Consider the following 72,089-nt stretch of genomic DNA (forward strand, 5'->3'; position numbering starts at 1 on the left):
TGAATCTATCTTTCTGCATTATTGTCAACCCTTCTTTGTGCTTCTTCACTATATGGCTGCTCCAACCTCTATCACTTTGATCTTTGACTGCATCGATCCCACTAATTCCTCCCAGTACTATGTACTTTGGGTTCCCGTAGCAAGGTCCAGTCCATGAGATAAAACCTCTCAATGGATCCTACCCAATTTCAAACCTCTTGGGACTATCACTTCTCATCGACCAACCTCACACCTAGAGCTATGGCTACATGTGATCCCTTTGCCCACCTGGCTCGAAATTCCCCCCTACTAGAGGTCTCTACATGAATGGATGCTTCCACTTGGTCTCCTCTCAGCCTCTCCAACTGTGGTTGCTCCATAATTGTCTGAGACTACTTCTAAGACTACTTCTTCTCTACTTGAGTAGAACTCTCCACTCAGTCTGCTCTCAACTTCTCTAGTTCTGGCTGCTCCACAACTTCCTGAATCTTCTTCAGAGGCTTCTTTTGGGGCTACATGTTGAGAGGTGATTTACTCTCCCTCTCAACCACCAAGTCTCTAACCTTTTCCTTGCACCTCAAGGCTTTGCATGCATCTTTTACCTCAAGTGCATACAGGTTCTTGGCTAGCACACTAATTTGTTTCATTTGTTCCACTATCATGAAATTATCCGGAGAAAGAGATGATTTTAAATCAGTGATATATCCCACATTTGAACTCCGATTCGATTGATTTGTATTTTGAATTTGGGTATTCTTTTCACAAGGAATCCATATCTGCTATTTGTTTCTGAAAAGTTTTCACAAAAAATTTTAGATCTTCTTTAAAAACACGTGGCCCAAAAGAAAAAATCCTTCTCTGATACCATGTAGAAATTTTCTACAAATATAGCTTCGATACCATGTAGAAAATCCTATTAATTCACAAGCTAATGCAATTTGTTAAAGCAAGAGACAAGAATCCACTTCTAATCTTTACAGCGGAGGCCCATAAACATTGAGAAAACAATAATGGATAGAGGAAGAGAATCAAAGGCACATAACAAAAACAAATATATGGGGAAAACCACAGCTCAAAACCCCACTATCTATATTGCATTAATTCGAAAAATCAAGATGCAATTACAATGCTTGTTCTCTCTAGAACAACCCCAGCATTCAGCAAATTCAGTATACAAGTCATAAGAAACCTTAAGGCTAAAGTCACAAGCTCTCCAAGTCTCTTTTCCAATGCGTAATTCCTAGGGAGGATAGCTTGTATTCAAAGGGAAATAAAGCCTCTAAAAACTGCCTAACCGCTCAAGGGTTAGTTCCTGAATGCATGCACTATCAATGCAACTCAGGAAAATCTAAAAAAAATATTACATTGTCCCTGCACTCTAGTCTCAACTGGGTCTTTCTCAAAATCGACATGCACACGTTTCTGATGAGGGAATCTTCATTTAACTGGAGTAGCACTAGTTAATGAATTAGTGCACCAACTGACTGTTAACTCACTACTAGTTCCTCAAACAGTTTGGAACTAGTTTAACTAGACTTAACTTAGCAAACTGAGTTAACTATTTACAACTCATGCTTAACTCATCATGGACCCCTATAATATAGGGAGAAAATATACATGACTTGTGAAAGACGTCCAACTCAAATTTCCTATGTTAACTAAGTCAACTCACACTAGTTAACTATTACAAATTGTTATGAGAATAAGATTTGATTTTAATTCTTAGCTTAATTTAAGGAAAAATTAAACTAGAATTTATGGATTCTATTTTTAACATTTCTTGTTACTATTTTCAACAAATATTAAGATCTTTAACCTCAAAATTCAATTTTAAAGTCTCTACCAATGAAGAAATGTAGGATTTAAAGAACCTTACTTTTTAACATCTCCATGGGATTTTAAAATCCTATGAAATGAGAAAAAGGGGTCCCTCAGATATGAGAGAAGATGCATTCAAGGGTACTTCTAAAGGAAAGGAAAAAGGAGGATCTCAAGGACTCAGGGTATGTATCAGATGAAGAAGAGGCAAACTTCGTAAAGAAACTCCAAGTAGGCATTCGCTGATTTAGAGGTAAGTTTCCTTTAAAATGTTTTTCTTGTCAAAGAGTTGGTCACTATGCTATGAAATTCCCTTATAAACAAAACCATAACAAAGGAAAGAATTCATCAAAAGCACATTTTATAGGAAATTTCTAAAACAAGAGAAGATTCTACACATGCAAAGATAGTGATGGTATTTCAAATGGTGAAGAAGGTGAGTATGATCAAGAATATCAATTACGTATGGCATTTGAAGATAACTGTATTGGTGAGTGTGATGATGTTTTTATGGATTCCCTAAAAGAAAAGGATAATATCATATAAGAAATAACTTGGCTTAAAATTTGTTTAGAAGAAGCTAAATTAGCTAAGGAAGCTCTAAAGAAACAAATCCTAGAAAAAGAGAGGCATAATGAAAAGTTAGAACTAGAAGTAGTAAGTCTAGGGAAGGAAATTGAGAAAGAAAAAAGCATAAACCTTAGATGTTCTAAAGGATATTAAAAATTAGAAGAAATCATCAAAGTAAAACTCTCTCCTCTTATAAAAACAGGTCTCGATTACAATGGAAAATCATCAAACGCTGTAAAATATTTTGAAACGGGTACATGATGTTATCTCAATACAGTAAAAGGAAGCAGTCAACAACATTTCAGCGCTCAAAAAGGGAATAAGGGATCAAATTTTCCTCAACTGAATAACCCTTATCACAATTAAAGGGAAAGATACACAAGAAGGTGCTACACTCCCAGTAAATTTTACGTTAATGTTTAATGATTCACATGTCATAATTTAGGTCATAAGGTTGCTCAGTGTGTTGCTTATAAAACTATCATGACTAGAGAAGAAAGAAAACAAAAGAATGCAATTGGTTAAATAAATTCCCATACAATACTTCTCACGTCTTCAAGATGCATCTGAATGTTCCCTTTGCAATAATTTTGGGCATAGATAAACTGAATGCAAAAGAAAAATACGATCAACTCTTCAAAATGAACAAAAAGCAACAACATCTAAGGTATGGAAAAAGAAAACCATAGAATCTATGAATTGTGGTTTAGATTTATATACAGGAGATCAATAAAATTTGTGATACATTGACAGTGGATGTTCAAAACATATGACAGGTGATAAAGATAATTTTATGTCATTTAATGAAATAAATAAAGAAAAGAATGTAACATTTGGAAATAATTCACCTGCTACTATCAAAGGAAAAGGAATTATTTTGCTGAAAGAAAAGGTTAAAGCTGGAAATGTTTTTTCTGTTGATGGATTAAAACATAACTTTTTGAGTGTTAGTTAGATGTTTGATCAAGGGCATGAGGTGGTTTTCAAATCAAAGAAGTGTGTGGTACTAAATCTCGATACAAGTAAGGTCATAATAAAGGGAACGAGAAATCTAAGTAATTTCTATGTCTTGGAAGATGGTTTAGAACATTGTTACTTGAGAAAATTGTAAGAAAGTTGGCTCTAGCACAAAATATTGGGACATCTAAGCTTCATTCAATTACATAAGTCAATCAGAATGGGAGCAGTCATGACTTTCCTCACTTTGCTCTACCAAAAAATATCATGTGCAAATCATGTCAATTCGGTAAGCAAACCAGCGTGAAGTTTAATTCCAAAGAAGCCACTTCAATTAAGCCACTTGAACTTATTCATACTTATTGGTGTTGTCCTATGAGAAATAATTCTCCTTGAGGGGAACAATACTTCATATTATTCATTAATGATTTTACTCGAATGTTTTCTATTGGCTTATTAGAACATAAAGATGAAGCATTTGATAAATTTAAAGTCTTCAAAGCTCTAGTAGAGTGTGAGTTAGATTTGAAAATCAAATTCTTATATCTGATAGAGGAGGATAATTTATATCTAATGAATTTTTCAATTTTTGTGAACATCATGGAATCAAGAGGAAATTTTCTATAGATAAAACTCCTCAATAAAATGGAGTGGCAGAAAGAATGAACAAAACTATCCAACAAATTGCATTTTCCATGCTTGATGAGTCTAGAACACCTCATACCTTCTAGGGGGAACCAACACGTCCAATAGTAAATCTCCTCAACAAATCTCATATTTGGGTAAATAGTGACAAAACTCCTCATGAACTATGGTTTGGTAAGCCTCCAACTATCAATCATTTTAAAGTCTTTGGAAGAAAATGTTACATAAAGAATAATGATGATAAACTTGGAACGTTTAAAGCTAGAGTTGATGAAGGAATTCTCCTTCGATACTCCTCTAGAAGCAAATGATATAAATGTTATAATTACATAATTCAAAAGGTTATTGAATGCATTGATGTTGTGATTGATGAAGCATCCATGGATACTAATAAGGAAGCACCAACATATGACAAACATATTCCTACAACAAGCCAAGAGGACGTAGGAGAGGGAATCAATGCAACATCAGAAGAAGGAATTGACAATGCAGAAGCATCAGAAAAGACTCCATTAGGGTATGTTCATAAAAATCATATAAAATCTCAAATTATAGGTGATAAGAAGTTGGAATAAAAACTATAAGAACTCTTGTTGGAACTTCTAGTTATCTAGCCTTACTATCCACAATTGAACCTCACAATGTAAATAAAGTTAGGAAAGGTAAATGTTTGGTTAAGGCAATGGATGAAGAACTTGACAAAATAGAAAATACCCGTACATGGAAATTAGTACCAAGACCTCATGATAAAAATGTTATTGGGACAAAATGGGTATTCAAAAACAAACTAAATGGAAATGGAGAGGTAATTAGAAACAAAGCCAGACTTGTATGTAAAGTCTATGCACAACAAGAAGGAATAGGCTTTCAAGAAAAATTTGGACCTGTAGTAATACTTGAAGTCAGAAGAATGTTCCTTTCATTTTCAAGGTTTCATAACTTTAAAGGATACCAAATAGATGTCAAATACACATTTCTGAATTGGGACCTAGAAGAAGAAGTTTATATTGAACAACCTAAAGGGTTCATTCTAGCAAATGATAAAAGTATTGTTTTTAAACTCACGAAGGAATTATATGGGCTAAAAAAAGCTCCTCATGCATGGTATTATCAGCTTGACAAGTATCTTCTATTATCACTCCTTTGATCTCCAAGGCCGAGGAAGAGTCCAACTAAGGTAACCACAAACCAATATTTTGACTTGGTAGCTAGCCCTACCAAGCTGGAGAGGGCTCTCTCCAAGGGATCACGGTAGAGAAGGCTGGATGGATTAGGGTTCTAGGCTAGATATAAAGTGCAGAGAGTTGTTTGATTTGATTTTGATTGGGGTAGTCACTCGATGAGTGAATTATGTCAGAGAGTGAACTAGGTCAAGGAAAAAGAGAATTAGAATTACAGAAATCTGATGGGGCAAGGTAGGAAAGTTACTATAAAACTTTGTAGTAGAGTGATGAAATGGTTTACACTGACGAGATGCTAAAGATAATGTAAATCATGAATTCTTTTTAAACTGAAGAAATAAAACAAATTATGATGATTTTCCAAAAGCAAAGCATAGAAGATGTATTATGCTTATTACACCTTGAAAATCAAACATATTTAGAAGTGAAATGGATCATGAAAGGTACAAAACATTCACACACACGTAACTGAAGAAGAAACAACATCAAAATACCATGCCACAGGAATCCCTCCAAAGTGTTTGCAACTCATCCAATATATTCCATGTCAAGGTCTGAAACACTAGTACAACATCCAATGGAGTCCATCCAGTAGAAAGACTAAAAACATACATGATATAGTCCTCAAACCAACTCATCCTAGCCTCAGGGGTCGAATCCATGAGAGGAGCAGTAGTTACAATGAAAACTAAATTGATAGCTAGAGTGTAGGGTGGTCAAAGTGACTCATCCCTAACTTAAGTGAACTGATTAATTACATCTCATGGAGGCCATTTACCTAATGTTCTTACCATGGGAAATAGTAAAAACATAATAATTACATCAATCATATCAATTACATCAGTAAAATATTGATTCCCCATTGGTAAAAATCAAATTTGGAGAAGAATAATGAGAAACTAGGCCAACTTTCAAACACGCAGCGCTAGTGTCAAACACACAGTGCCATCTTAGGCCAACATTTTCCTACCTTTCCAGTTTCCAAATTTAGCCCAGGATAGCTCATTGGAAATTTTATCTAGTCTAGTTTCAAAATATGCCTTTAGTTGTAAAAATGGGCTTTATTTGACCCTCCAAAAGTTCATTCGCCCAATACTAGTCAAAAAGTGCAAAATGAGGGTGCAAAAATGAAGTGTGATCTTGCAGACATGGATGCCACCGTAGTTCTCCTTATACACCGTGAGGAATTTGAGTGTCCCCTAGTCTGTCAAGCTTTACTGGAATCCATAGTCTGATCCAGGGATCACTAGGCCCTACATCGAGACATACTCTCCAGGGTTTATAGTACATCCCATCCGAGGACTACTAGGCCCAATGGAGAGAAAATACATCTCTTCTATTTACCATATATCTCTCCATTCACAAACAAGGATTCCTAGGCCCACCGAGGCACAAAATCTGGCTTTACCACAACCCACAGTTTGGTTCAGCGGTTATTAGGCCAATGGAATTATCATGATCCATAGTCGAGTTCAGGGACCACCAATCCATTTGTTTGTCAATTTGGAGATCCACCCCACTCAACTTTGAATCCAATCTGGCCATCCCACATTAACTAAATGTGAGAAACCATCTCATCAAATCTATCAGGAAATGGCAAGGCTGGGCTAAAGAATACTGTCACACCTGAAAAAACCCATGCCACGATAGAAAAGAACCACATGAAATCCCATGCATGCTAGATCTAGCAAGGAAAATACACATGCAAGTCGATACCTGCAATGAATTCTATTGTAGCTGCTTGATCATGCCTTTTCCCGCTTGATCTTTTCTTCCTATTGCCTTATTTTCCTTTCTTACTCCAATGCCAAAATGCTCCAAGAAAACTCTAAGTGGCCAAGAGTGAGAGAAAGAGAGAATAATGAGAGAGCTCCAAATCTAAAATAACAAAAGGTTACCAACTGATACTTAGAAGTATTCTTATGAATGAGGCCTCTGTTTTCTTCCTTTTCCATTATTTGCCTTCATTTTCCTCCTCCCATGCAACCTGTGACCTTTCTGTTGGGTGTGGAGCCTGATTATCTTCTACATTCAAAGGTTTCAACCAGATGTATACCCCAGGAAGACTGTATACCCCTTGAAGCAGGGGGGACTTATCCCCCTCGCAGGGGTCCAGGGGCTAGCGGTCCCCTCGTGGGGGTTCGGGGGCAGTGCCCCCGAAGCTAAAAATAGATGTAAAATTGCCTTGTAAAAGTCTAGTAATTTCTAGTCAATCTGGGCTGCTCATTAGGCGGATGATTTGATGGTAGAAGTTAGGATTAATTTAGGGTTTTTTGCCTTAGAAGGCAACCCCTTACTATATATGAGGGAATTGTATTCCGTCTATGTAGATCTGTATTCTGAGTGAGGAAGAGAGAGGAGATTGAGAGAGAAGAGGGTGTTACATCGGATCTGTTGTAGGTTGTATCTCTTCAGTTTGCTGGATAATATAAAAGGAAGGATTGGTTGTTTCTCCGTGGACGTAGCCGAAACTGGGTGAACCACGTATGTCTGTGTCTCTCTTGTTTTATGTGTTTATTGTGTTTATATTTATGCAATATTTTAAGTGTTCCATTGCTCTGTAATATATAATTTTCTAACACTTTCACCTCTGTTTTCTCCTGATTCCCATTATTTTCATAAATAATTGTGCCAAAAATGTCGTTTTTCCTTTCCAAATCCTTAGCCATTTCCTTTTCTAATTCCCTTAGCCATAACAAACCAAATGAACACCCCCTAGGATGTCTTTCCCAACGTTCAACTTGGAATACATGTCCCATAAACTGTGGTAATTGTCTTTAACTTTATTACATGGAATTTTCACCAAGGTTGTTACACAATATTATGAAGGAGGATGATGGTAAGTGTGAAATCTTTTGTTGTGATTTGGACTTTGTAGGGATGCAATGAGGAAATTGGTTTCTCCAAATGGGGGAATCTAGGCCCTCTATTGAGCTATCCAATAGACATCAATGGAGAAGATGGAGATGAGCCTGAGGATTGTGGTTATCATGTAGTGTGGCAGTTTAGGCACATGCCAAAATAACTCTACCAACCCTCTACAAAACCATCTTTCAAAGAAAAAATCTCCAAAAAAATATACATTGTTCCCTTCTTGATGACCTTATTTTGGTTCAAAAGGAGAATGTGATAACAAGGATTTTAGAATCCAAGGTCTCTTCCTCTAAGCCTTCAAAGGTTCCTAATAAACCAGTCAAGAAATTATGTGTTAAATGGCGTACGGAGAAAATAAATATGGTAGGTGAAGAAGATATATAAGATCATGCATATTTGAGTTGTTAGACACAATGGTCATAGGGAGATTTTGCAGGAAATCATTGTGCCTAGATTCTCTTAGGGGTTCAATTATTATATTTAAAAACATAGAAATAAAATGTATATAAAAAATTTAACAAATATTTTCATTTTTTACCAGCATGCTACATGTGTGTGTGTGCTATCATATTTGTTCAAGTGAAAGGAGAGTTTACCACAAAGAGTTATTTATTATCTTTATTTGATAACACCATTAATATACAATCCTTTATAGCCCTTTTCTCACTTTTTTTAGGTCATGTATTTAATATTTGGTAATTTAAAAATTTTAGTTAATATTTATATATAGAAATTTGATGAGATTGCACATGCTTTTTTTGTGGTTTTTATGCATATATTATGATTTTAGTTTATATAAATCTATATCGTGTTTTATGGAAACGATATTATGGGGGATGAAGTGGATTTTAAAGAGGATGATGATGAGTGTGGAATATTTTATTTCGATTTGGACTTTGTAATGCTTTAGGGAGGAAATTGGTTACTCCAATTTGGGGAAGCTAGGCCCTCTATTGAGCTAGCTAGTAACCATGTGATGGACAAGTTGATGGAGATGAGCCCAAGGATTGAGGTTGTCATGTAGGGTGGTGGTTTAGACACATGCTAAAATAACTCTAACAATCCTCCACATAACCGTGTTTCAATGAAATTCTATCCAAAAAATATGCATTGCTCCCCTCTTAATGATACAATTTTTATTCAAAGGAGAATGTGATAACATGAATTCTAGAATTCAAGGTGTCTTCAACTAGGCCTTCAAGGTTTCCTAATAACCAGGTCAATAAATGATGTGTTAGACTGCACAAGAAGAAAATAAATATGGTAGTTGAACAAGATGTAGAATATGATGCATCCTTGAGTTTCTAAACACAATAGTCGTAGGGAGATTTTGCAGGGTATCAGTGTGATTAGATTCTCTCAGGGGTTGGATTGTTGAAAACTTGGTTCTAGTGGTTGGTTATTTCTAGCTCTTTCATCTATTGGAATGACAATGAATATGTTCTAAGTTCAGGTCAAAATAGGACCTCTATTCAATTATACAAATTTGTTGGAGGTATGTTCTCTTTGCCTTGTATATCAAAAGGTGGGAAGTGAATTTCAATCTTCATAGGGAGCCTCTATTCACATGCATAATTTGAGCAATTCTTCTAAGGATTCACTTTCATTTTAGGAACTTAGAAGACCTAGAATCTAGGGTGTTTTCTTTGGATAGAAAAATATTTGGATGTTAAGAAGGATTTTTGATGGCTTTGAATCCAAATAGAAGTAGATCTATTAAAGTATTTGTATGATGAAATAGTGTTGGTGTGTGAGGGCTTCTCCTATACTTAGATAATTAATTATTGGCTTATTTCATCTAGGTGTTTCAATTTCCACAATATATGTCCACATTTAGGCTCAATGAAAACATTATCCTTCTTATATTCTATGTCACAAATTTTTTTGGAAGGTGGTCAACCCCAAGGATTTGAAGGTTGCTATAGCCCAAGAAAAGGAGCTAGTTGGTCATGGTGAGTCGAAACCTTTGTCTCTAGTACGAGATGCTCAAATAAAGGATGTTTTTGATTAGTTTATCAGCCTTATGCCCCGAAAGGAAGTGTCTATAGGTAAGCTCCCTTCCCCAATATTAATGTAATTTCTATTACTAATGATGATGACCATCCTTTCCCTCTGCCTCTTCCTTCCTATATTCTTTGCTACGACACCCTCCAAAATTTCACTACGTCAAATTTTGGATACTACTCAACTATCCAATCAAGTGTTGCCTTGGTCGTAAATTGTAATGTCAAGTCATTTTATACGTTTCAAGTGTTCTTGATCATTATTAAGTGTTGTCTCATTTTTTTATAACTTCTCTAGTTCATTTCATGGTCACAACACATTGGTTTGTTGTAAAACACCACTTTTGGTCATAGTCGCACACACTTTATCTATTGTAATTGGGCAGTGTTTGTAAAATGGAATTTTTATTTCTACTTATCATTGTTAAACCTTGTCTAAGTTCTATTGATTAGTTGGTATGTGTCACACTTGATTTCATCAAATGCATTGTGTTCGCCCCTTGTTCCATCTTTTAGACTTAAACAAATTTTCATTGAACAGGTGACCCCATTAACGAAAGGAGCACAAAATCGCACCATTGAGTGTTGAGCCGAAATCCTTTGTTGTTTGAAATTTCACCATGCACCCTCCAAGCACCATGAACCCTCCAAGATCACATAGTGCACTCCTAACCATCTTTCCCATTCCTTGTTTCAAATTGCACCCCAAAGAATCAAGTCTTCCTTTGATCACACTCCTTTAACTAGACGAATTGCACCCTCCTTGAACACATGAGTACACTCTAAAGCCTTGAGGCCTAACCCCTTCATCCTTCAATGATGTTCTCTACTCAATCCTTTCTCTCTTGATTTCATGAGCTCACCTTGAATCCTTGAATCCTCATCCTTCAGCCTTCAACAATGCGCCCTGCATCCTTCTTGTCTAACTTAAGCACACAATGTACTTGGGAAGCCTGAATTCCCTTCCTTTGTCCTTCAAAATTGTGCCTTGCACCCTTCCTTGAGTTTATCTCTCCCTTCTTAAGCATATGAGCACATCCTGAAGCCTTGAAGCTCCAACCCTTTAGCCTTTCACAGTGCGCCCTTGCACCCATAAGTTTCCTTGTCCCTCTTACTACACTATTAAATCATGAACATAAATTTTCATGAAATATGTTAGGATAGGAGATTTTTCAGGTTGATGTTTTCTTTCCATGAGTAATTTTAGTAACAGATATCTCGAAAACAACATGGTATGAATGCATGAAGAGATCAGGCGAAGAGATCTCATTCAAAGGAAGCATTCAAGAAAAAATAACATTGGAATATGGATGATCGAATCATCCCTAAAGAATCAATGAAATCAAAGACTCTTTGGAGGGTGAAGACATCAATGACCATAAGTTGCATGCAAGAGAAAAGGTACAAATAACAGCCATGTCACCTTCTAAAGAAAGTACATGTCATCAGTCCCTATGAGTCCAAGTCATAAATGATAGTGACTTACCAAGTCCTCATCACAAGGTGATGTGAAAGTTATTATGTAATCATGTAATTATTGTTAAGACAAAGAAGTGGAAGTCCAAGAGTCATGTATGGACAAAAGAGCCATGTATAGAAGTCCAAAATACATCTAATTCCAAGAGTCATATGTAATTCCAAAAGTCATTTGGAAGTCTAAGGTTTATAGAAGTCCAAATTTCATTTGAAGCATGGGGCCTTCACTCAATGAACCTCTGGCGTATCACGTGCATTTGTGGTATACTAAACAATACCCCAGCTTTGACTAGATATTGTAGGTACATTTTTTCATTAACATGTTTTATACCCATTTATGTTTTTCATTAACTTTAAGCTTGATTTTTTATACCTACCAATATAAAAACCCTTTACCCCCTAATATATGCTCAATATATTATGTCATGTTTTCCTCAATATTTCTCCCAATATGAACCCACATGGTATGGTATTTTTCCCCAAGTGAAGACCCCGTGATTAGAAGTTGGAAAGTAAAGAGTCCTAGGGATATGAAAGGTCATGCCTCAAGTTATAAAAGGATCATCATTGCTCAAGAAAAATACTTTTAACCTTGGCTTCTACCATAAGGCATTAGAGAGATAGAGATAGTATTTTTGGGGAGCAAGTAGTGGCTCTAATGCTCCACTATTTGGGCTAGTTATGCTCATTGTACTTAGGTATTTTGGAAATTTTCTTAATACTTGAATATTTTCGGCCAAGACATTTTCATGCATGAATTGTAGATGTTTTGAGACTATTATTCTAATGTTTTTAGTTTATATCAACTTTCATATGTACTAAAGTAATTGAACTATTTCAGTGAATTTGGTGCTTAATTTGTTGGAAATTTGATGTGATGATTTAACTATTGTTACATCTATGTGAACTACTTCGCTTGATGTTTAACGATTCTTTCTCATTTACCAGGGTGTGTCTCCATTATATTAGTATGATTAATTATCTTTTAGAGTCTCACTTTCTCTCCCTTGCAGTGAAAGAATCTTGATACATCTACAATTTTGAAAATTTCACAAGGAACACTCTCTTGTTCGTTCAGAAGTACATGTGTGCTTCTCTCTCATGCTAACTGCTTAAGCCAAGGAAGATACTTAAGTAAATAATAGTTTGTTTGTATCTCTAGATGGGACTCCTACACTAAACAGTGTGATGTCCAATTGGGACCTCATATTGAGGAGATCCTGTGTATGTTGGCAGTATCCAACACCGTCAACATTCTGGCATTAGAAGTAGGGTAGCTAGTTTTTTATGGCTGATAACACTTCACATCCTAATAATTTAGTTTCTGGACAAGGTATTAATATCCCAAGAACTATCCCAACTCTTATCCCTATGGTAGGAGTTTCTTCTCAACCTAGTTTAGAGTTGGCCTATGAATATACCTACGAACAACTCTAGGAAATTTTGCCTAATACCTGTAGGTGTGTGAAAGCTATCAGTTTACTCCTAAGTACTCATAATCTTCCCCATCATCCTAATAAGAAATAAACAACACATAATGGTTTACTAGTTATATCGGTGGAAGATTTGGTCTTTTCCACTCTTTAGGAATTAATATACTCTTTAGAAACATTTAAACAAGAGCCACTTCCACCTATTCATGAAGAGTAGGAGGAAGATATTGTTCTTTCTAATGGATAAGAAATGAGAGATTATTTTGAGTTTAATGATGGTCTAAACATTGAAGGAGTGTTTTGAAGATAAATCCCTTCTACAGATAGAAGTGATATCTCTAGTCCTATGTGAGGATCTAGCAACAAACCGGACAAACTAGTGTAAAACTCTCCTAGTTTATGTTGAAAAATGCAAAGTGAGAGAGAGAGAAACCTACCTAATTTTGATGCTAAGCTCTCAACCTTTGATGATAATCTCGATCCCTTAGCTTCCAGTCCCTCTCCTTGCTATTCCTTGCATCTTAATACCTGTAAGAGAGATCAAAATACAACAAGAGATACAAGAGCATACATAGTATAATTCAAACATAAACAACATGATAAATCAAGGAGCATCATTATAAATGAATAAGTATTTAGAAATTTATGGAAATTAAACACCATATGTATATATTAATGAATAAATAATTGAAGCATATAATCATTTCCTTGATGTTGGAGACTTCCTTTGTTGTGGATTCCCAAGTCCAAGCCAAGACCATTCAAGCACTCCTTCTCCTTAGTTAGATGGGTAGAACTTGGGCATAGTTTCAGCATAGCAATACAGGCAAACAATGACCAACCATTTGTGTTATAGACATTTTTGTGCCTTACAGCATGGAGCATGAAATGTCAATAAACTGAGGGATCCAAAGTCCCTAAACATGTTGTTCTTACCCTTAGAGGAACAAGGTCAGCAAACCACAGCACTGCAAATCAGTTCTCCACTGAAAAACACTCAAAAACAGGTCAATTTTGGATCAAAGCAGCTGCTCCACTAGGCATTTGCGCTGCATAGTAGGTACAACAAAGGCTACCTGCGTTGCATAGCAAGTAGAACAAAGGCTACCTGCGTTGGGCGTACTTGGACATGTGGAGGAATCTTTTTCTCAAAGTGCCAGTGCCCAGGAAGCTTCCAAAAAGACACTTGATCATAAGATTCGCCTAATGATGAGTTAAGAGCTTCTAAAAATCCAAGTGGAAGGCAGAAACTCTGTGTGAAGGACTGAAGAACAACTGGAGTTGAAGAGGACAACAAGTCACACATCAAGATGACTTACCTTCACTCCAAAACTCTATATAAGGATCTCATCCCATGGGATTTGGAGGGCGGAATTCAGTGCAAAGAATCGTTGTTGGTTTGCAGTTGAGAGTATTGGGTGATTGCTTGAGGGAGGTGAAGAAGAGATTTCTCTCCGTCGGGAAGGTGATGCTGGATTGGACCTCTCATGGTTGTATCACCGCCTGAACCTTACTTCCATATATTAATAAAGCATTTGAGGTTCTTCTATTCGCATGTGTTTCAATGGTGAATTGTCTTACTTGCGTTTTTGATTTATGCTAATCCTTGACTCATTTATGAATGCATGCTTCTTGTAGTTTCCTTTCTTTGTCTTGTTTGCAGGATCTCGTGTAGCTGGGCCCATGAAAAGACTTGGAGCTGGGAGCAAGCGGCAAATAGAGGAGATTGGATCGACCATTTGTGCAAGACATCGGTAAGTGGATCTCTTCCTTTTATCTCTTGCATGTCATAAAGAAGAAACTTTAGATAGCTTTGCTTTCAGCTGTTGCTAAGGAACTGTCACCCTTAGAGTGGGTTAGGGTCATTCTGAGTTGGATACTTTCCCCCACAACAGACTGGCGACTCCGCTGGGGATCGTGTCTTGTTGGTAGCTTATGTTTCTTGCTATTCATTTCTTGAACAAAGAGAGTACCGAATCGAACTGCATTCGAGTCCTTCGAATGCAAAGTAGAGGGCAGCTACTCTAGCCCAGTGCTGGGCATGTTTATGATTTGAAGAGCTGATCCACAAGGACTCTTTTTAGCTCTTTGTGATATTGTTCATCTTCCTTTGATCATCCTCTAGTGTATACTTGACTGACAGCCTCTGATTTGGCCAAAAACTGTTCATTTTTGAGCAAACTGTGAGCCGGAATCTGAGAGAGACGAGAGTTGTCTCATCAGTGCAGTTGCAACAAAGGCTACCTGCACTGCAACGCAGGTCCCGAAGGGGCTACCTGCGCTGCATCTCAGATTGACAGTGCAGCACCTGCGCTGATCCAGTTTTGCCTTGTGCAGCTGGGATTTCCCACTGTCTGTTGCCCAGTTTTTAGTATTGTTTTTGCAGCCTGTTGTCAACCTGTATACCCAGCTGAAACCACTTCTCTTTGCCTTCATTCCGCCTCAGTTGTATGAAGAAACCGTGATTGTTCTTATTGTATTTCTTGCTGTCATTCACAATTTCCCATAGCGAAAGTGAACTAGTCTTGCTATGACCTCTTGGATCTAGACCTGTGAGAAAGTGTCGTTGTGATTCTAAGAGCTAGTTTATTGCTGTTCATAGCTGCTTGAGCATTTGCTTTCGTTATATGGTTCGAATTTCAGTATTTCTTGTGTTGAAATGAGTAAATATTAAGGTGTTCTTTTGATTATTGGACAAAAACTTGTTTGCTTACGCTTGACATCGAATTCGAAATTATACAACAGCTTTCTTTTTGTAATACACCAACATTAAGGAAGAAGAAAAGAAATACTTGCATTGTGCATGTGCATTTTGACAGTTTGCATGTCGATTTAGGAAAAGTGCATTAGTGTGTGCTCTATGATCTGTTTGAAAAGATGATGTCTTTCTTTTCCTTCAGTAGTTAAGGTTTTCATAAGTTGAAAGAATTGAAAAAGCTTGCTTATCATTCTTAGACTGCATTTAGGAGTTGTATCATACATCACGTGGTGATCCGTAAAGGAAAACTGCTAAGCAAGATCAACCTAAAAAGAACTGAATTTATCTAACAAAGCTTTGAAACATAATGAAACACAGTAGAGGTCTAGGTAGAGACGTGAACCGGCGTCGTTAAACATAGTGACTGTTGATCTCTACGAAGGTGGGTGATTCCTCCTGAGGGACGATAGCACTAATACGGACTTGTGCCCCCGCGTACCGTCGCGTATATTGGGGGACCCCTATAGGAACAAAGCCTTTATCCATAGGAAGCCATGTCGTCCGCCCTACTGATCGTGATGCAGTGAACACAGCATTCACGAAGATCGACCACTCGTACCGTAAAACGTATTCTGTGGTTTCGCGAAAGGTTTGGCACACCCTTGCCTAGAACTCCAGAGTAGTTTCTTTTGGCCTTTTTCAAACTCTATAACTGAAAAAGTCCATCCGAGCATTTGTCACTTCGGGCTCGTTAATACATCGAAGGAGACTAGAGTCATCTTTAGCTTTTTCTCGACTCTTAAAAAGTGAAAAAGCAAGTTGTGTCTAAAGCGTCGTCATATAAAATTCATCTTAAACGGAACATAATTACCCCTGATTCCTGCGTTGATCTAAAGGTTGAGAACATGGAACACACCAACAAAGGGATTCCACATGATGGGACCCCTAGCCCTTTCTCCTCTTGGGGAGAAGTTGGTGCGCCCCACATGGCCACATTGTCGCTTCCAGGGCTGACAATTGGCCTGCCAGTTTGGCTATTCTCAACCGCTGTAGTTCAGACCACCACGGTTCCTGAACAGTCGAGTCAACAGTTAGACCAGTCTAGAGCTACCCTCCAGCCTTCCACTTCTTATACGCCTTCCTCCGATCCTTCTTCTTCGAAAGGTCAAGCCACCAAAAGCGCGGCTCCCATAGAAAAGAAGAAGGAAAAGAAGAAGAAAGAAAAGAAGTAGAAGGAGCCAAAGGCGCCTGGGGGCAAGCAAACGGTATCTAACGAAAACCCACACACAGCACGGACCGGGCCCAAATTGCCATGTGTCATATGTAGAGGGAACCACCTCCACCGTGATTGTCCCAGTATTCCCCGGATACTAAGGGACTGGTCCCCTCGTTTGCACAGTTCGGAAGCGTCAACCTCTGACAACCAGGTTGAATGCTTACCGTCGACCAGCGAAAGTGAAGGTTCTAGACGACGAAGGGGAATGAGATTCCCCTGCGAACTGTGTGAAGGCAATCAAACCCTTCGCCGTTGTCCCTTTTTAGACGAAGCAAAGAGAGTTTTGGAAGATCAACCGGTTGCACCGTTGCTACTTCCTCCTGGATACCAAAAACTCGCGCCAAGTCCTTCGTTGGTCGAAAATACAGCTGCCTCGCTCATAGGGCCAGCTGAAGTGTTAGTCACTGAAAGTGAACCTACTGAATCCGGACCGGACGAAATTCCGAAGGTCGAAACGGCAGTTGACCCGGTTCTCCCTTCAGAAGTTTCATCTTCAAATACCACAATCACTAAGGATTCATCTTCAGTTGACACCCCCACCGAAGAGAGTAAGGATGACACCGTCCAGGTTCTCTTCATCAACACCGATTTTGATGAACATCAGGGCAATGTGCCCACTCCTTTATCGCAGGAAGGAGCGTCGTCAGGATCATATTCGGCCGTATATTTGGTCCCACCACCAAGCAACCTAGTTGTGTCCTTTGATTGGAACCAACTAGGCAGACCCCGGTTACCAGCCAGTATACCATTTAGAATTATAGTCCAAATATACAAAATGGTGATGGCTGGAACTATCATTGACGAAGGGGCATCTGTGAGTATCCTGTCCTCTATTGCTTGGAAAGCACTGGGTTGCCCGGAGCTTTTGCCCGAGTGTTACACTAAAAAATGTCACCTTGACTACTTACAGTTAGTATGGCTCAAATCAACAGTCATGCTACCCTCTTAGGCAAGTCTCATGCCTCTGTTATCCATCTCAAACTCAAAGAAGAGAGAAAGTCTTGTAAAAACTATGTTTATCTCTGGGGTCGCAGGTTCTCTCTAGCCTTACCTGCGGGGACGCTGACCATGTTCACAAAATCTGCGTCCATGGACGCTCTGTATGTTAAGGGACAGGTGCGTCCCTCTGTAAAAGGCAAAATGCGCGAGTTTTATCTTGAAAAAGTTACTTGTGGTTACTTCTAGAACATTCTAGAGGTCGGTTTGATGAAATGGATGCGCCTCCAGTTGGTTCATGTATCTCTATTAAGGGGGAACTTATCCCATCAATAAGGGAGCTATCCCACCCATAGAGGGGGATGATCCCATTGATAGTGGACCTGAATAACCTCTTTACAGCACTATAAATAAAGACATTGAGCCAGAGGGAGAAGAGGTTGGAACTATACATTTTCTTTGGGTAAATGCTGCAGGATTTAGGTCTTCCATTAGAGCCTTTGTGAGGAGAGATTGTCTTTACTTGATTCTACTTGGAAGAGGGTGAGCTTTGTCAAAGTAGAGGAAAACCCTTGATGGACCCTGGGAGGAACTTGCACAACACCAAGGCCAGGTTGTAAGAGTTTCTTTGTTTCGTTATTAATACAAACTGGTTTATTTTTCTCAATAGCTTGTGTTAATGAGTTATTTCATGTGTTCCTTGGTCTGCATGTTGAATATATGTTTTATTATATGAAATGCAAGTGCTTGGTAATTGTTTGATTGTTTGTGGTTGCAAGAATTGACTTGAAGGAGGAGCTCATCCGGATCGTCAAGAACGGACTTCAACAACAGCGTTTTGGAATAAGGTAAGCCTAAACACTTGTAGTTTTCATGTTGTAAAAGGTGTATTTAGAGAAAGATCACTCCATTTTGTCTTGTTTGTCATTAGAACGTCTTAGACTTCTAGGAAGGTCAGTCGTGTCCGCACCCTTGACAAATTCCGTGTGACAAATTGGCGACTCCACTGGGGAATCCATTAATGAGAGAGTCTTTTCCTTTATATGAACTTTGCTTTGAGAAAATCATTTTTATTTTCTGGTTTTTGACTGTGAGAATTAGTATTTGGGTGGCTTAGCTTTAGATTTAGTTAGATTTGGTTTTTCTTCATTTTTTCAGAAGGACGCACTCTCTGAGTACTTCACAGTGCGTCTTTGGACGCGCTGTTGCCGTTTGCACAGAGCGGGGCCGCACCTGTGACAACGGGTTGCCTGCGTCTTCCTGTAAAACTTAAGAAAATTCCATTTTTTGCTTTAATTGCTTTTAGATTTTGTTTTTTCCTTGTATTTTCTGCCCAGATCCTTTAGTACCCTGTCAAGAATTTTCACCTGAACTTGTTTTGTGAGCTTTGAGTGTTTTAGTGGTTTTCAACGAAGTTTAGACCTAGGGTTTGATTTTTGGATAGGTTTTGTAGTGACTTTGATAGTAGAAAGTTGTCCAGCCTTAGATCTCTCTGGTTAGTCAACCTTCTTAGAAGTCGGGCCTGTCGTAAAGTCTCCTTGTGTGAGCAGCTTGCCATTTAAGTTGTTTTGGGTCAAATTTCGAATTGCTTGTTTATAAAGTATTGATTTCCATTTTACAAAAAGAACAAAAAGATTAGAGTTTTGTTTTGACTAGTTGTTGGTTCTGCAATAAACTAGTCCTTGATTTGATTGTGATCAAGTAAAACACCTTAGAAATAATCATTGTTAGTTTTGGCCTCGTTAAGATTGCTTAGAGTAAATTTGCCTTTAGTTTGCTTATGAGTGGATTTTCATAGATTTTAATAGTTGTTAAGATTGATTTTTGGTTATATTAGATTTATTTGCTTTATTAAAAGAAAAATACAAAAACATCTTCTTTAAAAGTCTTGTTTCAAGTAGCTTTTTGTTTTTGAAAGAAGAAAAGAGTTTTTTCGTGCATGTAAAGAGAGGTTATGTTTTTATGCTTGGAAAAGAAAAACGAATTGTTTCTTTGATTGTCTTCAATTAAGAAGTTGTTTTTATAAAGATTGCATTCTCTCAACTTTTTAGTTAAGCAATTCATCGAAAAAGTAAAGTAGTGGATAAATCATTCTAGGTGCATTTTGTAGTGGTTTCGAGTCGAGTCAACACACCACTGGTTTCACTTCCATCACCTTTTGACTTAAGAAACAACCTTAAAAGTAACGCTTAAATTAAAATCAATCTAGTAATCTTTATTTTTCTAGGGCTCTGAAACACCAACATAGCTTAGGCTAGGGTCTTGGAGTAGGTGAGTACTTAACTCTCCAAGACTACAAAACCAAACAGATAGTCTATCTTGAGTAGAACAAATCCAATTGTTTCAGTTACATTCTGGGAAAGCTCCTCTTAAAGGAGAAGCACGAGCTCGTGTCCGAACCAGTGAGGGGATCATTCCTCCCTCGTTGGGAACGACGCCAGGCAGTACGTATTACAAACGGTAAACCTCGGATTAACCATTGTCGAGGAGCCAGGGGTCACTTATCGGTAAACCTTGGATTGTTATCAAGGAGCCGGTAAGGGGATTGGAGCTTGCTACTCTGCCCTTGCGTGCTGTCGGAGTTTAGACTGTTCCCCCAGGTGTAATTGTTGTGATTGGTAACCTTAGTGGCCATAATATCTAGGATTCTACCCAAGGTGACGGTGGAGGGAAGGTCCCACTGTACCTGGAGCAGACGTCGGTTATACTCACTTGGATTTTCCGGGGGGTTCACTTCACTTTGAGACGGTTAAAGTGGAGGAACTTGTGCCGGTCTATTCATTAAGCAGGTTGCCGGGGTAACTGTTCCACCCGCCATTTCTGTACTGAATCCTGCGAGGTTGGGCCTAATCACCAACTAGCGCTTTTGGTCCGGAAGACTACTGTTTGTGTGTGGTTTGACGCTCTAGATTATTTAGGCGTGTGCTTCAAATTTGTTTGGTTCTTTAGAAGACTTTAGGTGGTTTGATTTGAAATTTTTACTTTGTTTTCGTGTGTTGTAGTTAAAATCTTTAATTGTGGCGGAATTACCGAGAAGGTCCCGTCGAATTGCGGGCCAGTCTCCTGAAGTTGTTTCTGTGGCCGAATTGTTGAGAAGATCCCGTAGACTTAGGGGATCCCCTCCTCGAGACGACCCAGGTAATTTAGAAGGGTTAAAGGTCCTTGTAACTCCTCCTAGTGGCAGTAGAGTAGGTTCACCTGAAGAAGGAGAATCTTCTTTGGTAGTCCATCCAGATTACCAAAGATTAGAAACAGGTTACAATCCCGAAGCTGTTACAGTTTCCGAGCTTGCTGGTAGTTTTTCATCTGCCAGTGAAACAGGCGAAGAACCTGAAATTTCCGAACCTGTTACTCCAACTCCTAGTGTTCCTGATTCACCAAGAATAGAAAGAATTATCACCGAAAATCTTCCTGTTGGATTAATTTCTATAGAAGAACTTGTTCCAGAGGAAGAAACAGGCGTTTCTGATTCTGAAGATCTAATTACCCTTGATCTAAGGGAGCGTGAATCCATCTTTTACAGTCCTCCTAGAAGTGAATCTTGGTACCTTGCATTAACCAATTTTTTAGACAACTCAGTAGGTTTTTCTACACCTCGTACTCCTATTCCACCTAGAGGAATTCATTCTCCTGTAAATATGTCTGGTCAGTCATCTGTGTTTTCGCAAAGTCCTGAATCATTTTTACATGGCGGTCCTTCTGTTCCTACTGGGTATCAATCACTTTCTGGTACCTTTGCGGGAGCATCTCCTCAACCCATTGATCATGGGTTATTAGTTGGAAACAGTGGTAATGTACCATTGAGTATAGGTGACGTTTATATGATGTCAAGTTCAACTCCCATTAACCAACCTCAAGGTGGCCAATTACCACCTGGGGGGCAACCTTTGTTAATGCCTGGGGGGCAACCTCAAGGTACTTCATTCGTGACTGGGGGGCAACCTCAAGGGTATCAACCCCAGCCTCAATATGTACCCCAAAGTCAACCTCAGTATCAATATCAACCTCAAGGATGGCAACCTCAAGGATGGCAACCCCAAGGGTATCAACCCCAAGGGTATCAACCTCAAGGATACCAACCCCAAGGTCAAGGTCAACCCCAGTACTCGTATTTACCTCAAGGTTATCAACCTACGGGTCAATACCCTGGTCAAGGTTATCAACCACCTCAAGGGCAATCATATGGGACTGCACCTTACAGTTATCAACCCTATCCTCAATACGGCTATGGATCTCAGTATCCTCAACCTGTTACGAGTCAATACCCTGGAATGTTAACATGGGATCCGTCACAGGGTCAACAGATGTCGCAACCAAGTATACAGTCGGTACCTCAAGCAGGACAACCTGCAGTTCCTGGTCCACCCCAGCAACCGCAACCTGTCCAGTCAAGTGTTCAGACCCCTGTAACTTCCGTAGTTACTCAGCCGCCAATTGCACCTGGTACTCCACCTCACACGGCTGCAGCAACTACCGCTTCATCTACCATGCTTACTTCTGGAGTATCGGCAGCTCCGGTTTCTACTGTCCCTGTCACCACTCCTCAAACATCTGTACCGTTGTCTGGACCCACGGTTCAAACCACAGTCCAGATGCCTGCAGGCCAACCTGGTACAAGTACGGTTGTTACTACTCAACCTCAATTTGTTCAACCTCCGTACCAGGGACAGTATCAACCTGGGCAAGCTGCCCAACAACCGGTTTACCAGTATCAACCGTATCCTGGGTACACTTATCAACAACCTCAGCAACCCCAGTACGGTCCGGTTAATCCTGGTTTTCCAGGAGGATATAATATCCCAAATGCGACTCCTGTTCCTAGTTATCCTGGATATCCTCCTCCTAGGGCTGGTATTGTGACTCAGAATTTTAGAGATCCTAACCGGCAGTTACCGTTTATTGCGACTTTAGATTTACCCGACTTGACGCGCCTAACGAACGATCCAATTCAATATCTTCAGTTCTGGCCGCCAATGCCAAATAAGTTGCCCAGCGATATACCCAAGTTCGAAGGTAAGTCTGGAGAGGATCCGTCTAATCACGTGATGACTTACCACCTCTGGTGTGCCTCAAATTCCATATCAGATGATTCCATCCGCTTACGTCTTTTCCAGCGTACACTCATTGGTCTCGCAGCCAAGTGGTACATTGAGTTACCACAGGCCTCTTTTTACAACTTTAGCCAGTTAGCTACCTCGTTCTTAACTCATTTTCAGTTACCAGTCAGATATGATAATGGTACAGAATTATTAACTTCGCTAAAACAATCGACATCCACGTACATTTCTGATCACATCCATGAGTGGAGACGTCAAAGAAGATTAGTGAAAGTTTTTATCCCGGACCAAATCTTAGCTGAATGGTTTGTCAAATCATTATTACCAAGAATTACTGAAGATGTAGCTAAGGTCGGAGTAGTTACTGAGGAGCAAGTCATTGCTCAGGCACAATACCTTGACTTAGTTTACACTCAGTCGGGTACGTTACACGAGAAAATTCCGGATCTTCCAAAGTCAAACCAAATCGTTGCTGCTCCTTCGGGATCTCATGCCGCTGATGGTATGATTGGTATCGTGACTACGAAGAGTAAGAAGAAGTCTTCCAAGGCCTCCAATACTCCAATTATCACTTTGCCTGATTCTCCGACAGGAGAGTCTTCTCCTCCTGAACTTACCGCCGACATTCACGCTGTAGAGTCATCTACGGCCAAATCAAAAAACGGTGGAAAGAAGAAAGGAAAGAAGAAGGCTAAAGCAGACAAGGCTACAAAGGAGAAAACGGAAAAGTCGGAAACCAATGACGAAAAACGCAAACCTCGATATCCTTGTCTCATTTGTGAAGAAGATCATTTTACGAGAGACTGCCCTCATCGGGCCGAGGTAGTGAAAATAGTCAAAGGTTCTCCCACTCCTGCTGTGTTAAAAAATCCATTTCCAGAGCAGGAGAATAAGATGATAGGTTCTTCTTCGAATGCCAGTGAAGAACCCATTTTGATGATGTCTCATGTCAGGATTGCGACTCGATCGCAAGATTATGGTAGTAAGGCTCCTGTTGATGGTAAGGAAGCAGAATCTTCTCACTCTAACCCATCAACCTCAGCTCCTGGTTCCGATCCACTACAGATCGAAAAACCTAACCCAGACTTAGTGATTAAGCCGCCCGCCAAGGGTGTACTTCGAAGGTCTGCTTTCAATCCACATGCGAGAGCAGCCCAGAATTACAACATTGTTGAAGACTTAGCTGTTTCACCTTCAGCAATGTCGGCACTCGAAGTGCTGCAATCATGTCCAGCGCAACGAAAATTGCTTTTGTCGGCTATCGGAGCTGTCGATGTTCAGGACCCGAACCTAATGATCTTTGATCTAGAAAATAGTACACCGCGTCTCCCCCATCAAATGGCTTTCCAAATCCCAGTGATAGTCAAAAATAGGCCTATTCATCGGACTGTGATTGATGAGGGAGCTTCTACGTGTATTATGTCGATTCAATGTTGGAGATCGCTTGGTTCTCCTTCGTTGAACCAATCCCCCACCATCCTTAAGGCCTTTGATGGCCGTGGGTTCCGTCCGTTTGGTATTCTACAAGAATTGCCTATAGGGGTCGAAGGTAAAACCGTTAGTCTGGATGTGGAAGTGGTTGATGCCCCTCTAGACTACAACCTTCTTTTGGGTCGAAGTTGGTCATATGCTATGACAGCGGTCGTTTCATCGGTCTTCAGAATAATTAAGTTTCCACATAACGGTAAGATCGTGACTATTGATCAGCTGACATACTTTTCATCCGATCCAGCCTCTTCAGAGAGTATTCAACATGTTGGTAAAACGACAATCCCTTATAGGGACATTGGTGTAGGTTTAGTTAAGGATTCCGGTTTACTGGGAACTTTTCCTCTCCCTCCACTCAACGTAGACCCTTCGTTTGCAACGATTCATATGATCACGTCAGAAAACATTATTTATGATGATCCTTGGTATGTTCCATCTGACTCTGAGCTAGACTCACTCGGTGATGTTATGCTGCTGAGTCCGTATGAGATTGCTTATGAAGCTCTTATGTCTTTTACCGATTTTCATTCAACCGAAACCAACCAAATGAATGTGGTCAGTGAAGAGTCACTTTTCACCTCACCCTTAGAACGGATAACGTTTCCCGAAGAGGTGTCATCTGACGAACAACTTCGCGAAATCCTAAGTGTAGATGATCTACCATGGGAAGATCTCCATCACAGATCTTCGTTTTTACCTAAGGGCGATGAATTTGAAAATGATTTTTCATCTATCTTTACCGCTGAATATGTCAAAGACGCTCAGGATCCAACGAAACATTCTGATTTAGAGCTGAATTTAGGGAATATTTCTCGTACTATTCCCATTGATATTTCAGTGAAGTCCGGAATCGAGGAGAACATTCATATAGGTGCCGCATGTACTGAAGAAGAAATCCAAACTTACAAGGCCCTATTCCAAGAATTCCGCGACGTGTTTTCCTGGTCTTACGAGGAAATGCCAGGAATTGATCCTGCCATTGTTGTTCATGAAATCAAAACCTACCCGGATGCTAAACCCATTCGGCAACGGTTGCGTCAGATTCACCCTCGAAAAGCGGCTGCAATCAAAGCAGAAGTCGAAAAGCTGTTGAAAGCAGGTTTCATTTATCCGATCCCGTTAACGGATTGGGTATCGAATATTGTTCCCGTCAATAAAAAACAAGGAACAATAAGAATCTGTATCGACTATAGGGATATAAATCGAGCTTGTCCAAAAGACAACTATCCTACGCCTTATATCGATCAAATAATTGATGATTGTGCCGGAAGTGAGATGTTTTCCTTCATGGATGGTTTCTCAGGCTATAATCAAATCAATATTCTACCTGCCGATCAACCAAAAACGGCATTCATTTGTCCATGGGGGACATTTGCTTATTGCAAGTTACCTTTTGGGCTTAAGAACGCCGGCGCTACTTTTCAACGGGCAATGTCTTATGCATTTCATGACATCAAGCACATTGTGCAACCCTATCTCGATGATTTTCCTGCTCATTCTTTACGTCGAGCTGACCACCTTGTCCACCTACGAGCAATCTTTATGAGGTGTAGGCATTATCGAATTCGGTTGAATCCCCACAAGTGTGTTTTCTGTATAGAAACAGGTCGATTGCTGGGATTTGTTGTTTCAAAAGCCGGCATTCGCGTCGATCCCTCGAAAGTCGAGGCTATCATCAAATTGCCTCCTCCTTCGAGTTTGCGCCAACTCCAAAGTTTGCAAGGGAAAGCGAACTTTTTACGCCGATTCATCCCAAACTACGCCGAGGTCACTAAAGGTTTTACACGGTTGTTGAAACAGAATGCACAATTCTTTTGGGACGAGATTGCCCAACAATCTTTTGATGCATTAAAACACGCGTTGACCCATGCACCGTTATTGCATCCTCCCAACTACAACCAGGACTACTTCTTATACCTCGCAGCTTCGCATTCCACCATTGGAATGGTGTTAGTTCAAGAAGATGAATTCAAAGCAGAGCATGTGATATATTATCTTAGTAGAACCTTAAATCCCACTGAGTTAAAATATTCGCATGTGGAGAAATTGGCCCTGGCAGCCGTTCAAGCTGTCCAGCGTTTTCGTCACTACATTCTTCTTCACAAAACTACGGTTATTTCGGATTGCAACCCTATGATTTATATATTGACAAAACAACTGCTAGGGGGCAAGTACTCTAAATGGATTGTTATCCTGCAAGAGTTCGACTTGGAGTTCGAGAAGTCCAAGTCTAAGAAATCTTTAGTTTTTGCGGAATTGATGTGTGATTTCCCGAGTGCTGACACAGAGACTGTGGCAGAGGAGTCCATTACCGACGAATCTTTGTTTCTTATTAGCACTTTAGATCCGTGGTATGGGGATATAATCATCTATCTCCAAACCCAAACCTTTCGGCCTGAAGCTTCCAAGGAAGACCGTCGAAAAATTCGGTTTCGATCCCAGCAATACAGAATTATTGGAGATACACTTTATCGCCGGGGGGCAGACTTAGTTTTTCGACGTTGTTTAACTCACGACGAGGCTGAGAGAGTTTTGAATGATTGTCACTTTGGAGCATGTGGCGGTCATATGTCTGGGTATGCCACAGCTCAGAAGGTGTTGCGCGCTGGCTATTTCTGGCCGTCTATGTTTAAAGATTGTATCCTTGTCGTCAGAACATGCCACAACTGTCAAGTGTTTGATCGAAAGATGCGTGCTCCACCTGCTCCTCTCCACCCTATAATTTCCGCTGGTCCATTCGCCAAATGGGGCATTGACTTTATTACTTGTAACCCTCACTCGGCCGGGGGGCATGCGTATATCATCCTCGCGGTTGATTATTTTACAAAATGGGCCGAGGCGATGCCTACATTCGACGCAAGCGGCAAGACAGCTGCACTTTTTGTATTCAATCATATCATAACTAGGTTTGGTGTCCCACAAGCAATCATTACTGACCATGGGAGCCATTTTCGAAACGTCATGATGACTGAGCTTACAAGCCAGCTTGGTTTGCGCCACGATAGCTCTACTCCTTATTATCCGCAAGCCAACGGTTTGGTTGAGTCAATCAACAAAGTTCTAGTCATCATGATTCGACGGATCATTGGTATCCATCGAACGAATTGGCATAACATGTTATTTTCGGCGCTATGGGCATATCGAACTTCAGTGAAAAATTCAACAGGTTTCACCCCTTTCCAGCTAGTTTATGGCTTAGAAGTTGTGTTACCTATTGAATGCGAAATCCCATCACTTCAAATGGCTGTCGAATTACTTCCAGCTACTTCCGAAGAGGAGAAACGGTTATTATACTTGGCTAAATTAGATGAGACTCGACGTGACGCTACTTTAGCTATCGAGACTCACGCGAAACGAATGAAAGCTCAGTACGATAAAAATGTAACCCCTCGAAGTTTTTCGGAAGGAGACCTAGTACTATTATATGATCAAGCTAACGATAAGCTAGGTGCCGGAAAATTCGTTCCCATGTGGCATGGGCCCTACATTGTAAAGCGAAAGCTAGCAAAAGGGGCTTATGAGTTAGTTGATTTTGATGGGGACTCTTTGGGTAAACCCAGAAATGGACTTTACCTAAAGAGGTATTATGCTTAAAATGATGGGTATGGAGAAATTTTTAGATAGGTTAGATTTCCTTTCTAGCTAGCAAGTGTGTTAGTTTAGTCAGTGTGCTTAGCTTAGCGAGTGTGGTTTTTCGTCATTATTCTGGCTTATTTTGGTTTTACTCTTGATATTGTAGATGTCGACGCCTCTCCAAACATACATTGGATTTGCTGATGGTGCTTGTCGTAATACACGGAATATCTCTTCCGCAGCTTGGGTTATCTATTCGCCCTCTGACGAGTTAGTTTCTATGCATGGGGTAAGCCTCGGTCAAACAACGAATAACATTGCAGAATACAGTGCAGTGGTTGAATTATTATCCAAATCTATTTCATTTGGAATTCGACGTTTGATAGTGAGGTTAGATTCTGAACTTGTTGTATTACAGCTTAATAGAGTTTATGCCATTAGAAATCCTGTGTTATTAAGGTTGTTTTTGAGAGTGCGTCTCTTGGAACGTGAATTTGATTACATTGAATATCAACATATTCCAAGGTCCCTGAATACATTAGCAGATGCAATTGCTTCTCGAGTGTTGGAAAAACATTTATAATAATCATGCAAGTAAATTTAAAAACATTTCATCATACATGTTAAACAAGATAAGCCGGTAATAGTGATATATATATAGATAGAAGTGTGTCAAAAAAAAAAAAACATATACATCGTCTTCGATCATAGGTTGAAAACACCTTATGATCGGCAAAATGATAGTACAAAAAGTCAAAAATGTCACATGTGACTACAAAAGTGACTAGTCAATCACTGGTGGTGCTCTCTGTACGACACCACTGCGCGGGCTACCTTACGCAAAAATCTCCTAAACGGTCCAGGGACCGCGACTACGAAACGCTGAAGCCTGATAGGAATGTCGTCCATAGTAGTCTCAGGTATATCTGCCGTGAGACGCTCTAGATCATGCTCCAACTCAGCTAGTACGTCTGCAGCCGCATCCTGTGGGGCCGGTACCGGTGCAGCTGGATGTAGTCTATCATAAGGCCGGAGGTTGGCTGGACGCTGTGGACCAACATCTGCATTTTGAAAAAATTTTACTATTAGTTTTGAGACGATATATATAAAAAATACAAAAAATACATAACTAGAAAACTTGTGAAAATAAAAGTACCTCTGTCGTCCCATTGTTCTCCCTGTGGAAGAACCATGTCCAGATCACCTCTGAAATCCATTCCGGCATACGGAAAGTCCTGTATCACAAAAAGCTGGCCCTCTAACCAGTCAAAATAACTATCTGAGAATCGAACTACTGTCGCGCCCTCGTCAGGATGCCGGGCCATCACCGCAACCCATCGTATCAGCTTTGGCTGCCGAGGACCCAAGATATCAACAGTGAGTTGCTGAGGGATCAACATTGGAATTCTCTCCAAGGCAAAGCTCACGACTATAGGCCCATATCCAAAAGTCTTTAGTCATCCGTTCTTTGCCTTGGTCAGTTGGCTCTTCATATGAGCCGACACAGCTTCACACCAGTTGAAAATGGTGCCTTGGTAACAGTCAATTGCCATCCGCATTTGGGATCCGGAAGCAATATGTAAAGCGGCCGCGCCGCAAATTCTGGTAACCGTGAACGCTATGACTTTGAGTTCCGGTAAAGTGATGTGTTTTATCTCTATGCCTTTTGAATGGTGAGCCCCACGTGTGCACCAATCCTCGCGGAGACTATCAAGGGATTGGCCACCCGGCCTAGTCCCCGCAAGACTGAGTTGCTCACCTCTGTTTGGCAAGCCAGTGAGAAAGTATACATCCGAGGGCTCTATCTCGAGCTGGTGCCCTCCTATGTAAAAGCATTGTTCTTGAACGTTCCATCGCTCAACCAGCCATTCCAAGAATCTTACCTGGCCCCTCATGCCCGGTATGGTCCAATATTTGTATAATCCGCATGCTCTTAGGGCATCCAGGGAAGGTTGATGATTTATTGCAGCTTCATCTTCCTCTACATGCTCTCTTTCTCTCCAGTCTAACATGATTAATGCCCTGCATATCAAAAATAGCAATTAGAAATTGATTTGGGAATTTTTGGTGGTTTTTTGAGAGAGTTGGGGTTTTGAAATGCGCGTTTCTCAGAAGACGCACCCCGGCTTTGTAGCACAGGGCGCCTGGACGCAGCTGGCCTGAAGGCGGGCTGCATCTTCCGACCGTTTTCCCGTATGAGAAAAAGTCGGGGGACGCAGGTCACCCGAAGGGCACCTGCGTCCGCCGAGAGGCGCATTCCAAAACCAAAACCCCCCCAAAAAATAAAACTAAGACCTAAAAATTGATTCTAAACGGATAGAAATGCAGAGTAGGATGTGTAAAATACCTGGATGAGACGGCGTTCGATTCCGACGGTCAGATTTTCCGCAGCGACCACGGGAAGTTTCTTGTCAAAAGCTCCTTTTTCAACCTCAACAGTGAAACGGTAAAAATGACATGGTAAAAGGTCTTTTTATAGGTTTTTTGGATGAATTAGTTCATTTTTTACCATGAAAAGATGTTTTTGAATGTATTTTTGCCTATTTTAAACAGGTATGAGTAATGTGTTGCTTTTGTGCAGGACAAAGGGATTTCGAGGGAAATTGTAATTTTTCACAAACAAAAATATCAGAGTCATCTTTTAAGCCCTTTTCTGACTCCTAAAATATGAAAAGATCACCGAGTGTTTCTTTTACACTCGTTAAAACGGAATTAAAAGACGGTCCCCTTTTTAGCTCTTTTCTGACCGTAAAATCAGGAAAAGATTGCCGGGTTTTTGTCGTTTCAAACTCGATAAGGAAATAAAACGACGTGTCCTTGATCGCTTTTTACTTTTCAGGTCAACGACACTATTATGAAAGTACTCCTTGGTCGCAAGATCAAGCGGTTCCCCCAGGTATTATTTTATACTTTTTCGGGCTTGAGGGACACAAATATACGAAAAAGTTCAACGTGGAGTCTCCTTTAGTTTTTTCAGACTCTCTAAAATTGAAAAACGCCGAGTTTCTCCTATACTGGGCTCGTTAAACTTTTACAGTAGAGGACCTGTTCAATTACAAACAGGAACGAACCACTCCTTCCTAGGGTTCGAATTTAAACTAGGTTGGACTCGTCCGAAGGATGAGCTTATAATCAAGCATATGTTATCCTCCTCAAGCTTGTTAAAAATAAAGAGGTACTTGCCAGAAATGGTGGGGGAAAAAAGAGAAGAATGAACCTATTTGTCACCTTTTGTCTCAGAAGAAACTTTATTACCGCTCTTGAACACGACACTTTTCATTCACCTGGGTTGGGAAATCTTTTACCTCACAGTTGACCAAACCACTTTGAAAGTCTTTAACCGGGTTCCGGGGATTAACTTTGAGTTATTCGTCACCAAGCCATCTGTCGTGTCGTTATGTGTTCAAGAGGTCTGCAAGCAAAACTTTCATCTGCAAAATACTTGTCATCCATTTGACCATCCCTGAGTCAGTCCTTACAGCAACATTTCTTCAACTTGAACAATGATTTCGTGTTGTGGGCTTGCCTGCAACGGGTCGCTTTCTATCGACATCGACACATTATCTAGAAAGATGACTTAGGAATCGACAGTACCTTGAAGTCTGCATGCATCAATGGCAGGTTTCTCGCCTTTGACGTCAGTTTACATCATTGACTTTCGATCAAAGGATTCCGTGAAGTGTTCGACATCAAAACATCTATTCACATTTCACGGGTTGTGCTTGGTACTTTGAGAACCATTGACATTACTGGTGGTCTCTCTCATGCTTGTTAACAGTTTACATCATCGACTGGTAATCAAGTGGTTTCTAACATGTTCGACATCAAATCATTTAATCACATGGCTAGAATCGTACCAATTCGGGAAGTAGAAGTGAAGACCCTGGATCTAGTTTCTACCATCCAGGCTGCGAGGAGTTTTGTATTCATTATCTATGTAGACTAATCATAAACAGATGGCTGCGTCCATACTGTGTCTACAAAAGTCTATAAAAATGATGTACTGCAAGATCATTCCTGTATCAGAATAGTTAGTCCATTAGTTAAAGTTTTGAATCTGAGTATGGGAATGCCTACCTCAGTGATGATATAATCTTATCCATGTATTTTGTGTTGAAAATTGCAGGTTCCAACCAGGCCATCCACAAGACAATCCTTGAAATGATAAAGCGCGTCACCCTTCCTAGAATTACAAAACCCTACTCTATTCCAGGCTTCGCACTTTAGGGGGCAATCTGTTACACTAAAAAATGTCACCTTGACTACTTACAGTTAGTATGGCTCAAATCAACAGTCATGCTACCCTCTTAGGCAAGTCTCATGCCTCTGTTATCCATCTCAAACTCAAAGAAGAGAGAAAGTCTTGTAAAAACTATGTTTATCTCTGGGGTCGCAGGTTCTCTCTAGCCTTACCTGCGGGGACGCTGACCATGTTCACAAAATCTGCGTCCATGGACGCTCTGTATGTTAAGGGACAGGTGTGTCCCTCTGTAAAAGGCAAAATGCGCGAGTTTTATCTTGAAAAAGTTACTTGTGGTTACTTCTAGAACATTCTAGAGGTCGGTTTGATGAAATGGATGCGCCTCCAGTTGGTTCATGTATCTCTATTAAGGGGGAACTTATCCCATCAATAAGGGAGCTATCCCACCCATAGAGGGGGATGATCCCATTGATAGTGGACCTGAATAACCTCTTTACAGCACTATAAATAAAGACATTGAGCCAGAGGGAGAAGAGGTTGGAACTATACATTTTCTTTGGGTAAATGCTGCAGGATTTAGGTCTTCCATTAGAGCCTTTGTGAGGAGAGATTGTCTTTACTTGATTCTACTTGGAAGAGGGTGAGCTTTGTCAAAGTAGAGGAAAACCCTTGATGGACCCTGGGAGGAACTTGCACAACACCAAGGCCAGGTTGTAAGAGTTTCTTTGTTTCGTTATTAATACAAACTGGTTTATTTTTCTCAATAGCTTGTGTTAATGAGTTATTTCATGTGTTCCTTGGTCTGCATGTTGAATATATGTTTTATTATATGAAATGCAAGTGCTTGGTAATTGTTTGATTGTTTGTGGTTGCAAGAATTGACTTGAAGGAGGAGCTCATCCGGATCGTCAAGAACGGACTTCAACAACAACGTTTTGGAATAAGGTAAGCCTAAACACTTGTAGTTTTCATGTTGTAAAAGGTGTATTTAGAGAAAGATCACTCCATTTTGTCTTGTTTGTCATTAGAACGTCTTAGACTTCTAGGAAGGTCAGTCGTGTCCGCACCCTTGACAAATTCCGTGTGACACCGAGACAAGGCGTCTCTCGGGTTTTGACAAAGGAACCAGTCGACCATTAGGGATTCTACCTAATGTGCCTATTACACTGAAAGGGAAGGCTGTCAAGATGAATTTGATGGTCGTCCAAGGACCCTTGGATTATAACCTACTCCTTGGACAAGACTACGTATATTGCATGGAAGCAATAGTCTCCTCGCTCTTTCGAATAATGTGTTTTCCATACGAAGGAAGGATGGTCAAGCTCGTAGACCAACTTTCACTTCCGGGATCACGCATCGCAAGTAGTCACGTACCTCTCCTCAATGGTCTATTTGATCAAGAAAGGTCTCTACCTCCGGTTCTTCTTCCTGATGAGTGTGAGTAATTCGGGAAAGGAAGGTCGGAACCCAGGGGGCATGCATCCTGGTCTGCTCTGGAGGCAGAAGAAACCTTGGGTGTAAAGTAGAATTTCCGCGGGAGAATATGACTAGTCCGTACCCCGTCCCCTCCTTCTTCTTCGTAAAATAGAAGAGCCGGGAAGAGCTCTCATGCGGAAGAAGGGGCAGTTAGGAATGGGGTTGTTCTGGAAAAAGATTCTTTTGTTAAAGTTATGAGTGTGTGGCGGAGCATCGTCATTCACCGTCGCCTAGTCGGCGTCGCCGAAGAAAGTTTTGTTTGAAAGAATTAGCGGAACAATCTTTGGGTAACCTGAAAGAGGTAAGCCTCACCTGTTGAAAACAAAGGTTTTTAACGGAAAAGTAGGGGCAGCCTTGAAATTAGACTTACACCTGGGGGCATGCAAACCTCTTGGAATGCAAGCACGGGCGGCTTTTTAGTTTTAGGTAGGACTAACCCCTCTAACCCGTAGGATAGGCCGATACCCAGCTTGCATAAAGAGAGGATATGGAGCAATACGTAGGGAGATGAAGCTCTTTAAAAAATAGCGATCTTCCATGAGACCTTACTACTTTATGACTGGTAAAAACGAGCAGTTTTGGCAAAGTTCATGCTCGTTAAAAAATAAACGCAAGATCCGAGCAGTTTTAATGCGGAAATTCATGCTCGTTAAAAAATAAACATAAGCTTGTGAGCAGGCTTTCCCCCAGAGTTCAAGCTCATTCAGAAAAAATGAACCGGTAAATAACCATTTGAGACCGTAAATTCATCAGCCATAAAAGCCTTGGTCGTGTTTGTGCACCGTCACCTCCACTTTTCGTTTGGCCGATCATTCACATCCACTTGATTGTTTACCTATTTTGAGGAACAGCTGCGAAGAGTGATCCCACCTAGCCATCCTTGTAATACTGCCGTGATTGGAAAATTCCAACCTGTACCTGGAATCTGCTGCTATCCCTGTTTATCACTCGTTCCTCAAAATACGAGTCTTCTTTGAGCTCTTTTCACTGACTCGTAAAAAATGAAAAGTTTGCCGAGTTTTGGCCTTCCAGCTCGTTAAAAGGACCGGAAGAGCTATCCCTCCTCTAGATTTTAATCTTTTTGGACCTGAGCGATTATTGCACAAAAAGATCGAGCGCTTGTCTAGTTCGGCTCGATAAAGATATCGAACATTCATCCCTTTTGTATTGTTTTATACTTTTTCGGACTTAAGGGATTAGATGACGAAAAAGGACCCCTGGAGTCTACTTTATGTACACTTTTCAGACTCTCTAAAAATGAAAAGGACCGAGTTGTCTTTGTCGTTGGGCTCGTTAAAAATATTAGATAGCGACAAACTTGTCTGTAGACAAGAACGAGTTTCCCTATCGCTAGGCTCGTTAAAACATAGCGATGGGCTTGCCCGAAGGGCAGGTTATAGATCAAGCATATGTTATCCTCCTCAAGCTTGACAAAAATAAAGAGGTACTGGTCAGAAATGACTGGGGAAAAATTGGGAAGAACCTCAAAGCTTAATGGTAGCAAGTCGCTCTTGAACATGACACTTTTGCCTCCGTAAATATCGGGTTGGGTTATTATCATTCACCGATCCATTCACCATGGTCTCGCCACACCATCCATACATGGGGTAATGCTACCAATCCATCACATCAGTGTCGTTATATGTTCAAGAGATGTCATTCAGAAAGTGTCAACCGGGTCCCATCCACTACCGTACATCATCTTTCATCCTTCCATGACCGCCACCCTGAATCATATTTCACAGATCGTTTTCACCATCATCACTAGCTCCATTCTGTGTCACTGATGTGGGATTCATTAAGGCCCTCCTTTGACGGATCACTTCTTGTCGACATCAGCTCATTATCCAAGAAGTTGATCTAGGAACACCCCCTCAGTACTTTGAAGCTTGCATGCCTCAATGGCAAGTTTCTCACTCCCGGCGATAGGTATACATTAATGACCTTCGACCAGGAGACTTTGCGTGGTGTTCGACGTCAGATCCTATATTCACACCACGTGAATTGTGCTGCAGTATCTGGAGGGTCATCATCATTATCGGTGATTCCTCTCGCGCTTGTTAACAGTTTACATTATTGACTGGTAATCAAGCGATGTCTTTCCATGTTCGACTTCAAGAAATTCTCACATGGATCGACTTGTACTAAAGTGAAGATCAGACAAGTTTGAAGACCCCGGATCTAGTTTCATCCATCCGGGCTGCGATATATATTCAGGAGATAAAAACATGGACATGTGCAGCAGATGATCATCCTACTAAAAGGATGATAATTAAAAGCAGAGAATTATCAGTCTATTATCAGACGATCGTCTGTTTATGTACAACAAATGTATTTATAAAGCTGAGCATGGGAAATGCCCGCATCAACTAGATCATGAAAAGAAAGTATGAAAAGATAATGTATTGTATTGTATTTTGTTACAGGTCACCTCCCGGTGATTGAATGAACTTCGGATCCTCCTAATAAAGCATTTCACCCGATAAACGACCTCATACTTTAGGGGGCAACTGTTATAGACATTTTTGTGCCTTACAGCATGGAGCATGAAATGTCAATAAACTGAGGGATCCAAAGTCCCTAAACATGTTGTTCTTACCCTTAGAGGAACAAGGTCAGCAAACCACAGCACTGCAAATCAGTTCTCCACTGAAAAACACTCAAAAACAGGTCAATTTTGGATCAAAGTAGCTGCTCCACTAGGCATCTGCGCTGCATAACAGGTACAACAAAGGCTACCTGCATTGCATAGCAAGTAGAACAAAGGCTACCTGCGTTGGGCGTACTTGGACATGTGGAGGAATCTTTTTCTCAAAGTGCCAGTGCCCAGGAAGCTTCCAAAAAGACACTTGATCATAAGATTCGCCTAATGATGAGTTAAGAGCTTCTAAAACTCCAAGTGGAAGGCAGAAACTCTGTGTGAAGGACTGAAGAACAACTGGAGTTGAAGAGGACAACAAGTCACACATCAAGATGACTTACCTTCACTCCAAAACTCTATATAAGGATCTCATCCCATGGGATCTGGAGGGCGGAATTCAGTGCAAAGAATCGCTGTTGGTTTGCAGTTGAGAGTATTGGGTGATTGCTTGAGGGAGGTGAAGAAGAGATTTCTCTCCGTCGGGAAGGTGATGCTGGATTGGACCTCTCATGGTTGTATCACCGCCTGAACCTTACTTCCATATATTAATAAAGCATTTGAGGTTCTTCTATTCGCATGTGTTTCAATGGTGAATTGTCTTACTTGCATTTTTGATTTATGCTAATCCTTGAATCATTTATGAATGCATGCTTCTTGTAGTTTCCTTTCTTTGTCTTGTTTGCAGGATCTCGTGTAGCTGGGCCCGTGAAAAGACTTGGAGCTGGGAGCAAGCGGCAAATAGAGGAGATTGGATCGACCATTTGCGCAAGACATCGGTAAGTGGATCTCTTCCTTTTATCTCTTGCATGTCATAAAGAAGAAACTTTAGATAGCTTTGCTTTCAGCTGTTGCTAAGGAACTGTCACCCTTAGAGTGGGTTAGGGTCATTCCGAGTTGGATACTTTCCCCCACAACAATTTGGGGATGGAAGGGAATTGATTTATAGGAAGGGAGAGGGACTTAGGGATCCACAAAAGAGGGAGGAAGGTCCACATCTTAAGGGGAATATCCCTAAAGGTAGGATGAAGGAATCGAAATGGGAGAGCTTGACCATATCTCTATCCAACAACATACAACTCAATGTTCTCAAAGATTCTGCTAGGTGAAGCTTCTCATCCACTTTAGGAAATACTTTCAAAAGAGCTTCAATGTGGTTTTTCATATCAAAAGTCATGTTGGCAGCACTAGGTCAAAAAAATTCAACCTACTATCAACATGGGCTAGCATTAGTGCAAAGCATGTTGGTCCTGAAAACTAGGGTTTCATGCAAATTTCTCCAAAATTCTCTTAGGGCAACTCTTCTTTTATTCTTCAGGAATGTTTTTGTATGTGTTTCATAGTGACTACACTTCACAGTTTTCATCACTTTGTGACACTTGTGACAAGGACGACACAAAGTGCGACACTTAGGATATGAGACTGGGAGTGCAACAAAATATTGTATTATAGATGCCCCCTAAAGCACGAAGGCAAAACAAGGAGTGATGGATGAAATTATTTATAAGTCAAGGCAACGACTCGGAGAAACACACTCAGGAGACCTGCAAATGAAGCATGATACAATACACATATCTAATATCTCTTATACAAACATGCCTAATGGTACATCTATGAATAGGCATATAACAATACACGAATCCATGGCGTGGGCAAAACCATTTGACTAGAAAGGATCAGGTGCATGGATCCATGGCATGGACATAGCCATCTGACTAAAAAGGATCATGTCTATGGATCCATGGCATGGACACAACCATCCGTATGAAAAGGACCATTTATACAATCATGAATACTCAATAACTCCTTGCAACTTGGATTTTGATAAATAAGATCTAGGGTCTTCATCTCTATCCCAACTAAAGTATGAATTTAACCATGTGAATAGATGTGCTGACATTGAACATGGTATAAACCACCTGATTATCGATTAGTAATGTGAATTGTTAACAGGCACGAGAGAAACCAACGATAATGACGATGGACCTCATGGTACACAAACACAATCTATAAGTGTGAATATGTGATTTGAAGTCGGACACTTGCAGAATCATTCGATCAGAGGCAAATGATGTGAACCTATCATCGAATGCAAAGAACCTACCATTGAGGTATGCAATATCGAAGGTACTAAAAGGGTGTTTCTAAATCATATTCCTGGATAATGATCTAAAGTCGATAGGAAGTGATGCGTCGAAGGAGGGCCATAATGTTTCCCACATCATTGACACGAAAAAGATATCTCAAAATGATAGGAGTGGTTCAGGATTGTTTCAAAGAGGGCCAAATAAGTATAGAAAGTTTGAATTTGTAGATAGGACTTCTCTTGAACATATCAGAGACACAACTTCAAAGTTTGGCGACATTTGACTCAAAATGGGATTAGAGGTCATGGTGACAACATGGGTGATCGAATGAGATGAAAATAGATTTCCCAAACCCAAGAAAGAAAGTGGCAAAGAGAGGATATCCCAAAGTCGACCTAAAATACAGATGAGTTTCATGTTCAAGAGTGACATTTGTCTTTATACAAAATACATGAAATGTTTACTTCCATTTTCCCCCCGTTATTTCTAGCGAGTACCACTTTATTTTTACACAAGCTTGAAGAGGATACCTTATTCTTGTTGTATATGTTCATCCTTCAGTTGAATCCATCCAAGTAATCTTAATGAGCCCTAGGGAGGAGTAACTTAGTCTCGTCATGGTTATAAGTCCTGCATCCTTTAAGTTTTATTAGTCTGGCCGAGGGGTAACTCGATGCCTTTTTTATTTTTAGAGAGTTTGAAAAATAGGTGAAAAATAAAAATCCAAAGGTCCTATTTCGTAGATAGTCTCTCAAATCTCAAAAGGTAGAAAACAATATTCAAGAGAACCGCTTAGCCATGTTCGAGTAAGGTATTCCTTTTTAGTATCTAGTATATCTCAGTCGAGAAAAGGGTTAAAATTATACTGAGTAGATGTGTTCTCATTTAATTTTATGAGTTCGAAAAGACTAGTGCTCCGAAATATTTTCATATTTTGGGAGTTCGAAAAGAGTTGGAAGAGGATTCTTCCTGGAGGAATGAGTGGTATAAAGGATAACAATTGGTTCCGGTGATGATGGAACTGCTCAAAACACGTAAGGGTCAAGAGGCTGGCTAATAAGATCACACATTCTAGATGTTCTCAAGGCAAGGGTAAAACACCAAGTGAAAGCATATGATTGTCTAGAGAGATGGTGATGATGGAATGAAATGACCTTGGCTCATCTAGCAAAGAAAGATTGATAAAGATGGAAATGACGAGAGGTGAAGTGGGAATGGTTTCATTTTTACACAAGCTTGAAACATGGGAAACTATGCTTGAGGATACCTGAAGATGGTTTCAATTTTTCACGGGCTTGAAACATGAGAAAAAACTATGCTTGGATTTGGTTTCATTTTTACACAAGATTGAAACATAAACAAACTATGCTTGGATCCAGTTTCATTTTTAAATAGTTTTGAAATGGAAACAAACTAGGCTTGGATTTGGTTTCATTTTTGAACAAGCTTGATACAATGATAAACTATGCCTGAGATTAGTTTGCATTCCCACATCATAAATACTCAATTCGACGCACATTCCCCCCGCTTCATTTCATTCATCGAAGCATACTACTGGTTATTAACAGGTGGATGGAATGAAGGCTCACTTATGATATCAAGTGAAATACTTGACTGGGATTTTATAGATCTAATCAAAGACTCGAATTGGAAGGGGATTTGTTTCATTTTTTAACGAGCTTGACACAAGAAGAGAACCATGGTCATGACACCTCATTTCATTATTTAATGAGCTTGACACAAGTAACGGAAATCTACTCCAACACCTTGTTTCAATTTTTAATGAGCTTGACATAAGTAAAATAACTCTATGCATGGGGACCTATTTCATTTTTTAACAAGGTTGACATGGTAAAAGAACTATCCTCATGAGGACCTATTTCGTTTTTTAACGAGGTTGACATAGTAAAAGAATTATCCTCATGGGGACCTATATCATTTACTAATGAGATTTACATAGTAAAAGAACTATCCCCATGGGGACCTATTTCATTTTTTAACGAGGTTGACATAGTAAAAGAATTATCCTCATGACCTTATAAGATACCATGGCTTCCAAGGGGTTCTGATCATATGGGAGAACAACACTCTCGAAGAGACACCTATCAAGGGATCTAATGAAAAGATAGGGTTCCAATGTCCCTAGTACATGATGCACTATATCACTGACTAGATCATTAGTTGACGCGAGCATGGAACAGGTGGCCACATAATTAACCTATGGTGGGGGTGATACCATTTGCATAGATGGACCATTTAGGGAATATGGTTGATCGGGGGCCATATTAGGACCAACAAACAAAAATTGATCAATGGCCACAATTATTCCTTCATGAAGGAAACATATGACACAAAAGATTGAAGAGACAAGATCTCCCATGACATAAACATAGTCATGAACAAGGATTAAATTAAAATCTAAAGGGACTTGGAAAGCCATCACATCGAGGTAGACACTTTTTCCTCCCAAAGTAGTAGGCAACTTAGGAAGGATCCCTAACGGTTGACTAGTTCCTCTGTTAAAAGCTAATATATTTGGGTAATGGGCACAATTTTTAGAGAAGCTAAAACATGCCATGTAGTGGAGGATAGAATACTCACAAGTGCACCTTCATCTATAATTGTTCTAGGTATAGCCATTTTATAAGCTTACACCGTGATCTAAAAGGGCACATAGGAAGGAAGACGATATCCTTCCAGTCAAATTCAATCAAAGAAAGTCACAAAACAGCTTGGAGAGGGTGTCATTGGAATGGTAGGACTACCCTCTTGCATTACAGGAAGAGGAGGATCACCCCCTAAATCGTGGGAATAGGAAGATCGCACCCCTATACTGTCAGAATAGGAGGATCACCCCCTAATTCTTTGGAATCTAAAAAAAACAAAAGAGCTTAAGTGGTATGAACTTCACTCTCTACAGGATGGATATGATCGACTTAAAGCAAAATCAGGTCAACCATTTTCTCGACCAATAGTTGGTCAGGAACAAACTCATGGGAGTCAACTTCAGAGAGAGTGGGATTGACCATAGATGAGTTCTAACCAATCACGTGATCAACTAGTGGAGGATCAGAGGAAAGATTTTGATAACCAATTACAAGACGAGGTTGAGAAGAAGTAAGGTTATCCAACACTTTAGAGGCCTCATCCATACAAGGATAAAAGTGAATAGATGATCCCCTTCACATAACCTATAGGGAAATTTAAATTTTCCCTTTTTCTCATGGGTTTTACTACCACTAATTGAAGTTTTATCACCAGCATGATCTCCAGAGGCTGATGATGAATGATTATCGGAACGTGTGGATCACACTTCTAAGATCTTGGGAATACTAGGGCAATATATAAGAAGGTGGCCACCCTTACATAAACTGTAAGGGAATTTCACTTTTGGAGGCTAATAAGAAAATATTTCAACATCAGCTGCAATTGGTAACAATGACTACCTGGTTGGCCTTTTACTTATTTTTTATTATTCTTAATCTTCCTTTTCTTCTTCTTATTATCCACCAGGTTACTAGCTTACATGCTTTGACTAGACGAAGAGGAAGAAGAGGAAGAACACTTAAAAGGAGAAGAAGGCAAAACGTCAACTTTAGGATCAACTAGAGGCTGATATGCTTCAGGTGGAGGAGAGCCCAGTTGAGGAACCATTTGTATTTTCAGAACCATAGGGGTCTGAAATAACCAAAGTGGCAAACCAATCATAAATCTAGGAAGAGACAACATTTCCATGTAGGGAGCACCAATATTTCCAAAAGAAGGAAAATGACTAGGATTCTTGTCAGAGGGGTTTCCTTGGTTGGTAGACTCAATTGAAGACCTACTAAGGAGTATTTCCACAAGAAGGATATTGTTCTGTAGTCAATTAATTGATTTTATAAATTAACAAAAAAAATAAAATGAGTAAGCTAGGAAAAAGGGTTTACCAAGTATCCATGAACAACAATATACACCTTGGCGAGCTAACGACTTGACATACGGTGGAAAATCTCCCCAAATGTTGTGTTCGGTGTATCACATTTACAAGGCAACTTACTCAGTTACCTATGGCTAAAGGATATCAACCTAGTGGGGTATTCCAATATATACGCGATGGTATGGGGAGCACAAGTCCATGTTAGCGTTGTATAATGCATAACCATTCGATGAGAGTGTTCCCATATAATTACCATACATGGAACATATTCGATATACCCAAAAGTACTGGAGGATGATCCTATATAATTTTATATGTGGAATGGGATATCACCCTCGGGATACAATGCTAGCAGATAACGACAACTAATAGGTTTGTAGATGCCAAAACATGTCTCTAGCCTAGACCTCTAAATTTTTTCGTTAATTTCCAAATATTCCTTAGGTTAATTGAGTAAATTTTAATGTTTATCTTAGATTTATTTTTAGGTTTGGGCTCAAAACGATGTCACCTAAATGCCTAAGATGAAACTATACGAGAAAAGAAAAAATTTCCATTTCGATGAAATCTAGACTAATCAAGGGAAGAAGTTTCAATCAATAGTGCATCAAACAAAAGGAATCAAACCAAAATTCCCTCTACTAACTTTCACTTTCACTTTCACGTTCCAAATGCAATGCCAAAAGATAAAAATGATTTTTCACTTTCCACTATCCTGAATGCAAATTTTCAAGAGTAAAATGATTTTCACTTTTACTAAGATGCACTTATATGATTTATGTTTTTATTTTCATTTTGAATAATTTAATGCACCTAATGCACTCTTTAGCTTTCAATCACCAAAAAATGTAATCTATTCTCAATGATCAATCTCAGAAATTAACTTTTAAATTCAACTAATCTAATGCATTTTTATAAAAAGTAAATTTTTAAATACAAGCTAAAGCAAACACACAATGATGTTTTTCAATAATTTCCACAAAAAAACAACACTTAATCAATCAACAAAACTAGTATCCCAATGACACAAACAAGCATCAAGTGATGAACAATTGACTAGAAAGCCTAGAACTCAATTAGATTTCACTTCAAAGCCAAAGAGAAAAATTTTGAAAATTAATCAAGACAATGAATCAAAAACACTGAAAAATCAAAGCATATAGGATATGGAAAGACCTCATAGGTCAAGACACATTAGACCCTATGAAAAAACCCTAAAATTTCACAATTCCCCAGGATCAACATGATTTTTACAGTCAAACCCATGCTAATCAGGGTTTCATCATGGTTATTTAAAAAAAAAAAAACGTGTTGGTAGCGCGATTGTTCCAGGAAAATGCAAAGTGAGAGAGATAAACCTACCTCACTATGATGCTGAGCACTCAAAATTTGATGATAATCTCTATCCCTTATCTTCCAGGCTTGCTCCTCGTTATTCCTTGCATCTGAATACCTGCAAGAGAGATCAAAAGACAACAAGAGATACAAGAGCATACATAGTATAATTTAAACATAAACTACATGACAAATAAAGCAGCATCATGCTAAATGAATAAATATTTAGACATTTATGAAAAGTAAACACCAGATGTATATATTAATGTAGACAAAAGGGAAGCATACAACCATTTCCTTGATGTTGGAGACCTCCTTTTTATTTGATTCCCAAGTCCAAGCCATGACCATTCATGCACTCCTTCTCCTTAGTTAGATGGGTAACATTTGGGCATAGTTTCAGCATAGGAATGCAGGCAAGCAATGACCAACCATTTGGGGATGGAAGGGACTTGATTTATAGGAAGGGAGAGGGAGTTTTGGGATCCACAAAAGAGGTAGGAAGGTCCACATATTAAGGGGAAGATCCCTAAAGGTAGGGTCAAGGACTCAAAATGCGAGAGCTCGACCATATCTCTATCCAACAACATCCAACTCATTGTTCTCGAAGATTTTAGCAGGAAAATCTTCTCCTCCAATTTAGGAAAGACTTCCATAAGAGATTTAGAGTGGGTTTTCATATCAAAAGCCACACTGGCAGCACTAGGTCAACAAACTTTAACTTTCTATCAGCACGAGCCAAAAGTAGAAGCGTGTTGGTCTTGAAAACTAGGGTTTTAGGAAAATTTCTATAGAATTCTCTCAGGGCAGCTCTTCTTCTATTCTTCATGCATGATTATGTATGTGTTTCATAGTGAGCACACTTCACAATTTTCATCAATTTGCGACACTTGCGACACGGATGACACAAAGTGTGACACTTTGATATGAGACTGAGAGTGCAAAAAATATTGTATAACGAGGAGAAGGCTCATGAGATTCAAAAAATGACGAGGAACCATAAGACGAAGACATGGAAGATCATGACTTGTATTGGATGGCCCAAGGGCCACTCGCTCTTCCAGATAACCTTCATAATATTCTTAGACATTCAAAGAATCTATTATCTATGTTTGATCCTGACAAGAAAATAAGACAGAAGACCATATCAATGATTTCTACATGCATCTACAGATGTTAGAGGTACGGTACAATGATTTTTCTTGTAGGATTTTTCCTTTTACATTATAAAGTAGAGAAGAAATATGGTACCATATTTTTCATGCTAATTCAATGCATGGATGGAGGGAGTTTACAAAAAAAATTTGGATAAATTTTATAGTGACACGACTCCCACCATGTTATTGAAAGAGCTCGGAAATAGAAGATGGGGGAAAAGGAAAAAGTTAATGACTTCAATCAAAATTTCATTATCATACTGAACAATTTCCCTATAGACACGCAACCTCACGATTTTATCACTATTGACTATTATACATCTACCTTGTCAACAAATATTTCTACTTTTGTCAAAAGAGATGCAAAGGGGACACTGCATTTAAAATTTCAGAAGCGATCTCCGTAGAGAGAGACTTTTGTGCCATTGGAGGTATTACTGATGATGATGAACCTGGAGACTCCTAGGAGACTAGAAAGAAGTCTTAGCCTTCTTCAAGTAACGCTAAAGAAAAGGAATCTTTTTATATTAAAAGTTTGAATATATCCTCAAAGGCACTCACCAACAAAGTTTCAGAATTAAAGAGGAAGTCAAGTGAGACCTATACTAATAGCAAGCCTCCCAAGTCTTTCCTATTCAAAAGGAAAAACAACAAAAACAACCAGCTGGTTAAATCTTCCCAAAGTTGAAATATTGTGTTGAATATAGAAATTATAAGCATGAATAACTATTTATCCTTCCATCAGGAATGACATTTAGAGAAAACATGCCCACAATGGAACCAAAACATGAATTCTTTGGCAATGCATATTGTTGACACGTTATTAGGAGATGAGTAGTTCGAGGAGACAAAAGAAACAAATGAACCTATCATGGTTGAGGAAAGCCCAAGTGTTGGACATGCAGTGAATAATTCTAATTTTATTCTTAATACTAACAAGAAGAAGGTTAAAGCACTACCTCAAAGTGAAGCTCCTCCTCATAAACAAACTAGTCTCTATAATTTGAGGAGAAAAGGGCCCATTTCTGATCAAGAAGTAACGAGACAAGAATTAAAGAATTACTTGTTAAGGATACTCACACCACCAACCAATCCTACTCATAATACACAAAATGACTCTGGAAGTGTTACTGCTTCTAAGAATACTTCCACCAGTAGTAAAAGCAAGTCGATCACTCAAGAAGTTTCTAATCGAGCTACACCTTTAGACACTTGAACACTTCCTGCTAAAAATGAAATGATTGATTATAATAGCATTGCAAATTTGAAGAGAGATTGCGCCAACATTTCCATATTTGAGCTCACAAAGATAGTAGGCCAGCGTGAAATACTTGACCAAGCCTTTCCAAAACCTTCATTAGGTAACAAAGATTCTACTTTTCAAAAGGTGTCTGGTAAGTCTTCTGGTACTTTCAAATCTATGGTTAATGCTAGAACTTTAGATGTTAATAATATTTGCCCCCCATTATCGCTAAAGTTCGAAATTTTTAAGTATAATGTCCATAATTATTTGGTTGATTCGCGTGCATCTGTGAATGTAATTCCATTGTCTATTGCTAATAAAATTAACACTAAATGGGAGAAAATTGATGCACTAATCATCCAACTAGATATATCCCTTGTCTAAACTATTGGTGAACTTGGGAATGTCAATATCAGTTTTTCCTCTAATCACTAGGTACATCAATGTTTCCACAATGTAGTTATGGACATCCCTAAAGCGTATGATGTACTCCTGAGTCGATAATGGTTTATTAAATTAAAAGGGTATTTTTATATAAATTGTTCACACTTATGGCTTCCATATAAGGGCAGAAACAGCTACATTCGAGTGAAGAGTGAGCCATATATGAAATATACTATGACACCACTTAAGGGTCATGATGAACCTATTTCCTTTCTCGATTTAATCTTTGGAAATTGGTTTTTGTAAACTGATCAAGTGTGTTATCAAGCACATCCATCACCCTACCCACCTGATACACAATTGGATCTCCTTCCATGTACTCCAAGTGGTGCTAATGAAACCTATAATATAGATGTGCATAATAGCAATGGTAGTATAAGAACTAATTTAGTAGCTAATAATATATGGACTATGTACTTCGATGGTTCTAAAATTTAGGATGGCTCTAGATTTGGTTGCATACTCATATACCTACATAATAAGAAGTACATCCTATAATCTCATTTGGAGTTCGAGTGTACAAATAGTACTTTCAAATATGAAGCACTCGTACTTGGGTTAAAGAAAACCATTGACCTGAAGGTAGACTTTCTCAAGGTAATTATTGACTCATAAGTGGTTACTCGACAGGTATGGGAAATTATCCATTGTGTTTTACCAAATATTAAAATTTGTCAACAGGAGATACGGTGATTGACTAATTATTTTAAATCTTTTAATTATATTTCTAATCCTAGACTTAGAAATGATGCAAAAAATACATTAGCTAATGCAATTTCTATAAAGTTTCCTTTGAAGCATGATATTTCTATAGATATTGTACATAAACCATATGTGCCTAATCAAGTCACTAATTTTCATGTTTTCAATGATGACCAATAGATACTGCATTTTATGGCTAATGTGAATGTGTTTAAAGATGTTTCCATTGATAGACATTGCAATTTTTGTAATCGAGATGGCCACTTAGAATCAAAATGCTTTAAGAAAATGGAAGCCTTGGAAGCAGCAATGAAGAAGCATAACATCCATTTGGGACAATCTTCAACTTCAACTTCATCTTCAGGAATGGCACTTTCTGCATGTGGTTGTCAAGCATCTCGGTCTGGCTATGCATTAAATGTATCTTCTTCTTCTCATTCTCATGAGTGGCTCATTGATTCTGGAGCTTCTTATCACATGGCCAAAAACAAAGCCATGTTTTCTTCTTTAAATGATTGTAACACCAAAAATATATATGTTGGTGATGATAGATCTCTTAGTGTTGTAGGGACTGGAACTGTTCATCTAGACAATGGTCAGTTTAATGATGTATTATGTGTTCCAACCTTATCCTGCAACCTTCTATCTGTATATTAGATAACTCATTCAGGTGAAGGTAAAATCGTTAAATTTTCACCTCATGATGTTGTAATCAAGGACTTAAGAGATCCTAAACAGATTTTGGCTACTGGCATTGCTGATGATTCTACAAGGTTGTATAAGTTTCACAACTTTGGGTCATCAAATCTTCCCTCAGTATTTGTTGCTCATAATGATGAAGTGAGCAAACTTTGGCATGAGCGATTTGGTCACTTAAACTATCGCTCCCTTCAGCATCTATGTAAAGAAAATATGGTGACAGTTCTTCCTATGGTATCGTGCAGAGATGGTGTTTGTTCCGGATGTGTACTTGGAAAACATCATCGGGACAGTTTTGAAAAACGTGCCTCTTGACACACCTCAGCCCCTTTACAGCTTGTGCATAGTGATTTATGTGGTCCACTTCCAGTTGTGTCATTCTCTGGCTGCAAGTATTTCTTAACTTTCATTGATGATTTCTCCAGACGCACTTGGGTATACTTCTTAAAACTCAAGAGTGAAGTATTTAACACTTTTTTGGCCTTCAAGGCCTTTGTTGAAAAACAATCTGGACATCAAATTCTTAAGTTAAGGTCTGATAATGGCGGAGAATATGTTAAAAACACATTCATCAACTATTGCACTGAGAATGGAATTCAAATGCAACATACTGTTCCATATACTCCACAACAAAATGGTGTAGCTGAAAGGAAGAATCACACCTTAAAGGAAATGGCTAATTGTATGCTACAATCTAAAGGACTTGGTCTTAGTTTTTGGGCAGAAGCAATTAACTGTGCAAATTACATAATAAATCGCACTCCTACTAAGGCTTTAAAGAATATCACTCCAGAAGAAGCATGGAGCTCAATCAAACTAGATGTAAGTCACTTTCGTGTTTTTGGAAGTGAAGCGTGGGCCCATATTCCAGATGAAAAGCATAAAGCTTTAGAACCTAAGAGTGAAAAATGTACTTTTGTTGGATATTCTGAAGATGTCAAAGGCTATAGGCTTATTCCATTTAAGTCCAAAAATGTTATCATCAGAAGAGATGTAAAATTTGATGAAAATATTTCGGCCTGCGAGCCTAGTCTGGCGGTTGTGCCACCTCTCCCTATCTCTTCTACTTTTGAAAACATTTCTTCTTCAGATGATGAAAGTGAGGATGACAATCCTCCCCCACCATCTCAGGATCTTCCTTCAGCTCCTCATCTTCCAAAATGGGTTCGTGCTACTTGAGATGCAGCAAGTGATCTTGTTGGTGATCCTACAGATCAGCGACATACACGTTCTCAGTTCGAGAGAGCCTCTTCTTTACTGGCTCAAGCTCCAGTAAATTATGATCCTGACACCTTTACAGAAGCTTCAGGCCATCCAGATTGGGAAGCAGCTATGAATGAAGAATATCATTCATTGTTGGCAAATGATACATGGGATCTTGTTCCTCTACCAAAGGGATGAAAACTTGTTAGATGCAAATGGGTTTACAAAACCAAGTATGGACCAGATGGGAAAGTTGATAAACATAAAGCTCGTCTTGTTGCCAAGGGTTTTTCACAGGTTGAAGGCATTGACTACACTGAAACCTTCTCCCCTGTTGCCAAAATGAACTCTATCTGCCTTGTTCTTTCCCTTGCTGCCTCTTTCAAATGGGAAGTCCATCAGATGGATGTTAAATTTGCCTTCTTGCATGGGGACTTGCATGAAGAAATCTATATGGAAAAACCCATTGGCTTCACACAAACAGACTCCAGCCTTGTATGTTGACTTAAGAAATCCCTTTATGGTCTCAAGCAAGCTCCTCGGGCTTGGTATGCCAAAACTGATAGCTTTCTTTTAGAATCTGGCTTTTCTAGGTGTCATTCTGACAATACTGTCTACACCAAGAAAGTGGGCAACTCTCTTATCATCCTTGTTCTTTATGTTGATGATCTTATCCTTACTGGTAGTGATCCCGACCTTATAAACCATGTGAAGTCTAGCCTTAAAAGGAAATTTGAAATGACAGACTTAGGACACTTACACTATTTTCTCGGTCTTCAAGTCTTGCAATCCAAGGAGGGTATTTCCCTTTCCCAGTCCAAGTATTCTTGTGATATTCTACGTCATTTTCACATGGAAGACTGTAAGCCAGCCCCTTCTCCCTTTCAGTTTGGAGTCAAACTTTCAGTCACTTGTACTTCTCCTAAAGTTGATGCTACCTTATACCATCAACTTGTAGGAAAACTTTTGTATCTAACCCATACTCGTCTTGACATTTCCTTTGCTATTGGCCTTGTTGCTCGGTTCATGCAAAACCCCCGTGAAAGTCATTGGAAGCAGCTAAAAGAATACTTAGTTATGTTCAAGGTACAATTCAGTTTGGGATTCATTACAGTGCCAAAGCATCTCCTCTATTGGTTGGTTTCACTGATTCTGATTGGGCTGGTGACCCTGATGATCGGAAGTCTACTGCCGGTTATGTGTTCACTCTTGGTTCAGGACCTATTACATGGGCTTGGAAGAAACAAGGTGCCATTTCTCTTTCATCATCAGAAGCAGAGTATCGTGGTGCCGTAGAAGCTAGTAAGGAAGCCTTGTGGCTTCGTCAGATCCTATCAGAGTTTGGCTTTGAGCAGCAGCATCCGACTACACTTTGGTGTGATAATCAAAGTGCCATTCAGCTATGCAAAGATCCAGTCCAACATCAGCGCAGAAAACACATTGAACTGCACATGCACTTCATAAGAAAGCTCATTCACGACCATGTTCTTGAAGTGCAATATTGTTCAACAGATGATCAAGTTGCAGACATCTTCACAAAGGCTCTCACAGAGGCGAAGTTCACTAAACTTCAATTTATGGTTGGAGTTCAGGATGTTTTCACTAAGGGGGGATAGGCTCTAGTGCCTCCTTCCTTCTCCTATTGTGTCATATTTGTAAATCCTTCAATCCTATCCCAAGTTGTTCTTAAGGGGGGATGTTAGGATATTCCGACACATAGGAAATAGTTAAGTACAACGTGGTCTAGTATAGAGTTAGGTAAAGTGTGTTTCTTTACCGTTGTACATTTTGTAACTTACAATCCGACGGTCACGATATGTAGTGATCCGACGGTTCATTCTCTCCTCGGTATTACCGACACTTGATCCGTGGCTTGACACCCGATTGGTCCATGAATTCTATTTAAAGCGCATGGAGGGTCATTTGTAGGGTAATCCGTACATGAGAGAAACATATGTAAATTTTCATTCTTTTATTAATAAATTGCCTGAAGTGGCCGCGTTGGCTCAGGCCGTGGACTGTTTCCCTCTTTGAGGGTTTTAACCACGTCAAAATACTGGTGTATTGATCTGCGATCTGGTTGTGAGCGATGTCCTTTTGGTGTTCTGTTTGAGGAACTTACCCTTTAAATTCCTACACATGACAAGGATTTGCAGGAAGTATTTGATGCAATGAAAGGTAAGATTATGCCTAAAGGTGTAGTGCCCATAGAAAAATTATATGACTTACGAAATTGCTTTAGAGGACCAATTAAAACTAAGACTCAGAGTTTTAAGTTGTCATCTAAACAAGTCATTTGGGAACAGAAGATGATATGAAATACGTAAACTTAGGTACATATTGTTTTCAATGAGAATGAAATGCATTCATCTTCTTATTCAAACAGTACTGAGATGTGTTTCCATGGACATATGATGATTTTAAGACATTTCATACTTGTATCATCCAGCATGTCATTCTTATTAAAGAAGTGGTGAAATCTTTTCAGCAGAAGATAAGGAAAGTTCATCCAATGATGAAACCCCTAATTGAAAAGGATTCAAGCAAGATGTTGGATACTCAAATCATTTTCAAAGTTACAAATTCTACTTGGGTTTTGAATTTGGTTTGCTGCAGAAATAAGTACAGTGAGATAATTGTTGGCATTATGACTAATGTGTTTTCCTTGATGGAAACCTACTTGATAAATATGTAAACATGATGGTATAAGAATGAGTATACAAGCCAATAAAAATGTGACATAAAGGTTGGACAAAGGTATCATTTTAGAGATAGAGGAAGTATAAAGGTGATATTTTAAGAATTATATGTAGGTCTAGTGAAAAAAGGTCATGTACATACACAAGTATGGTGAAGCAAAGTCACGTACAGTTTCTGAACCATATTATTTTCAGTATCAGGGGTATTTACCATGGTATTGGCCCATAGTAATGAGCGCAACAATGGATATTGGATCCTGTCAAAGAATACCATCGGCATAACTATGGAATTGGCCTAAGGTATTCGCTAATGTCTAAGCTACATAAGGATATGGAGATCAAAGTTCTAAGTGTACATGTATTGGGTTATTGATGATTGGTTCGATCTGAAATAGGTTTGCACCAAGGAATGTGATAATGGATCATATCTATTAGATATAAAATGAATATGTATTGAATAACCGACTTATGGTTTGATAGATCTGTGATGATGATTTTACGATGTGTATCTGTTATGGTGTATGTCAAGATTTGGGTTTGACAAGTGTTCTGGCGTGCAGCAAATGATGACTCAGTAACTATAGATTTATATGCAAGTTTTCCTCAGAAAGCTTACGTATATATGTGAATCTTTTTCCAGGTAGTCATGTATATATTCTATAGTATGGGCAAGTCTCTTCACAGGTGTCAAGTATGAAAGGTGCGTACATACATGAAAATTCTTTATATGGGTTGTGTACATCCACTAGGGTTTTGCAGTATGAGTTGATGATTGATTTGTTTTATTATGTTTTATGTTGTCTTTTGATGAACTATTTCATGATAATTTAAGTTTAACAGTGTTGATTGGGTTGAACTGATGAATAGTATTGATGCTGCTATGTGATGATCTGTAAGTAGTTTAGAGATATGTGATGGGGTCAATATGTGTTTCAGTGATTGTTTCAGTAGTACTGTAACTCAGATTCAAATTTATGTGTTTTGAGATATGTACGTAGGTCATCCTAAGGGAAAGCGCGTATATACGTGGGTATTCCTCTTAACAATAACATATATATTCTGACATATGTTTAATTAGGGTTTGCAGTGACAAGATCTGGTTTCTGTGATGAATAATATGTAGTCTAGTATTCTGATGAATGAGTATATATTTTTATAAGTTAGTATGGTTGTTTGCATAAGTTGTTTCAATATTTGATTTGGTGATCCAATTGGTTCAGTGACTTGATACAATGTTGATTTTAGTATTGCTATCTGATATTTGGAATGGATCCAGTTTGAATTATTATGAAAAGGGATCCACAAAGAACTGAGGATAAGAGTGTTGTAGCTACCTTCCAGTAGAATCTAGAGAACCAAAGAAGGTTTTAGCCATATTCGTGTGGGTTCCTACGTAATGGTATGAATATACACTAGCATAAGATTGTAAGAAATTTCTATTTATAATAAATAGGACAGAGATGACAGCAGCGATGGTTTTTTCCCACATTGGGTTTCCATCTAAAAATTTAGTGTTGATGTGTTTCTTCTGTGTCATGGTTTATTATTCTCTTACTACACATGGGTACTATTTAATTAATGTCTAATGAAGTACAGATACACTAGTTCAATTTAAATAGGTGATGACTTAGCTAAAAAGTTAGTTAACTAGATATACGCTACTTGTCTTCATTAAAGTTGAAGTACATACGCAGGTTTACTTCCTAATAGTTGTTGTAGAATTTTTTGGCCTTGATAAGCTAGAATAAATTAGAAAAAAATGAAAATGTATTTACAAAATGTTAAGATAGGATATGGACAAAAGGAATATTGAATAAAAAATTCTAGGAAAATATTTTGACAAATATGTCCATATCAAAGAAAATGTTAGGGTAGATGCGCTAGAAAATGAAGGCAAAATAAAATGTTAGGTTAGTTGGAAAAAAAATGAATAAACTATGAAAGCGTTGCAAAACTAAATGCCACTACTTTTTTCTAAATTCATTTTGAAAATAATAGTTGTGTGCGGTTTGTTTAGATTCCGCACTAGGTTATTTTATCCAATTATATAGTTGCATCATCATCAGATCTATTTTAAATTAATTCCTATAGGTAGAAAATAAATTTGCTCAATAGTTTAATCTAAGCCAATGGAAGAAATAAGGTATAGATATATATTGTTTATAAAAGGAAAATATTGGGTTGCTAGCTCAAATGCACTCTAGAAGGATAAGTAAAAATTTTAGGAATAGAAGGGTAGGTAAAAATGTGACAGTTTGAAATGTTGAAATGGTTATTTCCTAAGTATCTTATTGCATCACATTATTCATAATTGAGTGAACCATTGGGTGGATGATAGTGCGATGTGTGATACCGATATCAATCGTCAGATGACTACTGATTCATGACTGTAGGATCATATCGCATCACATTGTTCATGAGTGCATGAACCATTGGGCAAAGAAAAGTGTGATTTGTGATATGCCATCACTTCATTCATTAAATCACCCAAACCCATAGCCGCTGCATCCCCCTATCATATCATGACCCCACCATTCATTCCTCACTCATACATGTTAAACTCCCTCCACCTCACCTCTCATCCCGCACACTCCTATGCAATCATATGGCCCACACTCCCTTTCGGCCCTCATTCACTGTCTGAAGTTTATCGACAACAGGGGCGAAATGGGCAGTCTTTAGTATTGCCCATATAAACCATGAAAGTTCCTTTTAGTCTTTTGGGACTAAAAATCCCAAAACCACAAACCGCTCCATCTTACCCCCGAATGCAGTATCCTTCATAACCGTTACCACCACTCCATGTCACCTCCATGTCACACTCCACTTCATATCTCCCATCCAATCATCAGCCACCTATTCGTTATCATTTCATTTCTGCTCCCACGTATTTATAACCAAATGTATGTTAATTAACCTATTGGATAATTAATGAAATTTCAAACATTCAGCGCCACCTTTCCACTCCATTTTTCTCTTTATAAGTAGTCTGCCATACATTTCAAAGGTTACACAGTTAACTTCTGTGACCGAGAGTATTCTTCAAAGCTCGCCTTCTCAACAGCTCAGCCACTACCCAACATTCTTACAGCCATTTGTCCTATTCGCAAGCATACCTTGCAGGTCCACTTGTTAGTTACCTGTCTCCACTTTTTTAACTCCTTTTTACCATTCTATCATTTACAATCCATAGTTTCATCTTCCAAAATGCCTCCCAAGGGAAAATCAATTGCAAAAGTTTCAAATCCTCTAATGCAACCACCAATTGATTTGCACCATACTCCATTAGTTAACAAGGATCACAAAATCATTGACGCTTCTTCTCAATTTGATTTATTTGAAATTTATTATTGGTGGGAAAAGCAACTAATTGACTAGAGTGATGAAATTGGGCTCTGGGAATCCCAATTACCCCATTATATTTTTCCACAAATACACAAAGCTCCAAAGTTTGTGGGAAAATGCCAAGAATCCTATGACCCACCCAGAGAGCCATAATCTCACCTACTGGAGAAATCCTCTGTCCTATTAATGTTGATTCAATCATAAACAAACTGGACAAATGATTGTTTCAACCATGACAAACACTATTATGAGTTTGTCAAAATTGCAGGTTACATTGGCCAACATTCAATCAAAATTAAAGTTGGAGAAAGTCTCCTCACTAGCAAAGGATACGAAGGTTCAGCCCCTGGAAAATCTAGTGCTAAGGATGGGATATGATCCATAAAACATAAATGCTACTGATGAGCTCATTAAGAAAACGAACATTGAAGTTGTAACACTAAAGAAACAACTAAAACTACCAGCATCTGAGGATCCAATGGCCAAAGAAATTAAGATAGAGACTCAAAAGTCAGACATGATGAAGCTCATCATAGAAAAAAAATTGCAAATAAAACAAATGGAGGAGCAGATGGAGAAATTGGTTAAGGAGAAGGAGGAAGCTATCAAGAACATTCAAACTTCAACAGATGCAGTTTCTATTGCAGTAATTCCCATCACCAGAGCTTCTACTACAATGACTACATTAGCAACAGGTACAACAAAAGGAGTTGAACAACTTACTGAAGTTGATCAGAAACTGTCTATCCAGACAGGAGAAATCAATAAATTGAAGTATGAACTCAAATAATTACAGCTCTTAAAGTCTATATCATACAGTACACACACAACTGAAGCAAACAAACTTAAAGGCCAAGTGGAAGTGTTGAATAAAGAACTCACAAATTCCTTCATAGGAAACAAGTTGGGTTTAGCAAAAGAAATTCTGTGGGAAGAAATCACAGAGGCAATAAAGGATATTTGGCCCTAAATTAAGATAATATTCAACCAAAAAGATATTTTGGAGAAAGCTCAGGAAGCAATGGAATCCATAAATAGGTAGTTGGAGGATATGCCAGAGACTACCTCTAATATAAACAAATTTTTGACTTCCAAGGATGACTATGAGCTTGAGGAATTAAGGATAAGTGAAAGAGCTACAACAATATTAGAAGTAAAGAAGGTTATCACTAAAATAAATCTCAACCTTTAGCTACAAGGAAAGTGCAACAATGTAAATAAAATGGTTCAGAGATTCTTCAACAAAATGGAACCTTTGATCAGGAAAGGCTTACCTTCCATGATTGTTATTAATGATAAATTGATGCCAAATGAAGATTATGTCAAGAATTTAACAGAGGTGGGCACCCATGCAGCTTCAATAGCCAATATCAAAGGATCAACAACACAAGCTCTCATAGTAAAAACACTCAGGGATTCTTTCTTCATCCTGGATGAAATCAAGCACATATTTTTAGTAAAACCCACTTTTACTAAACATACCGAGATGGATGAAATCTACCAGAGGGTAACAAAGATTTCTATCCTAGATAAGAAACATTAGCAAGAATTAACAGATTTACTGGATTGAGGATAATGGAACAGCATTCAGTTTTTGTGGGAACAGTCAGCCAGCTCCAACCATTTCTCAACTTTTTCAGCATTAGTCATCAAACAACGCAGCACAAAAGCAGTGACATATCATTAGACAACTTTATTTTTGATTGTGTAAATAATCTATTTTTGTAAAAGCAATTTAGGATTTTTTGGTCCTACTATTGTATAAATAACTATCTTCATGAGTTATTAAGGGTTGCACCCTTGAAGAATCATTTCTATATATATGATGTAATTAATCTTTCTAGATCATTAATATGAAGAAAAGGATTCTGAATTCTGTTTTGCATAGTTTGTGTTTCTTATAAGTGTTTCCAGTGTTATTCATTATGTTTTTCTTCATATACTTGTGTTTTGCAAAGATAACTAGGTAGGAGTAAATGTATTTCAATGTATTCCTATAAGCTTTCTAAAGTGATAATCTATAAAGAGAATGAATTAGTGAACTATTTGTTTAATTAATTCCCTCAAAATTAATAAATCATCAGTATCTTTTGTAAGCTCATGTATATTTTCTTGAACCTGTAAACATGGTTTAAAGGTTTTCATACTTATGATTATCTAGATTTCAATTTGAAAATTGTGGCAATCATATTACTTTTTTGTTTCTGCTCATCATTATAAAAGCTATTTCACTCTGTAAATATTTATAGCAACCCTCTGTTGATATATTGATATTATTCAAGAGGTTAGGCACATCAGTTCTATATATGTTTCATCCATTGGTCTCCCAAATTAAAACAAAACCCACAAAACATTTATCTTAGATGCTATGGCGTAATAGCTGACCATTATTATCTCAAAGGTAGAACATCAAACTGGTGTCGTTTCCGAGGACTGAAATTTCATTAAGTTTTCCTAGGGAAATGATATGTATTTTATTCCTTTAAGGTGATTAAAGGTCTAGAAAGGTTAAAATCCTTCACCCGGTGACTCCACTCTCCCAAACTGGCACCTTTTAAGCACACCAAATCTCGTTCAGAGGCTGACTTAGTTGATCCTCTATCAGACCCTGAAAAAGTTATGAGAAAATCATGTTCTAAAAGGGTACATTAACCATCTTCTTCTTCTTCTTTAGTATTGCAATCTGAAGATTTACCACCATTTGATTCTTATAGTAACATTCCATCCAATCCAGATTACTCCCACCTATCACCTAAGGTTGCTGAACTCTTAAATAGGGAAGTTGATTTTAAATCAGCATTCCTTATTCATTCATTTGAAACTCATCCAGAACCCTCACTACCACCAGTGTCATCTAAAACTGATTCTGACTTGGGTGTTAATTTACCAGAATACAACCAACAGATTTCATAGCGCCTACCACTTATTCATTTCCTCCCACTTTTGGACAACCTGAAACTTCTACTTCTCAAAAACCCAAAGAGACCTTCTCTATGTATTCAAATCCACTCTTTGAAATAAAGGAGGGTATTCATCCACATGTCTAGAAGTTAGTTCTTAAGACTCCTTTGGAATCATTCAGGAGATCCCCTCCTTCTTCACCCCCTCAATCACCTTCTTCAACCCCTTCTCCATCTTCTTCAACCTCTTCATCCACCCAAACACCTCATACACCACCTCTCACTATGGCATTCCAACCTATTGTACAGGCTAGATATGCAGCTTTAGTCTTACCTCCTAATCTCGATGCACTCTCAGCTGGATGATTGAAATACCTTCCCAGGTATAATGGGGAAAATGAGCCTTCTACTGAAGACCATATTCAAGCCTTTTTAGACTTTGCAGGTAACATGAATATTGAACAAGAAAATGTTTACATGAGGTTGTTTGTACAATCATTTGAAGGAAATGTAAGAATTTGGTTTAGGCAGTTACCTGCAAATTCCATTAGAAATTGGGAAGAACTTACAAATATATTTAAAAACTAGTGGGGTGTGAAAAAATATCCTCTTTACTTTCTTTCTAAGTTTGATGAACTTAAAATAAATTTTGGTGAACCTGTATCAGACTTTATCAAAAGATTCAATAAGCTTTATCATAAAACTCCCCCTATTGTAAACCCCCTTGTAGCAACAACAAAGTCTAGATTTTCTAAATCATTTGATGATGATTTTGTTGTTATTCTGAGAGAGAGAACTTCAAGAACTCTTGAATATATGCAAACAAATTCTTTTGAGGTAGAAGCAAATAGGGCTGCTTCAACTTCTTTGAAAGCTAAAGAGGAAAAGGCCCAAAGAAAACTCAAATCGACACAAGAGGTTTCTAGTTCCTCTAAGACTAAAACTAAAGATTCTAAAATAGATTAAATAAATTCTCTTCTTAGAAATATAACTAATAGAATTTCCAAGATTGAGACTCAACCTAGGATAATTCAAAAATAGTTTCCATACCCCAAAATCAAAATCAAGGTCAGTATAAAAGAAATCCACAATTACAAATTCTTCAAAAACCTAGTAATGATTAGCAGATTCCCACTCCTTTGTTGATAGAAGATCAACAACCTGATGATAATATTATGACCATCACTGAAGATATAAATAATATGGATACTTCCTTTGATCAAGAAGTCATTATTCCTCTTACACAACAATATCAGGTTCAAGAAGATCAAGAGTCTTCACAAGTTTGTAAATACCATGCCTTCTCTGAACTTTTAATTGCAGAGTTGAACAGAAGATATGATTTTGGGCCTAGGCCTGGCCCTGGAAGACCTCCTAAGGAAACTCCAGTAATTGAACCTCATGCCAAAAATGCTCAAACTCAAACGACTTTAATTCGACCATTACATCAATTAATTTATACTCCTCAAAATGACAAAAATGCGTTGACTACATTTAATATTGAAAAAGAGTTAGAAAGAGTTAAAATTCTAATTCCTCTTTCAGAACTTTCTAAAAACCTTGGGTACAAAAATCAATTCTCCAAATGGATACAAAATACCTTGATTGATGTTGAAGGTAATATCATCAGTCTACAAGATGAAAAACCAACAGTTGTTTTCGGCCCAAGCTCAGATATGATAGAGAAAATAGTGCCTCATTTCTATGTAACCCTTAAGACAAATGATTCCATGTTGTATAATTGTATTCTTGATTCTAGAGCATCACATAACCTCATGTCAAAAACTATCATGGATCATTTGAAACTTGATATAACTAGACCATATCATGACTTGTACACCTTTGATTCTAAAAGGCTGCCTTGCTTAGGATTGATTAAGGATTTAGTATTCAACATTGTCCAAATTCGAGTGAAAAGTGCAGTACTTGATATAGTTGTCACAGATATCCCTACCAAATTTGGAATTCTCCTTTCTAGGTTTTACTGTGCCAAATTAGGGGGGACTCTTTAGATGTATATGTCTTATGCTAGTATTCCAGTTTATGGGGGAGAACAACTAAGATTATATAGGGAGGTGAGATTTTTGCACACTGTTTGCAAAACAGACTAGCCAAGCAACCGTCCCATTTAGGCAATTCACCAATATTTTGGATGCTTTCAACTCTCTTCAAACCAAGTGCATGAAACTCAAGTTAAAATTGAATATGTAATTGAAAGTCCAATACCGAATCAAATTGATATATGGAAACTATTCTTTGATGGCTCCTGTACAAAACATGGATTAAGAGTAGGAGTACTTTTAATATCACCAGAAAAATAAAACATTACCCAATCATGTAAGCTCGACTTCGAAGTTACAAATAATGTGGTTGAATATGAATCTTTCCTTTTGGGATTGAAATTAGCCAAAAGATTAAAGGTTCAAAACTTAAGTGTTTTTACTGATTTAGAACTTACTGTCAAACAAGTGAGAAATATTTGCTAGAATAAACACCTTAGACTTAGGTCTTACCAAAATAAAGTATGGGATTCAATTGAAAACTTCTTGTTTGCTTTTAATTTGACTTATATTCCAAGAGATTAGAATATTCATGCAGATGCCTTAACTGTTTCTGCTAGTTCATTTAAACTTCCTGATAAGACGAATTTACTCTAACAAATACAAGTGAAGTATAGACCATCTATCCTAGACAATAAAAAACAATAGCAGATATTTGAAGATGATGAACACTTGAAATCTTTTCTGCAAGTTGTATCAATTTTCTGTTCTACAAATTGATGAAGATAGATTTGAAATAAATGAAAATACAAGTGAGAATGACACTTCAAATTTCAGTTCAAAAATTGTTGATCATGACATTATTCAATTATCTAACAATTTATTCCCAAAGGCTTGATACTTTTAGAAACATTGTTTGATCAAAATGATGTCCTCCAAAATCCTCAGTCCATTTCTTTGGAAGAGGACATAGAAGAAACTAACATTGGGACAAATGATGATGTCAAAAATGTCAAAATCTGTGCATCTCTAGACCCTAAGATTAAAACTCAATATTTTAAGTTACTGCAAAATTATAAGGATGTTTTTTCTTTGACCTATGCTGATCTAAAAACTTATGACACTTCATTAATACAACGTAAGATCCCTTTGAAGCCAGAAGCAATACCTTATCAACAAGTTAGGAGCATTAATCTAGCCCTTCTACCAACTATTGAAAAGGAAATTAAGAAAATGCTAGATGCCCAGATTATTCTCCCTCTTAGATATTCTAATTGGGTTGCAAATTTAGTTCCTGTCAGAAAAAGAATGGAGAAATCAGACTTTGTGTGGACTTTAGAAATTTGAACAAAGCATCATTAAAGGATTATTACCCTTTGCCCAAAATGGACTAGTTACAACAAATGGTTTTAGAAGCACAAAGACTTTCTATGCTTGATTCCTTTTCAGGTTATAATCAAGTAAATGTTGATCGAGCAGACAGGGAAAAGGCTACACCCTGGGGCACATTTATGTACGCTAGAATGCCATTTGGCTTATCAAATGCTAGAGCAAAATTTCAGAGAGCTATGGATGTAGATTTCATGGGTCAGGTAATCAAATTTGTGGTTATTTATATGGATGACATTATTTTTAATTCTAAATCTAATAAGAAACATCTAAAGCACTTTATCAAGGTTTTTGACAGGTGTAGGAAATTTGGGATATCATTGAACCCTAAAAAGTCTATGTTTGCTATCAAACAAGGAAAGCTATTGGGCCATATAATCTCAGAGGAAGGAGATTGTAAAAGATATAACTAACATGCTCCAAAAGGATCATGAAGTTAAATGGACTGTCTCTTCCAGGCATGCATTTGATCATATCAAGAAAGCTATCTCCGAAGCTCCCACCTTAGCCAGCCCTGAATATACTAAACCATTCACTATATTTTCTTTTGCCTCATAAACAACCCTTACTGTTGTTCTATTACAAAAGAATGAAGATTCCCATGACCATCCCATAGCCTTTTTCAGTAAGGTTATGAGAGATGTTGAGATTAAGTATGACATAATCAAGAAGCAAGCCTATGCCCTCATTCAATCCTTGAAATCTTTCAGGATGTATGTCCTAAATTCACCTATTACTGCTTACGTTCCTAATGGTGCTGTAAAAATCGTTCTAACTCAACCTGACACTGATGGGAAACAATGTAGGTGGATCACTCAAATACTTGATTTTGGCATAACTATCAAACTACAAAGCTAGTAAAATGCCAGGGATCAGCCAAGATTCTAGCAAAATCCAATTGCAAAGTGCTTGGAATCAATTCTATTCTAGCAGTACAAGCAAAGAATCCACAAGAACCTTATGTCTTTACACAAGGGAATAATCCACAAGAACCTTCTTTCCTTGCGCAAGGGAAGAATCCACAAGAACCTTTCGTAATTTTACAAGGGGAGAATCCACAAGAACCTTCTCTTCAACCTGAAGAAAAGAATCCACAAGAACCTTTACCTTCAGATCAGATTAGCCCTTTACATATTGATGACAAATTTCTATTGTCAGATTGGTATCAAGACATTGTAAATTTTCTGCTCCATTTTGAATGCCGAGCATCATTCTCCAAAGCCCAGTGTAAAAATCTTAAATTGAAAGCAGTCAATTACTGCATCATAAATGCAAATTTGTACTGGAAAGATCCACTGAATATTTTTTTATTATGTTTAATAGAATCAGAAATTGAAGGAAACATTGATCAGTTTCATACAGGATTTTGTGGAGGAAATTATGCTTGGAGAGCAACAACATACAAGATTTTTAGGGGGTGATTTTATTGGCCAACATTGTTCTTGCAAGTAGGGGCAAAGGTCAGAGGTTGTGTTCCTTATCAAATTTTTTCTCATAAGAAGAACATAGCAACTCTTACACTAGTACCATCAATAATCTCAGCACCTTTCCTTCAATGGGGATTAGATTTTGTTGGAGAAATCCATCCCACTTCAAGTAATCAACACAGATGGATCGTTACAGCAATAGACTACTTCACTAAGTGGGTAGAAGCAATTCTGGTAAGAAATGCTATTGACTTGGTAGTAATTAAATTCATTGAAGAAAATATCTTATCTAGGTTTGGTTGCCCAACTCAAATTGTCACAGATAATGCAGCAACATTCTCTAGTGTTAAAACAATTGAGTTTTGCCAGAAATCTCATATTCTGTTACATCATTCAATTCCATACTACCCTCAAGGTAATGGCCTTGCGGAATCCTGAAATAAAAGTTTGGTAAAGGTAATAAAAAAGACCCTAGCAGATCATAAAAAGAGTTGGAACTCTCATTTAATTTATGAAGTATGGGAAAATAGAATAACTCCAAAAATATCTACTGGGAAATCTCCTTTTCAGTTAGTTTATGGGAAATATGCAATTGTTCCCACCAATTTGGCTTTCCCAGTTTTAAAATTCTTGCAGGACTCAATAGATGAACCTCATGATTTTTTAAGAAGGATAAATCAGATTATTGAACTAAATGAAAACAAAGATGAAGTTCAATACAAATTGAAGAAATATTAGAATAAGATGAAAAGCTTGTTTGATAGAAGAGCCAGGGAAAGGGACTTCAGGGAAGGTGACCTAGTTCTAAGACGGGACTCGAGGAGGGAGGAATAGGGAAAGCATGGTAAGTTTGACAACCTATGGTTTGGTCCTTTAGCAATTGTTGAAGTAAAGGGTAACAACACTTTTGTGCTACAAAATCTTGAGGGACTATATTCCACTTATCCTATAAATGGAAGGTTTCTCAAAAATTTCATTCAATACTGAGAAGTTGGAATACATTTCATTGTAAATACTTTAGTTTACTTTGCTTTTAAGTTTTCACTGAGATTTTTTTACAGCAAAGGACTCCATAGTCCGAGAAGAAGGCACATGGATCTGCAGGTTCCCTGCATTGTATAGGAGAAAGCAATCCCCAGTTGGAACCACTGTTGTAGCATTTTTTGGTGTTGATAAGTTAGAATGAATTATACAAAAAATGAAAATGTATTTACAAAATGTTAAAATAGGATATGGAAAAAAAGAATATTGAATAAAAAATGCTAGGAAAATATTTTGATAAATATGTCCATATCAAAGAAAATGTTAGGGTAGATGCTCTAAAAAATGAAGGAAAAATAAAATGTTAGGTTAGACAGAAAATAAAAATAAATAAACTCTGAAAGTGTTGCAAATCGAAATGCCACTACTTTTTTCTAAACTCATTTTGAAAATAATAGTTGTGTGCAGTTTGTTTAGATGCCACACTAGGTTATTTTATCCAGTTATACAGTTGCATCATAATTGGATCTATTTTAAATTAATTCTTATAGTTAGAAAATAAATTGGCTCAACAGGTTAATCTGAGCCAATGGAAGAAATAAGGTATAGAGATAGATTTTTTATAAAAGGAAAATATTGGGTTGCTAGTTCAAATGCACTTTAGAAGGATAAGTAAAAATGTTAGGAACAGAAGGGTAGGTAGAAATGTGAAAGTTTGAAATGTTGAAATGGTTATTTCCTAAGTATCGTATCACTTCGAATTATTCATAATTGAACGAACCATTGGACGGATGAAAGTGCGATGTGCGATACCGATATCAGTCATCGGATGACCGCTGATTCCTAGTCGTAGGATCATATCGCATTGCATCATTCATGAGTGCATGAACCATTGGGAAAAGAAAAGTGTGATTTGCGATATGCCATCACTTCATTCATTAAATCACTTGGACCCATAGCCGTCACGTCCACCTATCATATTGCAAACCCACCATTCATTCCCTGCTCATACATGTTAAACTCCCTCCACGTCAACTCTCATCCCGTACACTCCTCTGCAATCATACGACCCACACTCCCTTTCGACCCTCATTCACCGTCCGAAGTTTATCGGCGGTGTGGGGGGTGGGGTGAAATGGGAAGTCTTTAATACCGCCCATATAAACCACCAAAATGCCTTTTAGTCTTTCGGGACTAAAAATCCCAAAACCACAAAACACTCCCTCTTACCCCCAAACACGGTATCCTTCATAGCCATTACCACCACTCCACGTCACACTCCACTTCATATCTCCCATCCAATCATCAACCACCTATCCGTTTCCCATTCATTTCCGCTCCCACGCATTTATAACCAAATGTCTGTTAATTAACCCATTGGATAATTAATGAACTTTCAAACATTCAGCGCCACCTTGCCACTCTATCTTTCTCTTTATAAGCACTTTGCCATACATTTAAAAGGTTACACAGTTAACTTCTACGACCAAGAGTATTCTTCAAAGCTTTCCTTCTCAACAGATCAGCTATTGCCCGACATTCTAGCAGCCATTTCTCATGTTCGCAAGCATATCTTCCAGGTCCACTTGTCAGTTACCTGTCTCCACTCTGTTAACCCCCTTTTATCATTATGTCATTTACAGTCCGTAGTTTCATTTTCCAAAATTTCTCCCAAGGGAAAAGCAATTGCAGAAGTTTCAAATCCTCTAATTCAACCACAAATTGATTTCCACCATACTCCATTAGTTGACAAGGATTGAAAAGTCATTGAGACTTCTTCTCAATTTGATTTACTTGAAATTTATTGTTGGTGGGAAGAGCAGCTAATTGACCAGAGTGATGAAATTTGGCTCCGGGAATCCTAGTTACCCCATTATATTTTTCCACAAATACACAGAGCTCCATTGTTTGTGAGAAAATGCCAAGAATCCTGTGATCCCAGCCAGAGAGCCATAATCTCACCTACTGGAGAAATCCTCTATCCTATTAACGCTGATTCAATCATAAACAAATTGGAAAAATGATTGCTTCAACCCTAACCAACACTGCTATGAGTTTGTGAAAATTGCAGGTTACATTGGCCAACATTCGGTCACAATTAAAGTTGGAGAACATCTTCTCGCTAGAAAAGGATACCAAGATTCAGTCCCTGGAAAATCTAGTGCTAATGATGGGATATGAACCATAAAACATAAATTATACTAAGGAGCTCATTAAGAAAAATAAAACTGAAGTTGCAGCACTAAAGAAACAACTAAAACTACCAACATCTGAGGATTCAATGGCCAAATAAATTGAGGAGACGGAGACTCAAAAGTCAGACATGATGAAGCTCATGATAGAACATAATTTGCAAATAAAAAAAATGGAGCAGATGGAGAAATTGGTTAAGGAGAAGAAGGAAGCTATCAAGAACATTCAAACTTGAATAGATGTAGTTTCTCTTGCAGCAGTCCCCATGACCAGTGTTTCTACTACAACCACTACATTAGTAACATGTACGGCAGAAGGAGCTAAATAGCTTACTGAAGTTGTTCAGAACCTGTCTATACAAATAGGAGAAATCAATAAATTGAAGGATGAACTCAAATAATTATGGCTCTTGAAGTCTATATCAGATAGTACACACACAACTGAAACAAACAGACTTAAAGGCCAAGTGGAAGTGTTGAAGAAAGAACTCACAGATTCCCTCGTAGGAAACAAGTTGGGTTTAGCAAAAAAAAATTCTATGTGAATAAATCAGAGAGGCAATCAAGGAGATTTGGCCCTCCATTAAGATAATATTCAACCAAAAAGATATTTTGGAGAAAGCTCAGGAAGTAGTGGAATCCGTAAATAGGCAGCTAGAGGATATGCCAGAGACTGCCTATGATATAATCAAATTTCTAATTCCAAGGATGACTATGAGCTTGAGGAGTTAAGGATAAGTGACAGAACTACAAGAATATTAGAAGTAAAGAAGGTTATCACTAAAATAAATCTCAACCTTTACCTACAAGAAAAGTGCAGCAATGTGAACAACATGGTTAAGAGATTCTTCAACAAAATTGAGCCTTTGATCAGCAAAGGTTTACCCTCCATGATGGTTATTAATGATAAATTGATTCCAATTGAAGATTATGTCAAGAAGATAACAGAGGTGGGCACCCATGCAGCTTCAGTAGCTAATATCAAATGATCAACAACACCAGCTCTCATGGTAAAAATACTCAGGGATTCTTTCTTCATCCTGGATGAAATCAAGCACATATTTTTAGTAAAACCCATTTTTACTAAATATACCGAGATGGATGAAATCTACGAGAGGGTAACAAAGATTTCTATCCCAGATAAGAAATTCTGGGAAGAATTAACAGATTTATTGGATTGAGGATAATGGAAAAACATTTTGTTTTTGTGGGAACAGTCAACCAACTACAACCATTTTTCAACTTTTTTAGCATTAGTAATCCAATAGCGCAACACCAAAGCAGTGTCAGATCAATAGACACTTTTATTTTTTATTGTGTAAATAATCTATTTTTGTAAAAGCAGTTTAGGATATTTTTGGTCCTATTGTTGTATAAATAACTCTCTTCACAAGTTATTAAGGGTTGCACCCTTGAAGAAGCATTTCTAGACATCTAATGTAATTAATCTTTCTGGAGCATTAATACAAAGAAAAGGATTCTGAATTTTGTTTTGCACAGTTTGTGCTTCCTGTAAGTGTTTCCAATGTTATTCATTATGTTTTTCTTCATATACTTGTGTCTTGCAGAGATAACTAGGTAGGATTAATTGTATTTCAATTTATTCCTATAGGCTTTCTGAAGTGATAATATATAAATAGAATGAATTAATGAACTGTTTGTTTAATTAATTCCCTCAAAATTAATAAATCACCGACATCTTTTGGAAGCTCATGTATATTTTGTTGGCATTATGGCATAGGTTTGGAGCTATGGCGCAGGAGTTGTCCTTGATGGAAACTCTCTCTCTGGTGACAGATCTCAGTTCAGGCTTTTAGAATGAAGGAAAAGACTTATACGTAGGTTCACCTAGACGAAGACGCGTATACACGCAGGTTAGATGTTACAAAGGCGCGTATGTGTATACAGGCACTTTCATGCAAGGAAAAGAATGTATATGTTGGAGAACTTACTTTTGGTCCATGATAGTTAGTCCTTGGTACTTGAACCTATGGTTTTGGACCATGGTATCTCGATAGAAGTGTTGATCTCGAGTATTGGGTCAATGGTATTATTTTATTATGGTTTTGGACCATGGTATTGTGAAAGGCCTAAGACTATAAAAGAGGAAGGAGATCATTTGGTAAAATATCATCTGAATTAATTGAAATATCTAATAAGTGCTAGATATAAAATATTGGTGATTGGTGTTATGGTGTAAATCTAGATCTGAATGAAGGAGGAACCTTAGCACAAGGAGAAGGATAAGTTCTATTGATGGGTCATAATCTTAAGGCTTGAATGATAGTATCTTTGTATGATTTTGATCTGTTATATGTGGTGCATGCTTGATCTATAAATCTGATACTCTGGGCTAATCAGTGTCTGAATTTTTGAAAGAGTGAATTATCTTTTATAGATCTATATGTAGGTTCAGTGAATCGAAGGTGCGTATACATGTTGTTCTGGTAAGGGAAACCAACGTATATGCATGTTTCTCCAAACACAGAAGCATATGCACGCAGGTTTCGGGTTATGGAAGTAGCATATATCTTTTGAGTTATGATCTAGTTGTTTCTGTTATTGCTTTAGTTTTTTGGGTTCAAAAGTTGGTGTGTGGTTACTGTTATTGTGTTTGGGTATAGCTGTCAGAGAAGTATCTACTTGATTCAGTTCTAATTGGTGAAAAGGAGATTGTTTGATGTAGAAATTCTTGATGATTGATTGATGTTGATGGATCCAGTCTGAAAATTTATGAAACGTGGTCCCTGGAAGAAAGATAAGGTTGTAGCCTTCTGTAGGCCAGCACCTACGTACTAGTATCTTGGCTAGTGCAAGAGCTAAGGGGGTTGTAGCTCCCTTCCAAGAGAAGCTAAAAAACGAGAGAGGGTTGTAGCTCTCTGCAGGTTGCAGCCTGCGTACTGGTAAAGGACTACACTAGTACATTGTAAAAAGAAGTTTCTAATTTAAAGAAGATAGAGATGAATCGCAGCAGGTGGTTTTCACCCACATTGGGTTTCCACCTTATATATTGTGTTCTTGTATGTGTGATTGTCTTCAGATCTATTTTATTATTTTAGGTTACTGTTTATTTGATGCTAATACACAGATTAATGATCAACATCAGTAAGATAAACTAAATTATAAGTTTTCATTGCATAAGCGGGTTTCCTTCTCTATAGTTGCGTATATATGCAGTTTTATCTAACTGAAGTAGCGTATATGATCTGGGTTTGAAAAAGAAAATAAGTGACTTGATAATACTGATTCACCCTCCTCTCAGTATTATTTCCAGCAATTGGTATCAGAGCAGGTCCTTCTGAAGAAGCTTGATCGCTTGAAGGAAGATCCATCATCATGAACAACTATGAGAGAAGCATTTATCTTTTTGATGGGACAAACTTCGTATATTGGAAGGTAAGAGTTACTGCCTATCTTCAATTGCTTGGTATAGAAGTCTGAGATATCATAAATACAAGGTACACTTTTCGATCAGCAACTCCTACAGATCCGGCTGAGAAGAAGAAATATGAAACAAATGCAAAGGTTGTCAATACTCTATTAGGATTTCTATCTAAATCAGAATTCGTGAAGGTTATGCAGTATAAATCCACAAAAGAAATATGGGACAAGATTGTTCTGAGCTATGAAGGAGATGAACAGGTAAAACGAGCAAAACTTCAAACCCTTAGAATTCAGTATGAAAATCTCAGAATGCACAATGATGAAAGTGTGGCTAACTATTTCCTTCGTGTAGATGAGATTGTTAATTGTATGAAAAATTTGGGTGAAGAAATAAAAGAGGTTGTTGTGGTTGAAAAGGTTCTAAGATCTTTGTCCCCTAGGTTTGAATATAAAGTTTCTGCGACAGAAGAAAAATAGAATCTACGAAACCTTACCATGTCACAACTGCACGGAATTCTGACTGCTTATGGAATGAGGAAAGGAAGACCATCAGATAGGAGAGAAGTTTCCTTCAAGGCTTCAGGCAAAGGAGATTACTATGAGTCAGGACACGTGTCAGAAGAAGAAGAAGAATCAAATTTTGTCAAAAACCTTCAACGGGGTGCTAGACGATTCCGAGATAAGTTACCTTTCAAATGCCTTGCTTGTGGAAGAGTCGGTCACTATGCTACCAAATGTCCTCATAAGGATAAGATTGACAAGGGGAAGGAACCTGTTAGATGGAACAAGAAACAAAATGTAAATAAGAAAAGCTATTACACTCATGAAGACAGTGATGGACTCTCAAATAGTGATGAAGATGAACGAGGTAATAATTATAAAATTTTAATGACTTTTGAAGATGATGATTACATGGATGCTATAGTTGAAGAAGGTCTTTATGAAGGGATTTCTAAACTCAAAATTTGTTTAGAAGAGAAAAATGTGATTATTGATTCTCTGCAATGTCAACTGGCTGAAAGGGAAAAACATCAAGATAAATTGGAATGTGAAATTGTTGGTATTAGAAAAGAGATTGAGAAAACAAAAGCTCTTAATCTTAAATTTGTTAAAGGATCTAAAACTCTGGATGAGATTATCAATGTGCAGCATTCTCCACTAATCAAGATAGGTCTGGGATATAATGGAGAAGCATCTCAAGCATCCACCTCCAAAAGTTATCTTGATGCAGCAAGGAGGAATGAGCAAAGGCCTAATAGAAATCATCAGGTAAATCAGGGACAGTTTACCTCAAGAATGAACAAAGAATATCAGGAAAATCGGGGGCAATCTACTTTAAGGACAAACAGAAGCCACAACCAGCCACAGGTAAAATCTTCCCAATTTACCTCAAGAATGGATGTTAGTAGAAACTACAATCGGTTGGTTGATAGATTTGATAATCGCAGGAGTTTCTTCAATGGCCAATGTTTCTCTTGCCATAAATTTGGCCACAAAGCAGCTCAATGTGCTGCCTATAAGACAATCATGACTAGAGAAGCTCAAAAACAAAGAAGTATGACTGGAATCACGAAAAGGACCTATAACAACTTTTCCACCCTTGAAAATGAAATTGAATTTTCTATTTGTAATAACTTCGGTCATGAGGATTCTGAATGTAGGAGCAGGTTTCGGAAGACAACTCAGAAGGAAAAAATCTCAAGTGACAGAACATGGAGAATGAAGGAACCCCAACCAGAAAGATGTGGGATAGCTTTATATGCAGAAGGATAGGAAAATCAATGGTACATCGACTGTGGATGTTCGAAGCATATGATAGGTGATAAATAAAAACTTCAATCATTTAGTGATTTAGACAAAGGAAAGAAAGTTTCTTTTGGAAATGATACCCCTGCAGTATAAAAGGAAAAGGCACTGTTCAGTTGAAAGAAAAAGTCAAAGCTGGAAATGTTTTGTATGTTGATGGCTTGAAGCATAATCTACTGACTTTCAATCAGATGTGAGATCAAGGAACTGAGGTAATATTTCAATCAAATGGATGTAGTGTTCGTGATCTTGATACAAGAAAAACAATGATCAAAGCATAAGAACTCCAAATAACTTATACATATTTGAAGAAGGACAACAACAATGCTATTTGAGCAAAAAACATGAACACTGGTTATGGCACCGGAGGTTGGGGCATCTAAGCTTTTCACAGATAAGGAAAGCATGCAAGTACAAGGCAGTTCGTGGTCTTCCTGACATCAGAATTCCAGACAATACAATATGCAAAATCATGTCAGTTTGGTAAGCAAACCAGAACTAACTTCCTTGAGAAGGAAGGATCAACTAGCAGGCCTTTTGAACTAGTCCATACAAATGTATGTGGTCCATCTAGGAAAAGGTCACCTCGAGGAGAAGAATACTTTATATTATTCATTGACGACTTCTCCAGAATGGTTTGGATAGGACTTATGAAGCAAAAATATGAAGCCCTCAAAAAATTCAAATCTTTCAAAGCCTTGGTTGAAAATGAATCAAATCACAAAATTAAATGTCTCAGGTTTGATAGAGGTGGGGAGTTTACCTCAAATGAATTTTTCGATTTTTTTGAAGAACATGGAATAAGAAGGGAATCCTCTACAGCTAGGACTCCTCAGCAAAATGGAGTAGTGGAAAGGATGAAAAGAATGGTTCAACAAATGGCTCGTGCTATGCTTGA

Source organism: Pinus tabuliformis, chromosome J (assembly GCF_031772625.1).
Source record: "Pinus tabuliformis cultivar Carrire ecotype Pingquan chromosome J, CPIR1, whole genome shotgun sequence".
NCBI classification, from domain to species: Eukaryota; Viridiplantae; Streptophyta; class Pinopsida; order Pinales; family Pinaceae; genus Pinus; species Pinus tabuliformis.